At 38.8% G+C, this 72,089-nt stretch overlaps 3 protein-coding genes across 3 annotated transcripts; 2 read left to right on the plus strand and 1 right to left on the minus strand.

Moving 5' to 3' along the window:
* Positions 1 to 6,500: 6,500 nt before the first annotated feature.
* On the plus strand, positions 6,501 to 7,663 carry LOC111918947 (auxin-responsive protein IAA15). The gene is made up of 4 exons (XM_023914562.3): positions 6,501 to 6,829; positions 6,918 to 7,105; positions 7,184 to 7,295; positions 7,392 to 7,663. The coding sequence occupies exons 1-4, from the start codon at positions 6,603 to 6,605 to the stop codon at positions 7,450 to 7,452; spliced, it is 588 nt and encodes a 195-aa protein (XP_023770330.1). The 5' UTR covers positions 6,501 to 6,602; the 3' UTR covers positions 7,453 to 7,663.
* Positions 7,664 to 32,967: 25,304 nt separating this feature from the next.
* LOC111918946 (protein CDI) lies at positions 32,968 to 34,252 on the plus strand. The gene is made up of 2 exons (XM_023914561.2): positions 32,968 to 33,127; positions 33,284 to 34,252. The coding sequence occupies exon 2, from the start codon at positions 33,303 to 33,305 to the stop codon at positions 34,083 to 34,085; it is 783 nt and encodes a 260-aa protein (XP_023770329.1). The 5' UTR covers positions 32,968 to 33,127; positions 33,284 to 33,302; the 3' UTR covers positions 34,086 to 34,252.
* Positions 34,253 to 34,344: 92 nt separating this feature from the next.
* LOC111918945 (cyclin-A2-1) lies at positions 34,345 to 38,047 on the minus strand. Its single transcript, XM_023914560.3, has 12 exons — positions 37,888 to 38,047; positions 36,784 to 37,119; positions 36,494 to 36,692; positions 36,120 to 36,253; positions 35,931 to 36,023; positions 35,720 to 35,853; positions 35,558 to 35,633; positions 35,389 to 35,465; positions 35,281 to 35,314; positions 35,006 to 35,155; positions 34,780 to 34,914; positions 34,345 to 34,675 (listed from the first exon to the last, which is right to left on the minus strand). Exons 2-12 carry the CDS (start codon positions 37,057 to 37,059, stop codon positions 34,622 to 34,624), a joined length of 1,362 nt encoding a protein of 453 aa, XP_023770328.1. The 5' UTR covers positions 37,060 to 37,119; positions 37,888 to 38,047; the 3' UTR covers positions 34,345 to 34,621.
* Between the last annotated feature and the right edge of the window lie 34,042 nt (positions 38,048 to 72,089).

Raw genomic sequence — 72,089 nt, forward strand, 5'->3', positions numbered from 1 at the left:
CAATATATCTCTTTACAAGTCACACGATTATTTGAGAGGGTAGAGGGGCTTGGTCTATATTTCGTCGATGTGTGGTCCCGAGATTCTTCGGTTGGACGTTCTTTGGAAGCTCTCATGCAGCACATGGAAGTAACACCGCCACCACATTTTGAAGCACACATGTCGTACGTTCATATATGGAAAGAACAATTTCATCGTGACGATGGAGAGGGCTCGAGTGGAGTTCGTCAATCAGACGAGGATGATGAGTGAATCTATCCTTTATTTTAGTATTTTATTTGTTTGGTTTGATTTTATTTGGTTGGTTTGATTTTATTTTTATTTTTCGTGGTGTGTTGTAAATTCTATTTTATTCTTATTTGTAACCGAATGATTTATTTTAATAAGGGACCAATCTTCTTTGTAGAGACTTTGATTTGACTATTACTATTGAATTGACATTAGTGAATACTGAATGAACCCTTCGGAACTTAGGACTAAAAAAAGAAATAGAGAAATGTTTGCATCACTTTTGTATCCTACAAAATCATATTCCAAATCGATTAGAAAATCATTTAAAAAAGTCGATTTCAAATAATAAATAGATTTCACAGATGAGAAGAAAAACAATAAAATCGATTTCAATAAATCAAGTTTTGAGAAGAAAGAAATCAATTTCATAGTTGGTGAAAATCAATTTCTGAAAGTAAAATCACTTTTAGAGAAGAAAGAAAATCGATTTCACCGACACTGGCGGAGAAAATCATGATATTGATGGAGGCGGAAGCGATATTGGAGACGGAAGTGTTGGTGGAAGGTGATCAGCTGGGTACGGAGGGTAGCAGATCAGTTAAGGGGATAGATGCTATCAACTTTGATGAGGGTACGGATGCCATCATCTTAATTCTGGCTGAAAAAATGACATGGATCTCTGCCTCAGTCTATTGGCGGCGTATCGAAGAAAGGAGGAACAAGGAGAGTTTTGTGGTAGACGTTGGTATGATTTTTTTGGTAACAACTCCTTGTTTCAAGGGATTTCAATGTATATCTCGCATTTATTTTTAGATTAATAAATTATGATAATAGAAAGTCACCAAAATACCCTTAAACAATTTATTAATTTTTTATTTATTATTAGTATTTTTTTTTTAATTTTGATTGTCCACAATAAACCCTACATCCACACAATAAATAGTTAGAATATATATATATATATATATATATATATATATATATATATATATATATATATATATATATATATATATATAGAGAGAGAGAGAGAGAGAGAGAGTTAGGTTCAAATGTTTTTACTATTTGTAGGATTAATTCTGAACCAATCATTTTAGTTATTTTAAGAAAGTAATTAATGCATATTAAATGTTGAAGTTCTAATTAATGCTCATTATATCTTTAACATCTAATATGCATTAATTACTTTCTTAAAATAACTAAAATGATTTGTCCAGAATCAATCATACATGCACACAATAGATAGTTAGAACAATATAATCTAACTCTATATATATATATATATATATATATATATATATATATATATATATATATATATATATATATATATATATATATATATATATATATATATATATATCACAATTCTAAAAGTATGTATGGTTTTAATGTAAGTGCATGCATTGTTTAACCCAAAATGGAATATGTTTAAAGAACATCAAACCACGTGCACTACAAGCTACATATCAATAAACATCATGTGTTAAAACTCCACAAAATTGGTCTTGACATGAACATGTCCAAATCCTTTGAATCTTTCCCCACAAAACAAAGCGATTGTTTTTCAACGTTTCTTTTGTTTATATTGTGTTTTTTTTTGTCTAATCATAAATGGTTTAAATTTAGATTTAAAAGAAGATGCAAAGAATATAAGTGTTTTTGTTTAAAAAAAATTAAGATGTAAGTATGGCACTTATATAAATATCAAATATATAGTTTGCTTACACGGTAAGTGAAGACGACGAAACAAGGTTTGTGTTCAATGGTTTGATGTTTTTAGATTAAAAATCTCCAAATAAAATATATTGTAAATGTGGTAGGGTTACTATATATGTTAATTTAGAAAAAGAAAAAAAAAAAAAACAAAACAAAAGTATGATCTATTTTGTATCTTATTAATTTGTTTGATTATAAAATTCTATAACAAATTTTTAAGGGTTTTTTTTTTTTTTTCGACAATGTAGCATATCAAATTTGAAGATTTGTACATGTAATCACTTAAGGTTTTTTTTTTTTTTTTTTTTTTTTTTTTTTTTTTTTTTTTTTTTTTTTGTTTTTTGTACAATAAATCATTAAACTTGTAATTTACTTATGAAATAGAGAATTGATTCTAAATCTTAGAAGTTTGTAGTTCACCCATACTTATGTGGTACTGATGACATGGAAACTAACAAGTTTACAAATTATTACGCCTATGTGGCATATGTGATTTGTCATTTATTAAAAAAAAGTCTTCCATTATACATTTGTCATTTATTAAAAAGGAAAAAAACTCATTCCCAAAAACTTTGAGTTTGAAAGTTCTACAATTGATGAGGGCTCCCAAAAACTTTGAGTTTGAAAGTTCTACAATTGATGAGGGCTTGGTTGCCGATAGAGGCAATGGGATATCCTAGAAGAGTGAGAACAAGAACTAGAAAAAGGAAGATGGCAGCGAAGAAGATGAAAGATACGAAGTCAAGGAACCTCCATCTTCTTCGTCTCTTCATCGCCGACAACCCTTTAAGATCTAATAAACATAAATCCTTCTTCATCCACGATTAAACTACGTATCTTATAGATGTAACATTCCATAGTTAGAAACTTGACGAGACCTCATCTATCTCTCCCCCTCCTTTTAAGACGCCACAACCTGGATATTTTCGCAAAACAGGATCTTAAAGAACAAAGTTCTAAAGGAGGTGAAAAGTTTGATTTTGGGTCTTAGTTTCTCAAATTCATCTGCGATCTTAATGTGAAACTGATTTTCAGGGTATAGAGAACTTTCTGGTGGTGGTGTTGCTTTGTTCTCCGATTCCAAATAATAAATCTCTTTAGAGCATTTTGTCAAACACATGTGGTATAACTCAAAATTGTTTTCAGTAATCACCTACATAATGGCATTCCTGGTTTTTCTGTGGCTCATCAAGATATGCATAAAACCGAAGTACTTAGTTTTTTCTTTCACCAAATCTGTTTTTCGGTTAAAGAATAGCAGAGGTGAGAATCATTTACGACAGTAATTAAAGGAGAAGTGGAGACTTGCATTTTCTTTAGCACTAGAAGTGTAATTTACTCGAATCTAATTTAAAATGTCATATCACTAAAGTCACCTACTCTTCTGGTATTTGGTCATATAATGGTGTATTTAACAGGTAAATTATAAGCTTATTGATTTATTATGTAAGAAAAAACCTTGAGTGATTAAATATGCAAAATTTTCACACATTATTGTGTTACAGTGTCAAAAACCTAATTTTCAAATATTAATTTCTTCATTTTACCCAATCATTATCAAAAATACAATATACTTTTAAAATATTAGAATTTCTTTATAAAAAAATATTTTTGAAGCATCCGTCTAATAAATTTACATTTTCTTCTGTTATGCAACTTTACAAATAATGGCAAGCTCTTATGAAAAAAAAAACTATTGGTATTTTATAATAGTTAAAATGATAAAATCTTTATATCTAACATTTAATAATATATTATACACATTCTTCCTAATAAATGAAAATAAATTTGTTACTTGTCATCTTCTAATACATTATAACACATAACTTTTTATTATTATTTTCATTTTATTTTTTCCCATGTGTCATTTTATGGTTTTTTATTTTATTAAATTTCACATAATATTTAAATGTAATAATAAATTCATACTAATTTTATTAATGAGTCTTCCTTCTAATTTCAAAATTACTATATTAAAACTTCATTAGTTTTCTTTATTTATTTAACTAAATTATTTGTTTAAATTTAAAAAAAAAAACATTTTAATTTTAATAATTCAATATTTTTTTCACTTTTTTATAAATTCAAATTTCTCAAATGTTTAAAATTCGTATTTAATTTTTCATTTTAATAAACTCATATAATACATGGCTTTCACACCTAATTTATAAATTAATAGTCTATCCTTCCCAAAATTATTGTCTACAGACAAAAAAACACACATATTAAAAAAAATATTAACTACTACTAACTTTATTAAATGAAATAACAGTCTTACCTTTTTATTGCTTTTAATTTCTATAGTCACATTTAATTATATGGTAGTTTAACTAATAATAAACAGCATTTTGATAAAATAAATATTTATTTTTAGAAATATGTTATTATTTTAAAACCAATATTAAACATACCCTATTGTTTTTGCTTTTTGCTATTAATATGGTCATACACTATTCTTTTTGCTTTTTGCTATTAATATTGGAACGAGTGAGTACATCTTTTAGGTCAGAAAGAAATGCCAAACCGTCTAGACCACCGAACTCCACCTCATTTATTTCCATCTTCTACTTTTTGCTTTTTGCTTGTCGGGGTAAAAAGACGGTGTATACCAAGACCGCCGAGCTCCAGTTGACGTCCTTTTTTGCTCAACAGCCTCACCGGCCACTCCCTCCAGCCTTGAGTTGACATGCGAAAAAGATTACGAACACTCTCATTATTCATAGATTAAGTCATGAGGAAAGCGAAACGTGTCTGTCTGAAATGGCCCAAAATTCAAAACATGACCCCCTTCTTAACTCCGACAAACAGACACCCTCACGTGCATGTTTCTAGGCCCATCACATCTTACCATTTATTAATCAGCTTCACCTCTTATAAACTTATACCCTTATTCTTTAGAGAAATTAAACAAATGTGAAATACTGGTATAGTATACAGTCTTATTATATATATATTTTTAAGGTATATTACATTATTACTCTTATGAAACTGTCTGAAGTCTGATATCATCGGCAATTCGACATGACATATTATACTTTATCATTTTATTTTAAAATAGCTTCTCAAGTTGAATACTTAATTATTTTCATTTACTACGTCACTAAAATAAGGTCTTAAACGATAATTATATAAACAAGAAAATGTGGACCCTTTTGTTTTCTTTCGTCATGGTTTTGCTTTTGTGGTGTATTCCATGTCCTTATATATGTTATACTCTCTTATATATTTATGTAAATGAATATAATCGAAAATTTGCAATATGAATTCGGTTCCATTTCTGAACAGTCAGATTCATTAGAAGGCATAATGTTAACGGCATCTATAGTAGTAGTGATTGGTTGCTTATGGATATTACTACTTATAGAGATGACATAACTTTACTTACGTGTAAACTAAGATGTCTTTTCTTGTTCATTAAGTAATCAATGTGTTTTCAATTTCTGGCTTTGCATTGATCATCATCCAATGGATCATTGACTAAACGGCCACTGCTTGAAAGGACTAGTTCAGTATGGATACAATGGTTAAATAAGGTTTTTAAACATTGAAGTTTGTATGATCATGATTTAAATATAAGATCATTCTATTTTTTAGTGTTTAAACTTAAGTGATGACTATAAGAGTATTAGACTAGCTTCATGGTTAGAGTTCTTAAATTAGTAATGATGTATGTTTGGAGAATTGTTCTATACATAAGGTCTCATTTTTTTGTGGACTATGTAAATTTTCAAAATGAGACTAAATTATTCTAACACTCTGATAAAAAAAATAAATTTACAATATTTATCATTTTTTTAACATGAGAGAGGTTAGGATGAAAAAAAAAAAGAAGGGAAAATAAGTATAGAATTAGTGTCTTAAATAAATCAAACTTTTTGGCTAATTGGCTTAACCAATTAAGTCATTATGTTCATATTTAGTTACAAGAAAAAACAATCATATATAGTTGTATAGATAAAATTCCTAACCTATTAAGTTTATTAAGTCAAAAATATAAAATCAAAAGGCTTTTAAGGTTTTTTAACGTGATGGTATGAGGTGTTTGTGGAAAGATTTCTTTCAGCCACTTGTTATAAAGGATTTAAGGCTTCTTGAAAATAAAGGTAATAATTTAGGAGTAGAATTTATGGGGAGTATGTGTGTTTGATATTCTAACAAAAATTGAAACCATCCCTATCTCCTTTAGCAGAAAAGTCATAACACTAGAAAATTTCGCACTTTAATACTAGATAACATAATAAGTATAATAAGATGAAATTAATATGTTAAAATGTTGTCTACTTTTATAAAAAATTTGATAATATTTTATTCCTTAAATAATATTCATGCACAAAGATATTTTGGTGGGATCCTATTCAAAGATCAAAATGTTGTACTCACATGTCGACAGGGGAGATGCACCCAAATACCAGGGAGGCACAAACTTTATGATGCATCCGCATCTAGCATGGAGAATCTTAACCACACCTCAAGATAACACGTGTCAAGATCTTAATGGTTATATAATCGTTGCCTCTCTCTCTATATATATAACCTCACAAGTCACAACAGCTCACAAACAATTTAATCAAATTTCAATTCCTTTCCTTCTCAAACAACCAACTTTTTTCAAAAACAGTTGTATCACAGAAGATTCAATTTCACCAAACACCATGTCATCGGAAACATCCATGTCCAACATCACGACGGAGCCACCTACTACCGCCGCCGTCTTCGGTAGCCTTACGTTCAATGATACAGAGCTGACGTTAGGTTTACCAGGTGAATCTCGGAATTCGGGAGTCAAACGAAGGTTTTCCGATATTATTGATCTGAAATTGGGCGGAGCTGATCAATCCGACTCTGAATGCTCCGTCGTTACGAAATCTCCTCCGGCGAAGTAAGTTCGAGTACACAATTTACTACACGCGCTAAGAAATTAACTTCATGAATTTATCACTGAGAAAATGAATATAAAATTTTTATAGGGAACAAATAGTAGGATGGCCACCAGTTAGATCTTACAGGAAGAACATGACGATGAAGAGTGATTACAGATATGTAAAGGTGGCGGTTGATGGAGCACCATATTTGAGAAAGCTAGATCTCAAATTGTACACAAGCTATCAACAACTTCTGTTCGCTTTTCAAGATCTCTTCTCCTGCTTCACAATCAGTATGTACATAAACTGTTGATCTGTAATTATGTTTGATTATTTCACAATGAAACTTACATATCGTATGATTGTTATAGGAAATGTATTAAACGAGATGAAGCTGATGGACCCTGATAATGGTATCGAATACGTTCCAACATATGAAGATAAAGATGGAGATTGGATGTTGGTTGGTGATGTTCCATGGAAGTAAGTCTGCATCATGTGTATTCACAGATTATCATAATAATTTTTCTAATAATTTGATGTGATAATTAACGAACAATTTTCTATATGATTTTGCAGTATGTTTGTTGAATCATGCAAGCGAATAAGATTAATGAAGAACTCGGAGTTGTTGAGTTGAACAAGCGTTGATGGAAGAAATAGTTCATAGAAAGATTGTTTTTTTTTTTTTGAGAATAGGAAAATAGTTGATTAAATAGGAATATTGTAGAAGTAAATAAGATCCACATGATGTGTGTGTACAAAATGTTTGCTGAGTTTGTGCAGAAACTGACATTTATAAAGCCAGGTTTTTAGGGTTTTGTAATTTGAAAAAGCTGATTTATTGTGTACTTAGAGTATAGCAACAAAATATATGTACTTTTCAAAATTTTATACAAGCGATCCTATATTTTGCAATGGACTAAAATGTAAATCATTTATACAAAACTTCTTTTTATAGTGTTTTGACCATAAAAAGATAAATTTTTTAAACAAATTACAACAAACATATAATGTGAAAATGTTCTTAATTTAATGTTAAACGGTTCATATTAATGCAAAATACATATTTTCTTTTTTATCGATTTTCGGAGTATCTTTGAAGTTTTTTTTGTTGTGGGTATCTTATAAGGAAAATTTCCGTAGCAAATTAAAGCAAATTTCATAATGTGAATTGGAGTGTTAGGTTGAGAGAGAAATTGAATTTTTCTTTATAACTTTTTTTTTTGGAAAAATTACTTAAATAGTAGCAGGATAAATTTTGTTGCTAAAAGTTCATGAGTGATGGGTTGATGGTATATTAATGACTGGATTTTAAGCAAATTTAGCTACACACTAACTACGGATTAAGAGAGGAAAGTAATCCATCGTACATCAAATTACCACACAACTGTGATATATAGTTATTCGTCAGCCCATCGCTCATTGTTCATTGGTAGTCCATCATTAAATTCAACCAAAAATTGGTTGCTAACCTGTCTTGTAATAAATATTTGTTTATATTAAAAAAATAAATAATTAATTAAATAAAATAAACACGGTTGTCACCACCAGCGATTGTTGAAAATGTTTCTCCTTCAAATTTTTAAGGCGATTATGGGATAGTTTCAGTCCCCACATCTTCTTTGTGAGTATTATTGATTATTTGTTAATTGCGGTGGGAATAAACATGTTTATAAAATGTGTTTGGATTAGTTTATTGTGGTGAGAATGAGCAATAAGAAATAAATATTTTAAATGTTTGGCAAACAAAACAACTTATATAAGTAAAATGACCAATAAACATTCCTCATTCGTTTATTAAAATCAGCTTATTTAGCTTATTCCTACCGCAATAAACTGATTTTTAAAGATTCATATCCAAACACTTAAATTAAGTTACTAGAGTAAGCAATAAACAACAATAAGCCTATTTTTTTCCTTCAAAACACCCACCAAGATGAGTATAATTTATTGATCGTTTATTGGCACTCTCGTGAAGTCTTGATGTGAGAAAGTAGGCGCATCATTGAGATCTGGTAACTTGGTTAGTAGGCTCAGAACTATCAAACTCATTTAGACCCAAAATAGGCGCATCTGGAATTGGGCCAGTTGCTGGGGCCATGCCATCCATCCTCATTTGATTTGGATTCAGTCGGAGTTGAACCATCTTTTTATATTGTCACCTTGTTAATCTTTTCTGTAGCATCCTGACACATTAAATTATTTTTCGATTTTTTTTCAAACTTAAATAAACTATATTTTTATAAAACACAAATATTTAATATTAGAGTAAATTACACGGATAGTCCTTGTGGTTTAGGATAATTTTCATGTCTGTTCCGTAACTTTTTTTGCTAACTCGGACAGTCCTTATAGTATGTTTTTGTTGCACCTATAGTCCATACTAGACATAAAATGTTTATTTTGCCCTTAATGGATATTTTTATGTTTAATTATTTTTTATTATTATAGTTCTTATTAAATAAATTAAATTATTAATATATTGTTGGAAAAATGATCCACCCCACCTTCATCCTCTTACGGTTCGTCTCACCACCTCCGGTCACCATCTCCGGTAACAGATCCAGCTTCCGACACTATCTTCGGTCATAGTTCCAATACCACATAAATCACCCAAAACTCAACACAAAGCTACTTAACATTCCACAATAAAACTGAACCTGTAACTCAAATCCAAAACCAAAATAAAACCTGGAAATCAAATCTAAGGTCATGTTTGATTTGTTGCTGACCCGGTCAGGTCAGACCTATTTTGCTGACTCGGTCAACTCATTGCGTTTGATACCCTGATATGTTGCATCTTACTCGGTCCTGAAGGTCTTACCCAATCATCCAAAAAAAGTCGATGACTTAAACAGAAAGACCTGTTTCCTTGTTTGCTCTTCTCCTTCTTAGTTCTCATGCGTTCCTTCATTTTGCCTACCTCCGACATCTGCAAAGGCAAACAAATATCAACACCACTTTTGCCTTCTCTCATCGACACCTTCGTCGTCCCTCTCCAACGTCGTCGTACCCACCGACACCGCCTCCTCCTCATTCCCTACATCTGTCGATATGTCTATTTCTCTCTCAATCGATCTGTGATTGATCTTTAATTTTGGATTACTACTCTGATTCATCCTATTGGTGTTCATTAACTTTGGATTATTGCTCTGCACCACAATCGATTTATATAAAGTTGGGCTCAAGTCGATTCAAGGTTAACAACTCTTTGAATTGAATTCAATCTCTGTTTATGTTGTGTAATTGTTCATTAGTTTGTTATAAATTGAATTTTTATGATGGAAAGTTATAGGTTCAACAAGAGCTAAACCACCATCTGTTCTTAGATGCTCCTAGCAATTGGATTGACTTAATTGAAAACCTTTAGAATTCTTTAAAAGGAAATAGTATTGGTATTTTTGTGAAGAAGATTGATCTTGTTGCCTCTGTTTATCACATTTGGAAGGAGAGAAATAACAGATAGTTTAAGAAAGGAAGAATGGTCTAAATAAGGTGATTCTGAATATTTTTGAAGACATCATGCTTCAATTGATCAAGATTAAGAATGGATACTTGGGATTTAGTAATGAGGTGAGAAGGAAGTGGGGAATTCCATTGAAAAAGATAATGCGATTTAATGCTTTGGATTTTTAAAGGATTTTTGATTATTTTACACCACTGTATATGTATATAGTAGCAGGGTAAAATTGTTATTTTTCATTAGTTAGCACATTCAGTCAGATTTACAATCAACAACATTGTTTTTACTTAGTCATGATTTCTTACTCATACAGACATTTCTCAGTCAGCAACTATCAAACGGGACCTAAATCAAAAATAAAACCTACGATGCAAATCCAAATCCAAAATCGATGTTTCAATTCAAACTAAAATCAAGAACCAAAATCCATGATGCAAAAATCACATATGCAATCACAGATGCAAAAATCCTACATGCAGTTCCATATGCAAATCAATTAGTAAAAAAATAAACCCATGTTCATGTGAATCGACTCCAGATTACATATCTTACAACCTCTTGTATCCCTAAAGCGTCCCTCCCTTTCATTAGTTTCTAAAGAACAAACCTCGACTACCTTTACCATTCATCCGATCATCAACCACACCCAGCCTCCTTTACTTTTCATATACCCAACACCACCACCCCATCTCTTAAGAACCAAACCAAATGAAATCAAATTAATCTATAAATCTCACTCCCAAACAACAAATAGAAAGAGATGACAAGATGAAAGAGTGAATCGAAGGTTAGGATTAGATTTTGATGTGAGGGGTTGAATGGTCTCCGGTATAATGCTTTCCGACGATGGTATAGGAGAACGAAGGATCCCGAAAATTATGTGCATTGATCGGAGGCGAAGATGCAGAAGATCCGACCAGAAGTGGGCACCTCCGACTCTAGCAGCGAGAAGAGGATGGTGTGTGTGTGTGTGTGTGCGCGCTCACTAGAGTTTATAGAGGCTTCTTAGTTTATGATTTTCGTTCACCGGAAATACCCACTACAACGGCGGTTGTATATAGGGTTCTTGGATGAGTTGAGAGATCTTGGAGGGTTGAGTTTAGAGAAGAAAGAGTGAAAGATAATGTATCAGATAAGAAATGGGAGGTTAGAAATTGGAGGTTGGGTTACACGGATTGGGGAGGGTGTTTTTTTCTTTTACTTTTTTTTTCTTTAAGTTATAAATAAAACTTAAATGATAAGTAAATAAAAAAGGAATTAGTAAGGGTAATATAGTCGTTTTAGGTCAAACAGGGGCCAAAGACGCAATGAGATCAAACAATAGGGACGGTTTGAACTAAAAATTAAGTTAGAGACCAAACATATAAATTAACTCAAACCATAGGGTCGATTTGTGTAATTTACTCTTAATATTAAATAAAAAGTTAGAATACATTAAAACTTAAAATACGACTCCATAAATTAAATTAAAGCATGACTTAATACATAAAAACATGACTTAATACCTAAAAAAACAAGACTTAATACCTAAAATTTAAAACATGACATAATACTCGACTTAAAACATAATTTAAAACTAGATTACAGACATAAATCCTACTACTTATCTCATTTATATTGTTTTTCCATATCCGCTTTTGCATTTGCCACAATCTGACGATCCTTTTCGGATAACTTTGCTTCATTTAAAAAAAATTACTTTAGCGCACAGTTGCTTTCTCTTTCCTTTTCCAATTCCAAATATTTTAGAGCTTACTATCCAACCCTTGGATCTCGTTCCTCGTCTCCTTCATTTCACTCGATGAACTTTGAACACCTTTTAACTTCCATTTTGCTTTATATCGTTCCATAAGACTAGTTAGCACTTAATATCTATCGTCGTTGTTGAGGCCAATTCTGATACGCGCATTAGAAGATTGACTATGGATTGACTCAAAAGTTCGGCTTCTTTTGGACATACCCATAAATCATCAGCACTTTTTAGAACAAACCATTTTGGCTTGTTCTTCAAAATTTCCCAAAACGCCTCATTCGCAAAAGCTCTATTGACTTTTTCCTTATAAATTTGACGAGCTTTTGCTATGACATCCACCTCATTTGCACTGCTTTGCATATTGTAGGTCGCGTTCATGTAGATGTCATTGAACTCCATTGATGTTTTGTTTATGGTCCTCCATTTCGAGTATACTTAACTAGTAGAGATGTGCTCCTTATTCATTCGGGCACAAAAACCTTTCCAAACTCTAAATTTAAACATTGGGCCACTTCAGTCGTCCTCGTCTTTGGATCCTTTGATACATCTAGCCATGCTTGCGTCAATGCCTTCTCTTCTTTATCCATCCATATTTGGCATTTTTTCCTTGTTTTTTCTTTACTTTTTCCTTTGGGGTCAACTTCGGTTTCCAGAACATGTTGAAAAGGTCCTTCATCGAAAGAATCGATAGACTCATCAACTAGGTGATGGGGTTTGGATTGGAAATTAGTTTGGGGTTGAGGTTGGAATAATGGTATGGACTGAGATTAGAATTGAGAATGGTATGGATGGAGTGGATACAATTATGGAGCCATATTCACATAATAGTAACTAACGGGTGAGTGAATAGGTAGATCGAGTGAAGGTCAATAGCAAGTCGGTGATGAAAGGCTTGATGAAGATGTCTTGGGGTTTGAAGATTATTTTTTTTGTTTCTCCTAAGGGTTTTAGTTTGGCTAGGTGAAGACATTGTCTTTGGTGAATTGAGATGTTTTTAGAGAAAGAATAGTATTGTGTGTGGTGAAATGTTGAGGTTTAAGTGTTTATTTATAGTGGCTAGGAGAGATTTTTAAAATTTGAATTTTTTGAACAAAAAACAGCTCTTTTTTTATATAAAAAAATAGGTGTTTTTTTTACAAAAAAGTTAGCGTAAGGGAATAAATGAAAAGGTCAAGTGCTCAACCACCTCCTAACCACCAAGGTGCTATTTGTTTTTTCGAAACAAAAATTCATGAAGTCTGCAGATCAAATCTGCAACCCTATGCAGCATAAGAGGTGGAACAAACGATCGCAACCTGTAATAAGAAGCATGTTTGTTTTTTAATGTCTGCAAGCTGCTGCATAAACTGAAATTTAAATAGATTGATTTTACAAACAAAATATAGTTTTTCAACACCGATATTTTAATAATTCTAGTCTTAAAACATTGAAATAAAATTCGTACTCCTAGGTCCTTACACTTTGGGGGCAGCCTTTTATGTAAAACAACTGAAGCATTCTCACTTACTTTAATTGTTTCGTTTCCTTTTAATTTTCTTTTTGAAGTTCATAATTCTTTCAAAAAATTTGTGTATCGGGGTAGCTGTATAATAGCATCAAGAAAGGGAATATTTACCTCAACCTTTTCTGAAAAAGTCCATGATATCTTTGTCTTCCTTTTCTTTTTTCATGTTTTTTAGTCTTGAGGGAAAAGGAGGAGGAGTGATTTTTACCTCAGATTCAACAGGTCTATCATTTTTCTGCACCTCTTCAGTTGCCTCAGATTCTTGTTCAACCACGATCTCTTCTTCCTCATTTTCTTGCTGATCTGGCCATTTGTAGTTTTTACCACTTCCGAGGGTGACAACACAAGCATTGTGCTTCAGGTTTTTCTCAGTCTGAGATGGGAATTTTCCTTATGTTTTTGCTTCCAGTTTGCTCATAGAGTTCGCGAGTTGTGATACATGTTGCTCCAAATTTTTTATGGTAGACTTGTTTTTATTCTGAAAAGCTTGGGTACTAGTAGCAAGACTTTTAACAATGTATTCCAAAGACATGCTGGAACTACTAGCTTGTGACTGAACAGGTGGTTGTTGGAAGTTTCCTTGATGCTAATTCTAGTGGAAAGGTTGTTGAAATCCAGGTGGATCCTGGTATTGATTTCTTTTATGAAAGTTATTGAGACCTTGGTTGGAAATTGTTATTTTGAGGTCCTCCCCAAGCTTGGTTGTTGCAATGCTGATCAAATGGCCTTTGTTGAAATCCTCCCATGGCTTGAAAAGATTCAGTGTCTTCTTAAAGTAGTAGGCACATGTCTGTTGGGTGCCCAGTGTGGAGAGCCTCTCTTTTGCCTTGCTTTATACCAAGAATCTTTCTTCGCAGGTTTGACACTTTCACCTCAGGAAAATATTTCTCTAGAAAAAGTTTGGCGAGTTCATTTCAGCTTGTTATTGAACCAAACAGAAGATCACATGACCACTCCTTTGCTGCATCTTGAACTGAGAAGGGGAATGCCCTTAGATCTGGTCTTCAGTAACTGCATTGGGTTTCATTCCAGAACAGACGGCATGGAATTCCATGAGAAATTTATGAGGGTCTTCATTCTCAAGGTCTCAGAACGGGGGCAGCGGATGGATTAAACTAAATTTGAGCTCAAAGTTCTGAGCTTCTGAAAAGGTGATACACAGAGGTTGTTGGGTAACCTCTTGTGTTGCCCACTTGCGAAGAGTCTTTTCAGCATCGTCTCCGTTTTCGCTCATGATGATTTCTGTTTTGGTTTTAGAAGATTATGTGGGTTCAGATTCTTCTAAAGATGATGAGGAGTATGTTTCAAAGGGGTTGTTAACGGGTGAGGTAGGTGGTGCTTTTGGAAAAGGTTGAAATGAGGCTTCAGGTTCGTTCCACAAGGAAGTGCCTTGTGGTGTGGGTGTTTTATAGTGTGATGGGGGAGGAGGAGGATGAGCTTCCTGCTTGTTGCTTCCAAAGTTTTGCTTCCTTCTTTGTCTTCCTAACAGTCTTCTCAATCTCTTGATCAAAAATTAGATCACCTGTACGTGAAGACCTTGGCATAAAACTATAAGTGTTTACCGTGTCCTCGACAACGGCGCCAATTTGTTAAAAGCGTTGTCATGCACAATTTAAACAAATAAAAATATAAATAAGACTGCTCTTTTGCACTAACAGGTAGTACTAGTAAGCAGGGTCGGATCCTCAGGGACACGTCCTAAAGTCTTCGCCTCTTTGCGTAAGGCATGAACTAATTCTTGACAAATGTATAAAACATAAAAGGGGGGGTTATTTCTGAGAATTTAAACTAATAAAAATCAAAAATGATAAAAGAATAATTGAATTTAAAGGCTGTAAAAATTCAACTAAGAGAAAACAATTTCAGTTCCGCTATGACTCCCCTGATCATATAATTAACCTTCAACACAATATTTGACTGTGCGCTTATTTAAACAGGTACTAAAGTTCATCAACAATCTCTAATGACCTCTATTACAAAAATTATTTAATCAAAATAAGATCTTTGAATTAAACCTAACTTTTTACCAAAGTAACCAAACAAGCTCTTGATTAACAAAGAAAAGTTGCATTAAACACAGTGTAATTTCCCAATAAAGTCCAGTACCTCTCATAAGCTCGGAGGCGTAAAAACTTGTTTGATCAATTCATATTAGAGTTAACCCTAAACACAGAATTAATCCAATATTTGTTACTTTTTACCAAATAGTTTAGACAATTACGGATCTAAACAATTAGATAACTAGAGTGATTCACAAACAATTTAAGTGGCCAACAGAAATTGAAATCAAAATCAAACATTCAGTTAAACACATAATTGATCAAACTAAACAGCAATCACAGTCAAACATAGTGCATAATGATTAATCATACGAAAAGGTCATGTCTTTGTGAAACTGAAATATGAGTTTTTAGCCTGACATGGCTAAAAACGAATTACAAAGAGTAAAAATAGAGTCTAAACAATAAAATCTTACTAAACAATGAAAAGAAATTGAATCGGCTCCTTCGGATCTTCGTTCTTCACATGAAAGTCTCTGAAAATCGCCTTAAAATCACTAGGAATTGCCAATTAGAGTTACTAAACAAGTCTATTGCTCTATTTATACGTCCAGCTGTAAAAACGTCGTCCATGCGATCGCATAGGGACAACTGCGATCGCATGTATTACCGAAAACGCGTCACGGGCCTTTTCAATGAAGTATGATACCATTTCGATACATTTTGGCCAAGCTGCAATCGCAGGTAGTGTTGCTACGATCGCATATATGGTTCTATTTTATGTTAGGATAAACGGCTAATATTATATAATGATATTAAAACTAGAATTGTTGAGAAGATAAATGATTAATAGTCCTAATACTCTCATGAAATACATATACACTAAAAGTGGTTAGTGTCACCTAAGAATAGATTTGGTATTAAAAGTTGGTTACAGGCGTTGTAATCTAGTTTAGGGATAAACTTGGACTCAAGGAAAATACCTAGCTCAATTAAGTTTGATATTATGTAGTCTCATTATGAGAATGTGCATAACCTAGGAACGGAGATTAAAGTTTTATTCCATGACACTATCAGGTGTCGATGTATGGTAGCTCCATACGGGATGACCAAAAATGGTGGGTCCTGATCAGGTAACTATTAGCGGTATGTCTGGTCACCCACAGAGTAGATGAAAACACTTGATCATTCTATACGGTCTTGTGAATTACATTGCTAGTGTAAGCTCATTACTCACAGATGTAGATGAAATGTTAAACCATATTCATCAAATACTCTGACGACCCATAGGCCTTTATGACTTACACCGGCAAAGGAAGCCCTTGGCTATGTAGTCAAACCCTTACCTTAAATGGTTTTTCAGGGAGATAATTTTCCCTGATAACCTTGTACAAGGATCTATGAGGATCGGTAGGAATAGATGTGTAGGAACGTAAACCCAAATGGATATAGAATGGTAAATGGTTGGTTTTACGGGTCTGGTAATTGAAGGATTTAATCATATCAATATCGTGGGATTGAAATCCCTATGTATCTCACCAGGTTTCCCCAACATAACCCACTCAGTTTATATGCATCACAGGTTTCAAGACTTAAGCTACTGAAACTTGATTAGGACATTGGGTGATTAAGAGACAACTTGTAATAGTGTTCATGCCCATCAGGTATTTATGTTGTAACTTATGTATTTGTATTGATTTTGACATCCTTAGGGTTTTAACATTCTGGAAAAAAAACATTTGTAATCAAAATGATCTTTTGTATTGGGATTTTTCCGCAAATATAAATAAATGATTTTAAAAGCATAAAGAAAAGTTTTAATTGGATCTAAAAATTAGAGGATGTCATATTTTGAAATCACTTACTTGAACTCGGCTGATTGAACAGATCATACCCCTTCTTCTTTAAAAATCTTTTTAAAAAATCATTTTCTTTCAAAAATTTACCAATTCCTCAGTTTGAGTTCAGACACACCTGAGAGTGTGCCCGAATCCCTTAAACCAAGGCTTTGATACCAACTTGTAATGTCCCAATAATTCAGAGTAAAATTTTCATTTTTAAAACCATAAACAATACAAACGATTTGTTCCAAAACCAATCAAAGTAATTATATCATTTAAACATCAGAGTAATAGTCATAAAAATCTAATGCAAAAAAAGTCAGGGGATGTTGTGTAGTCACGTGGAGCCCTTCCCTTTCGCACAGGAAGTACCTGAAACCATGAACATAAAACTATAAGCATACCCAAAATACCACATATCATACATACAATACAGATTGCTATGTGTCAACCATAGTCGTGCCATTATGTCATGATTAGTATCATGGTCTTTCTATTGCCAAGTTGGGGGCCAAACCCCAAGGTCTTATAGACCAGTGCCAAGAGCTACCTCCTGATCTTACATGCAAGTATCACAAAGACAACTAGCATACTACATATAACTGTCAGGGTCCAGTCCCTGGTCTTTCATACAATTTGTCAGGAGCCACCTCTAGGTCTTTCATACAAATGCCATGGGTCACCTTCTAGTCTTCCTATATAACATAAACCAGTGGGCCAACATTGGTGCCTTCGATCCCCGAGTACATTGAAGAGACTCACCTGAATCAAAATGGTGACTAAAATCTCGCACAACGTTGCATTAATCACAACCAACAACTCTCACCACCAAAAGATGGGTGATGAACACCTCCTAACACTCCGCACAAGGCAAACCCGAACCCTACTTTCTAAAGATAGAGATTGACTAAAAGTCAACCCATGGCAAGAGCCAATGGCCAGAGTTGACTTTAGCCAACCGCCACATCATGGCCTTCCTTGGCCATGTTCTGTTCTTCACCCAGCCAAACATACAGGAAATTCCCCGTCTTCACGCCATGATGACCTATGGTCACGACATGGGCACTGGGTTTTCAATAGCTTAATGGATTAAGCTACTTTCTTCCATTGTAAGAGCTCCAAAGCTTAGATCTGGTCCATACTATGGTCTAAATGGATAAAATTTTCAACTTTATCCATTAAGACGCCCAAAAATATCAAAATCTCAAACCTTAGGTTCAAATAAAGCCAAAATCCATAATGTCTTAACCATTAAGCCCTTAATCCGAAAAAGTCCTTAACCCAACTACTCCAGAAGGGTTTCTAAAGCCAGATCTATCATAGAAAGGTGGGATATTTATAGACATTTATGTCCAATACATGTCTAAGATCCATTTTAGGTCAAGTTTGAACTCTAATTACCAAAACTTAAGCAAATGACAATAACTTCTACCAAAGGATAGATCCACAACATATGATGCTCTTGGGACTCACGAGAGTCATAAAGTATCCAACTTTATGAGTTCCTTCTCTCCAAACTTGCTCAAACATGAGGAACATGGAATAATATTCAAGATCTAACCACCAAAAGTCATAAATCAAGGAACTTGGCCACTTACAAAGGTCCAGAGACAATATGAGGTGATGATAATGTTGATTCCTTGCAAGCTCCACCAAAAGATCACTTTCTTCTTCTTATTCTCTTATTCTTCAAGCCAAGATAGCTCCAAAAAGCTCAAGAATCACACAATGAATGAACGCTAGGGTTTTCTAAGGTGAAAGGGGGGTTTATGGGCTGATAATGAACCCTAAAATGGGTTTAGAGGGGTTTAAATACGAAGGGAACCCTAAAAGAGTCATGGGCTTGGGCCTGATCAGCTGTAACACCGTGGCCTTCCTTAGCCACATCGTGGTCCAAAAATCACGCGATCAAAATACTTTTTTCCATGTCGTGGCACAAAGTTTCCTCTAAAAACTCCATCTTCGGTCCTTGATACAAGTAAGCTTAACCAAATTGGAACACGGGTGTTACAGTGTATGATGTGCCGCGCAACAAAAAGTGGTCAGAATATGTTTTTTACAAAAAAAAAAAAAGACAGCTCCTAAATCTCTTTCCCCCTCTTCTCGTTATGGTGTTGGTAAACCATGGTTAGCGATCCCATTGGTACAAGCCAGGGGTGGTGTTCACTGTTCAGCGACTACTAGCGATCTGTGTAGCGGGGCACACTGCCTGGAGCCTAAGTTTGAAATTTGGTTTGTGAAAACTTAAATATATAATTTTATACATTATTAACTAATATAATAAGAAATTATGGTAATTATAATGAAATTATAAAATCTTAGTCTTTTACATCCTTTAAATAGGTTAGTACATGATTATTATGAAAGTATTAATAGGAAGTACCCAAATGGAAATAAAAGTAAAGTTGAGAAAATTACATAAAATGATAAAAATGTCAACTTGGTGACTTTAAAAAGTTGAACAAATACAAAACATAAAGACATGAATTTAAAGGATGTGCATGATGAACAAGAATAGTTGCCCAAGAAACAAATGGTTGAAGAAAACAACTAGAATTGAAGGTGTTCAAGGGACGGATTTGGATTCCTAAATTCGAAGGAATCCAAAAGTTAGTAATGTAATATTCTCACAAATCTAAGTACTACATCATCCCATGAGTACAAAGACATATCATGATTTGAAAAGACATTATTGTTGGACTATAATGAAACCAAAAATGACAAACTACATTTCCAAATGTGCCACGTTTTCACAAGTGAAATCCGAGAACCAAGTACCTTATAGAAATACTCAATCGTTTCAAGTACCTACCGGAAAATGGGATGATATCGCTATAGATTTCGTGGCTGGATTTGTTATGGATGTAAATTCACCTTTGGAATCTTATGTAGGATTCATACAGCATGTCGAACAAGATCTTTAGAAACATCTTGTTCAAGATATTGAATGCTACTAACTGATTCATTTTTATCTTTATTTATCTATCTCTTTGTTTTAGGTGTTGAATATGTCAACAAAGACTCGGTCAACTCAAAATCTCATAAGGGAAAATGAGGAAAAAGACTTGGTGTGACAACACAAATTTCCTATTCCATCATCGAGGTTAGTTTCCATTATGTTCCTAAGTTAAGTTAATATTTTAACTTGGTTAAAGTTAAATTATGAGGGCCGAAGTGCAAGAAAATAATTATTGATCATGTATAAGGGTCATTGGGTCATTTTCCCATACTTTAAGGGCCTATAATGAAATTTATCATGTATTTAACTCACCCTAACCCTAAAATATAGGATTTGCATCACATTTGCAGCCAAAAAACCTTAAGTAAGTGAGTTCTTGAGTATCTTCCATTCTTGGAGTTACAATCAATTGAGGAGAAGTGTTGGTCTTTCTTTGGTGAATTATTGGTGTGTAGCTTGGTTTCTCCTCTCCTACCTTGTTCATAACATCATCTCAGATTTCCAAGGTTAAGAATCCTTCTTCTATCTCCTATTTTTTTTTATCCAGTGCACTATAAATCTCATGGATGATTGTTGGACATGAGTTTGGGGTTTTGGTGATGTTTAGAAAAATTATTAATTTGGACAGATTCTTAACATGTATTGCGAGGGTTGTATAGGCCATTATGCTCCAAATTAGAGAAAATCACCACAATAACAAAGTTGTGGGAAATCGAGTCAAGTTTCCAGATATAACATCCCATTTAGAGTTGGAGATTCTAGTTTACGCTCAAAACACAGAAAATGTATCGGGCTTTGAAACTTCAAAATATAAAACTTAGACTTTGTTTTCTTCTTTTGATTGCTTGTTTCTAATCAGGATTTTGTGCAACCTTTTAGGGTGCTTAGTAGTCTCTTGGAGAGTGTCTTCCTCAACTGTTTCCCTTAACTTGGATTTAATTTGGATCATTCTTGTGGTTTTCTAGTACAAATATGTAAGCTTGCACGTGTTAGTACAATTATGTTGGTGTAAGACTTTGTATACGATGATGTAATCTGATTTATGTGTGAAGTATGAGCTGTAATCTGATTTATAGTAATCGCAATGAGGAAATTTAGTTTATACAAAATTGTGGGTTTTTTGTTGGTGTTGTTTATATCCAAAGGTTTAATGTCTCCTAATCTGCTTATGCAAAAAAGAAGTTGCAGAGATATACTAAAAATGGTTTCATACTGGTTTGCAACACATCAGCGCCCAATATTTTTAATATTTTAAATAGTAATATGCCATTGTATCACAAACTTTATATCTTATATATCGCTAATTTTGTAGGTTATTTTCACATGTGAATCATATATCGATCGTTGGATGAAAAAGTGACAGGTGGTTGTGTGTAACATCCCAAAATATAGCCCAAAAATTTCGTTTTAAAATCATTAAGGAAAACCCATAATTCGTGAAACATCATAATAAAATTACATGCCATGTATCTCTAACATCCTATCAAGAATACTGTATCAAAATCATGTATCAGAATATCATAGTCTAAAATATCCCAGGCTGAAGACTGTGGTGTGTGCCATGCGATCATCCCGAGCCCTTCCCTTTACTAGCAAAAGTACCTGAAATCAAAACTGAAAACTATAAGCACAAATCTTAGTGAGCCCCCCCCCCCCCCCCCAAACAACCACATACCATACAATAAACACCTAATAACAAATACTGGGCCTCACCCATTGCATCGGGCCCCGCCCGACATTGGACGAATCTGGCATCGGGCCCTGCCCGGTATCGGACGGAGATCCGGCATCGGGCCCCGCCCAGCATCGGACCGAAGTCTGGAATACATATATCAAAGCAACAAGCACATAACACATAAACATATAACTTATACTCATATAAACTTCCTCGGGCTTGCCCCGTCATCGGACCAAAGCCTAAAACACATAACGATTACATGCAAGAATAACGAAGACAACAAGCATACAACATTCTTCGGGCTTGCCCCGACATCGTGCCGAAGTCTGGAACACATAAGCTACATCGGGCTATCCCCAGCATTGGACCTAAGTCTGGCATATACTAACATACATGAACGGGTCGGTATGGGTGCCTTCGACCTGCTCCTACTGGAGGAAAACTCACATCTCAAACTGGATGTTGATCTCGTGCGTGAAGAATCTCTACTGGCTGCTCCTATGACTCCCCGACTAACTCTATACAACAATACTTAGTCAAAAAACTGAAAATCCATCTAAGGGTAAAATGACCATTTTACCCCTGGTCGAGTTCTATAACTCAGAAATCTTGGAATCACCGAGTCAACCTTTCAACTCGCCGAGTTTTATAACTCAGAAATCCTGGAATCGCGACTCAACTCGTTGAGTCATCCTACCACAAACTGAAACGGGACAACACGACCCGACTCGTCGAGTTCCCTCATGGACTCGACGAGTCCTTCTGTCTGATTGGCCATTTTAACAGATTAAGCCCTTAGTCTCTAGATCTATAGTCCATTCATCGCTTGTTCACTGGAAATGACCTTTTTAAGGGTAAAGTTTCCAACTTTACCTGTTGATAACCCTTTTTGAATGGTTTAGCTAAAACCCTAATTCCTTTAGGACATAGATCTTGTCCAAACAACCTAATTATTCCAAACCAAAGCACGAAAACCTAGATCCAGGACCTAGAAACCACTTCACCACGTAAAGTCTCGAGCTTGCTTCCATACATGGCCCCTTTGGGGCTTAAAAGGCCATAACAACACCCTTAAGGTTTGCATGAGACTCAAATGGCATAAAGTTTGCACCTTTATGCCTTTACAACCCTTAATAACTCCAGATCATAAATTATAATCAGTTTGGGACATCCATGACTCATAAATCATGCTACTTGGACAACCCCCCCCCCCCATAAAAGAGACCACAAAGAGATCTAATGAACCATAAGGCAAGTTAAGAGCTTGGTTACCAGAAAGTGATGAGAATGGAACGAAATCCTTGGATCTATAACCTTCTTCTTGAACCTTCAAGCTCCTTCTTCTTCTTCTTCTAAGCTTCAAGAACACACAAACCACTCAAAAATGCCAAGAAATAGATCAAGATCACTCAAGGTTGATTAGGGTTTTGAGATTAGGGTTTGGAGGTGATAGAGGCTAGGGTGGAGACCAGATATGCACCTTAAATAGGGTGCAAGCCCTAAAGATTAGGGTTTTCGTCCAGGTTGTCCTACTCGTCGAGTCAAGACTCCGGCTCGTCGAGTAGTTCACTTAAAACCTGCACATATTCTGCCTTATACTCGACGATTTAGGGAGACCAACTCGTCGAGTAGCCCTTCCAAAATGAATAAATAAATAAGTTAAATACATAACAGGAACCAGGCGTTACAATTCTCCCCCACTTGTCTTAGACTTCGTCCTCGAAGTCTGCTGTGTTTGAAAACATCTCTAGGTAGTGGTCCCTCATCTCCTCCTCGGGCTCCCAAGTCCACTCCGAGCCCTTACGGTGTTGCCATTGCACCTTTACCAGCTCCACCCTCTTGCTCCTCAAATCCTTCGAATTCTTGTCAAGGATAACTATTGGTCGCTCAATGTAGTTCAGGCTATCATCAATCTAAATATCCTCAAGGGGTACCACTACTGAATCATCCACTGAGCACTTCCGCAACTGAGAAACATGGAAAGTGTTGTGAATATGGTTGAGCTCTGCAGGAAGATCCAATTGATACGCTACCCTGCCCACCCGGGCAATGACTCTGAAAGGGCCAATATACCTGGGGCCCAGCTTGCCCCGCTTCCGGAACCTGATAACACCCTTCCAGGGTGACACCTTCAAGAGGACCATATCGCCCACCTGAAACTCCAAGTCTGAACGCCGCTTTTCGGCGTAACTCTTCTGCTGACTCTGAGCAGTTTGGAGCCTGCTCCGGACCTGCTAGATTCGTTCTATAGTCTTGAGTACTACTTCAGTACTCACCATAACTCTCTGACCGAACTCACCCCAACAGATTGGGGTCCTACACCTCCTCTCGTAAAGCATCTCGAAGGGAGGTCGGTCTATGCTGGCATGGTAACTGTTGTTATACGAAAATTCCACTAACGGAAGATACGTATCACAACTGACACCGAAATCCAAAACACATGCACGAAGCATGTCCTCAAGATTCTGAATTGTCCTCTCGCTCTGTCCGTCTGTCTGGGGGTGGAAAGCGGTGCTGAAATGGAGACGAGTACCTATCTCGTCATGAAATCGCTTCCAAAATCTGGAAGCAGTGTTGCAGAAATCGGCCGATTAATCGGCAATTAATCGTTAATCGAACCTCCACCGATGAGATTTATTGCTAATCGGTCACTATAATCGGGTTTGGTCAATACAGGTCAAAGTCGGAATTAATCGGACCTAATCGGGTTTGGTCAACACAGATCAAAGTCGGACCTAATCGGACCTGATCGCCAATTAATCACTATGTTTGTAGGATTAAAATTAGATTTATAAAGTTTTGAATAATTTTCTTAATAATTAATGGTCCCCGATTAATCTTCCGATTAATCCCCGCCTAGCCGATTAATCCTTAATCGTTAGTCCACTTATTAGTGGCTGATTAGTGATTTCTGCAACCATGTATGGAAGTAAAACGGACATCTCGGTCTGACACCAGCGAGACAGACACTCCATGACGTGTCACCACCTCTCGCACATAAATCTCAGCTAGCTTCTAAACCGATATGCTCTCCTGGATCGGGATAAAGTGAGCGCTCTTGGTCAACTGATCCACGATGACCCACATCGAATCAACCCACGGGCGGTCCTGGAAAGCTTAGTGATAAAATCCATCATAATGTACTACAAGTTCCACATGGGGATGTCTAATGGTTGCATCTTGTCGTGTGGTCTCTGGTGCTCAACTTTGACCTTCCTACAGGTCAAGCGCCTATCCACATACCACGCTACGTCCCGCATCATGCAGGGCCACCAATAATCAGAGCGAAGATCCCGGTACGTCTTCGTCGCCCTAGGATGGATGGAGAACCTCAACTTATGGGCCACATCCATCAAAACATGTCGTACTCCGCCCCAGTACGGAACCCAAACCCTCCCATGCATAGTCAACAACCCTCGGATATCATAATCAAACGAGGCCACCCAACCTACAATCCTCTCACACTTCTGGAGCTCTTCCTTCAGGCCCTCAACTTGCGCCTCTCTAATCTACTCCAACAGTGGAGTGATCACTGTCATCCTCAAACATAAATCTCTGATCGAAGCCGCCACCACCTTGCTGCTCAGAGCGTCAGCCACCACATTGGCCTTACCCGGGGTGTAAAGGATCTCACAATCATAATCCTTTACCACATCTAACCACCGACGCTACCTCATGTTTAGATTTGGTTGATCCATGAGGTACCTCAAACTCTTGTGGTCCGTGTAAATGGTACAACGGACCCCGTAGAGCTAATGTCGCGAAATCTTGAGGGCGAACACCATAGCCCCCAGCTCTAAATCATGTGTCAGATAGTTAGCCTCATGAGGCTTCAGCTGCCTCGACACATAAGCTATCACATGACCCTCTACATCAGAATTGCACTCATGCCCGAAATCGACGCGTCACAATAAACCACGAAGTCATCAACTCCCTCGGGCGGAGTCAAAATCGGTGCCTCGCATAACCGATGTCTAAGAGTCTCGAAGGTTGCCTGCTGCTCAGGCCCCCAGCAGAATGTCACCGACTTCTTTATCAGACGGGTCAAGGGAACGACGATCTTGGAGAAATCCTTGATGAATCTCCTATAATAACCCGCTAGACCCAGAAAACTCCGAATCTCAGATGGAGACCTCAGAACCTCCCACTGCATCACGGCTTCTATCTTGGCCGGATCGACCAGAATACCCTTCTGGTTGACGAGGTGTCCAAGGAACTGCACCTTGCACAACTAGAACTCACACTTGGAGAACTTCTCGAAAAGTCTCTCCCTCCTCAGTGTCTCCAGCACCTCCCTCAGGTGCTCCTTATGCTGCTCCTGGGTCTTGGAATAAACCACTACCATCAATGAAGACTATTACAGACCGGCCCAGCATCAGTCTGCACACGCAGTTCATGAGGTCTATGAACGTGGTTAGAGCATTGATGAGCCCAAATGGCATCACCATAAACTCATAATGACCATAGCGAGTCCTAAAAGCTGTCTTCTGCACATCATCATCCCTGACTCGCATCTGGTGATACCCTGACCGCAGATCAATCTTGGAGAACCAAGATGCTCCCTGAAGTTGATCAAACAAATCATTTATCCTCGGAAGTGGGTAACGGTTCTTCACCGTTACCTTGTTCAGCTCCCGGTAGTATATGCACATGCGATGTAACCCATCCTTCTTTTTCACAAACAGGATTGGGGCTCCCCATGGTGAACTGCTCGGCCTGATAAAACCCTTGTCTAGCAGCTCTTGCAGCTACGTAGACAACTCCTGCATCTCGGGAGGAGCGAACCAATATGGTGCATTGGCTATCGGAGCCGCACCAGGAACTATGTCAATCCTAAACTCAACCTGTCTCTCCAGAGGTACTGCAGGTAAATCTTCCGGGAATATGTCCGGGTACTCTCGCACTACCGGTACATCATCTATTGTCGCCTTACCCTTATCTCGGGTATCCATGACATATGCGACGTATCCTGCACAACCCTGCTGAAGGTGGCGCCTCGCCCTCGCTGCTGAACAGAGAAACGGTCTATGTTGTGGCCTCTCGCCCTGGATCACTAACCCTCCCCCACTAGGAGTGCGAACCCTCACTAGCTGCTGCTCACAATCAATCACTGCTCCATTGGGGCTCAACCAATCCATGCCCACTATAACCTTATTCCCACGCAGGGGAATAGGAACCAGGTCTACTAAAAACTGTTGATCGAATAACTATAGAGTACATCCTCGGTGAACCCTAGCAACCCTGACTGTCCTTTCGTTGACTATCTCTACATCAAGTGGGCAATCCAATTCCCCCGGAGCTCCTACAAATCGCTTGTTGAGCGTGAGCGACACAAAAGATCGGGTAGTACCTGAATCAAACAGTACCAAAGCTGATATATCGTTCACTGAGAACGATCCTACAAAAAAAACATATAAACATAAGTAACAATCAATATCAAATAAGAGATAAGAGAAAGATACATACCTGTTACCACGTCGGGAGCTGCTCGTGCCTCATCGGCTGTTAACTAAAAGGCCCTGCTCTTCGCCACATGCGTCTCACCCTGGCCCTAACGGCCATCCGTAATCCTCAATGTAGCAAGGGTGGGTGTTTCCACCTGCCATGCAGCTACTAAACTCGAGCACTGGGACCGCTTGTGTCCCTTCTGATTGCACTGAAAGAAAATTAGATCTGATGATGTCGTGGTGGTGGTAGTAGCTGTACAATTCCTGCTCATATGCCCAGTTCGGCCACACTTGAAGCAGCCTGAACTCCCTGCCTTGCACGTCCCCTCGTACAACTTGCCGCATTTGCCACAACGGTTGCGACTCTTCTGGCTCCTAGGTCCGTGGTCTGATACCTTAGGCTTCTTTCCCAAACTCCCTGACAGAACCCCCTCGGGTTTCCTCTTCCTCTCCATCTCTAAATCCAACTCCCTCTCTCGAGCCCTCGCAATCATGTCCTCAAGTGTCTTATAGCAGGAGTAGCTCACAAACTGGCGGATATCACTCCACAACAACTCATGGTATCGGGCCTTTTTCATCTCCTCATCGGCCACATACTGCGGAACGAGAAGGGCCCTCTCCCTGAACATCGCGGTGATCTTAATCACCATCTCAGTCGTTTGCTGGAGATCCTGGAACTCCCTAGCCAGCTGCTGCACCTCTATTACGGGTGTAAACTCGGGACTGAACCTGGTAGTAAAGTCACTCCAAGTCATCGCATCAAGATCTGCATCATCACCAATAGCATGTCCGACCTCCTCCCACCAGTCATGTGCCCTGTCCTTCATAAGACATGATGTAAGTCTAACCTTGTCCCCCTCGGGACATCTGCTAGTGCGGAATGCGTTAGCGACATCCGCCAACCACCTGGTACTCGCAGTAGGGTCCCGAGACCCATGGTAGTCAGGAGCTCCACAAGCTCTGAACTCCCTGAAAGTCAGTGTGTGTGACCCCATCATGGTCGCCACCTCAGTGTGGAAAGCACTCAACCTCTCATCCAAAAGCTAAACAATGCCCTCCTTGATCGTGCCAAAGATCACAAGAGTCTAATCCAGGATACTACGCGTGATCTTAGAGGAGATAAACTCCCTAGTTTGTTCATCTAGCTGCACAGCTCCTGAGCCTGAGCCTGATCCCTCACTAGCGCCTGAACTATCGACTGGTCTGCCACGTAAAATCTTCATTCTGAAAAACACATCATAACAAACATCAGAATACTAATCATAACTCGAGGGATCACATACACTACAAGTTCCATGGATTCATCTCAGCCTTCCTTGACTCGAGTACGGATCCTATGCTTTCAGTAGTACGAGCCCATACTACCTTCCACATCTATCCGTACTTTCCTCAAGATCTACCTTGACTCCACCAAGTCCCTTCTATTGCTACTGCTCTCTGCTACTCTCATCCTAGGCTAGCCTTAGGGTAACCACCATCCCATCCTACGCCATCATCTGCATAAGAAGTCCCCGCTTTCTTTCCCTAACTAGCTCGCGAATACTATTACATATCACTCAGACTAGATAATTCTTCAAATGAGAGATCCTACCCTACAACGGTGGGACTCAACCAAGAGTTGCGAAATAGAGCTAGACCTAACCTTCTGAAATTATTTAGTCCTTGCAATATGTAACTTAACATATTCGTTTACTAGTTAGTAAAAGATAGCTATAACTCCTAAAAGCACAAAGAAAGCAGCATTCGAGCATTGAGTACACATAATCGAGCACATACTAATCAGGCTATCATACTAACTAATCTGTACTAGCATGCAGTTCATAAAGCTGATACACATATAACAGGAACATAAGGCATCCTTCCTAGATCCTTAGTCCTAATCTAGCATGTTGTTCTCATAAAGCTGATAATCATATCATAACATAAACTTGTATGGGTAATTTGGGAGTACTTACTTGATCTCAATTGATTGCATGCAACACACCCTCTTCTCTCTCTCTCTTCAAAATCCTTTTCTTTTTGCTTTTTCTAAAATTCTTTTCTAAATATTCTTTTATAAAAATGGTTTTTCTTTTGAAAATTTCTATACCAATTCCTTAGTTTGAGTTCATACACACCCGAAAGTGTGCCCGAATCCCTCAAACCAAGGCTCTGATACCAACTTGTAACATCCCAAAATATAGCCCAAAAATTTCGTTTTTAAATCATTAAGGAAAACCCATAACTCATGAAACATCATAATAAAATCACATGCTGTATATCTCAAACATCATATCAAAAATACTGTATCAAAATATCATAGTCTAAAATATCCCAGGCTGAAGACTGGGGTGTGTGTCATGCGATCATCCTAAGCCCTTCCCTTTACTAGCAGAAGTATTGAAATCAAAGCTGAAAATTATAAGCATGAAGCTTAATGAGCTCCCCCCACCCCCCCCCCCCCCAAACTACCACATACCATACAATAAACACATAATAACAAATACTAGGCCTCGCCCATTGCATCGGGCCCTGCCCGGCATTGGACCGAGATCCGGCATTGGGACCCACCCAGCATCGGACCGAAGTCCGGAATACATATATCATAGCAACAAGAACATAACACATAAACATATAACTTATACTCATATAAACTTCCTCATGCTTGCCCTGACATCGGCCCGAAGCCCAGAACACATAAGAATTACATGCAAGAATCATGAAGACAACAAGCATACAACATTCTTCGGGCTTTCCCTGGCATCGGGCCGAAGTCCGGAACATATAAGCTGCATCGGACTATCCCCGAAATTGAACCTAAGCCTGGTATATACTAATATACATGAACGGGCTGACATTGGTGCCTTCGACCCGCTCCTACTGGAGGAAAACTCACCTCTCAAACTGGATGCTAATCTCATGCGTAAGGAATCTCTGTTGGCTGCTCCTACGACTCCCCGGCTAACTTTATACAATAATACTTCGTCAGAAAACTGAAAATCCATCTAAGGGTAAAATGACCATTTTACCCATGGTCAAAGTCAATGCTCTGGTCAAAGTCAACATTCTGGGTTGACCAACTCGCCGAGTTCTATAACTCAGAAATCCTAGAATCGCGACTCAACTCGCCGAGTCGTCCTCCGACTCGTTGAGTCCCTCTATAGGTTGGTCGAGTTCTACCACAAACTGAAACGGGACAACACGACCCAACTCGTCGAGTTCCCTCATGGACTCGACGATTCCTTCTGTCTGGCCATCTTAACAGATTAAGCTCTTGGTCTCTAGATCTATAGTCCATTCTTCGCTTGTTCACTGGAAATGACCTTTCTAAGGGTAAAGTTTCCAACTTTACCTGTTGATAACCCTTTTTGAAGGGATTAGCTAAAACCCTAATTCCTTTAGGACATAGATCTTGTCCAAACAGCCTTATTATTCCAAACCAAAGCATGAAAACCTAGATCTAGGACCTAGAAACCAGTTAACCACGTAAAGTCTCGAGCTTGCATCCATGCATGGCCCCTTTGGGGCTTAAAAGGCCATAACAACACCCTTAAGGTTTGCATGAGACTCAAATGGCATAAAGTTTGCACCTTTATGCCTTTACAACCCTTAATAACTCCAGATCTGAAAGTATAATCAGTTTGGGACATCCATGACTCATAAATCATGCTACTTGGACAAAAACCCCCATAAAAGAGACCACAAAGAGATCTAATGAACTATAAGGCAAGCTAATAGCTTGATTACCAGAAAGTGATGAGAATGGAATGAAATCCCTGGATCTATAACCTTCTTCTTGAACCTTCAAGATCCTTCTTCTTCTTCTAAGCTTCAAGAACACACAAACCACTCAAAAATGGCAAGAAATAGCTCAAGATCACTCAAGCTTGATTAGGGTTTCGAGATTAGGTTTTGGAGGTGATAGAGGCTGGGGTGGAGGCCAGATATGATGCTTAAATAGGGTGCAAGCCCTAAAGATTAGGGTTTTCGTCCAGGCTATCCTACTCGTCGAGTCAAGACTCCGACTCGTCGAGTAGTTCACTTAAAACCCACACATATTCTGCCTTATGCTCGGCGAGTTAGGGCCATCAACTCGTCAATTAGCCCTTCCAAAATAAATAAATAAATAAGTTAAATACATACCAGAAACCAGACGTTACATTGTGGGTTCTAAACTCGGAGACTCTTAATAGTTTTTTCAAGCTCATAAATGTCCCAATTCAGGTGGTTGTAAATATGTTTAACTATAAACCGTACTAGGGTAAAATACAAAAAAGGACTATGTACTTTCATCAACTTATTGATTAGGCACTAAACTATTATTAGTATAATAATACAGGTTTATGTTGCATTTGGCACAAGTAGAGGTCTAGAACATGACCCCTTTCGCAAAAATGCAAATTGGAATGTGGCAAAGCATGGAACATCAATTTACTCCCATCGATATAGAACTTATTTTTCAAAAAGTATAACCGAAAGATCATTGTTATGTTTCGTATATGTCATTTTATGCAACTTACTTTACTTTCATTCAAAGCAACCCTGGTATGAATACATGTAGCATTTACTTATCTTTTTTGCTCATCACTTACTATCCAATTACTGCTTTGTCATAAATCTGGTTCATATCTAGCAATAAAGGTCTGGTCAATTTAATAGGTTCAAATGTGTTATTAATACATATCAAATGGTGGAGTTCGTTTTTGTTAACCTGCTAACATATTTTTGTCTAATTTTCTGAAGTGTGTTAATTGTTAACATATTATATATGATTGTAAAGTTATACAACATAGCATAAAAGCTTATAAAAGCTTACTTTGTTCATGAAGTTCAAAGAAAATCCAAAAACAATTGATTTAACATTAACTTTTAAATAAAGTCTTTAATGTCATTAAATGGTGATTCTCCATTAATGTTATTAATGCTTGTTAGAGTTTATTTACATATAATAGAAACTTACTTTTAGTTGCTTACTCATAATAACAACCTACTTAGATTTTTTTTATTGATAATAGACATGTATTTTTTTGTCATATGATAGCAGTGTACTTATATTTACGATAACCCAATTATAACATTGTACCTCAAATTCTTAGAATGTCCAAATTACCCTACCAAGTATATATATATATATATATATATATATATATATATATATATATATATATATATATATATATATATATATATATATATATACATATTAAAAACATATATAAAATTCTCTTTAATAAGAAAACAATCAACTTCAAATATTGAAGAGATTAACTTGTATTTTGACTAATGATGAAAGAATATATCATAATAATTACCTTTTTATCTTTTTAATGTCTTAACTCTTAAATTTGAACAAAAATATAACTTGTTTATAATAACTTTCTTTTTATTTCGGCCCCCTTGTTTCAACTGTCGTGTTCCGCCCCTGGTATCATCTCTCGTAGCCGCAAAACCTCCAACAAAGTATCCTCTCGTATAACCACTGGCGACGCTTTTTTCTTCATCTCTTCTCTTTCATCCAATGATGAACACCCATCTTCACATTCACACATAAGGGCCTGATTGTAATATAGTCATAATTGGAGGTTTGTAGGTGATTTATGTCAAAAATGAAAATAATAAATACACTTGTATCTTTGACGCGTTTCTTGGTCCTTCAACTTCCTTCCGTCAATCTAGATCTACAATCAGGTATACACTCTCAAAATATTATTTTCCCTCGATTTTTTTCCCGTATTTATATTACCCATTTCGATTTTTTTTTTTTAATTTGAACAATTGAAATTTGCTGTTCTTGTAAGCATACTTTAGATTTCATGTTGATTCAATTTGCTTCCATGTTTTCAGGACTGATATTTCGATTGCAATGTCGGTGGAATCTGTAAAAACCATCGACGTTAATGGTGATTCTGTTTCAAGCAATGGCTATTCCAAGAAACCGTGCAGGATCTACGTCGGTTACGATCCAAAAGAAGATGTGGCGTACGAGGTTTGTCGGTACTCGATCCTCAAGCGATCTTCGATCCCCGTTGAGATCATCCCCATCAAGCAATCTGAATTGCGAGAGAAAAAATACTTTTGGCGTGAACGTGGGAAGCTCGAAAGCACCGAGTTCTCGTTTACGCGATTCCTGACTCCATTTTTGGCTGGATATGAAGGTTGGGCCATGTTCGTGGACTGTGATTTCCTCTACCTTGGCGACATCAAGGAATTGTTTGATCTGGTGGATGAAAAGTACGCTGTGATGTGCGTCCAACACGATTACACCCCAAAAGAAACCACGAAAATGGATGGTGCAGTGCAGACTCTTTACCCCCGAAAGAATTGGTCTTCAATGGTGTTGTATAATTGCGGCCACCCAAAAAACAAGGTTTTGACGCCGGAGATCGTCAACAAAGAATCAGGTGCGTTTCTGCATAGGTTTCAGTGGTTGGAGGATGACGAAATCGGTTCTGTTCCTTTTGTTTGGAATTTTCTTGTGGGTCATAATCGGGTAGAGAAGGATGACCCGAATACATTCCCAAAAGCAATACATTACACTCTAGGAGGGCCATGGTTTGAGGCCTGGAAAGATTGCGAGTTTGGGGATTTGTGGTTGAGTGAACTGGAGGAGTGTGAGAAGGTCAAAAAATCTGAGAATGTGGAGTAAGGTTTGATGTTTATTATTTATTTATTTATGTGTTTATGTTGCTCATCAAGTGTTCGATGAAATGCTAGTATCTTTTATTTGAAATTCTCCTATTCATTATGTATGTTTTCGTTGTAATAGTAAGCTCATTGATTGATTATTCAATAATATACTACTAACTTGGTTTATCTTTGGGAATGATTTACTTCTTTCATTACAAGATATACAATTATAGAACAAAATAAAAGAAAGAAAAGATATGAAATTGGCATCAAGAACAGATAAAATTGTAATGGATATATGAACATGGGATAAGCCATTAGAGCCTCCTTGAGTTATACTTATATCAGCTTTTTACAACTTTTTCCCTTTCTTGCCAACTTACAACCTCACATCCCACAAGTATAACCATTACAAAAAGGTTTTTAAAGAACCAAAAACCTCATTTCCCAACTCTAATTTCAAAAATATTATTAACAATTCTCAAACAACAAAACACAAGCCGAAACATATATGGTAAATAGGCATAATCTAGAGTGAGAATACCTTCTTGTATGTTAAAATAGTGTTTCAGGTACTTGGGGAGAAGGCAAACTTGCAACACATTTGAACTGAAAACACAAAAGCCAAATATAAAATTCACAACTTTAGAAACTAATGGTTAAATAAGTTTTCTGTAAAAAAAAAAAACAAAAAGGGTATGTGATTAGCTTACCTTATCTTGCATATACTTTGATCTTATAGCATTCAAAGGGGAACTAATGTCACTTGATCTTAAACCATGGAGTGCAAGAACTGTGTTCTTTAGATCTGATGGCTTGTAACTTGTGTAGTGTTCTAATGTATCATTCTGCCATAAAGTTCAAATTTTTTTTGTTAAATTCCATTTATGCCCCTTATAAAGTTTAACAAAAAAAAAACACATGGACACAGAATCAAACCCAAGGGTGGCGCGATTGATCTAGCATCCATCTGGCAAGAAACACAACCGAAGCAGCAACATTTGAAGGAACAAATACCAAGAAATTATAGTCAATCAAAGTCAACTCTGCTAGATAATTTGCCAAAAACTCCAATTCAAGACTCGGGCTCTAACATAAATAAGATTCGATAAAAAATAAAAAATAAAGTATTAGTGGTCAAATTGCTAAAAAGAATAATGGTTTTTAACTTTTTATGTAATATCTCCCTAAAGTAACAAGAAAACAATTAGTACCTGGTTAGAAGCTTGAGCTGCTCTTAAAAATCTCCTGTAAACAATAAAGATTCATAAAGTTACAATCTTTATACAAAAACATACTAAATAAAATATGATTTCATATACCTTACAAAAGTTTTTGTTGTGGGTGCTGAAAATTGAAAATTTAATTTGTTCAAAACTTGACCCTCCATGTTCACAACCTGCATAACTTATAAAATCATCTTGTACTCGATTTTTTAAACATGTTAAATACAAAATGCATGATATAATAATAATTATAACGAAATCAAACCTCTGATTTTGTGTAAGTATTGTCTGTGATGAAACAAAATTCCTCAATACTAGGTGCACACATTTCTTCATATTTCCTTAAAACAACAAACAAAATAACTATATCAACATAAAGAATAATAGTGAAAAAAAAATCTAAATAAAAAAAAGTGTGAGAACTTACGAGGCAATTAGCATACAAGTGATGCCTAGCAATTGAAGTTTTTGTCTTTCAATATATTGTTGAGAAAGAAATGAGTCAATGAGATAAACAGTGAGATACAATGTGTCAGGCACCAACTTATATTCCTCACTTACCTAAAAAGAAATTCACAAGGGCATATTCGTAATTTGAAAAAATATAGGCTATGATAAATAAAAAGATTGAAACTAACCTCTACAAGCCAATCAACCAAGACTCCCCTCATACTTTGAGTTACATCTCGTTGCATTGTTTCCATGAAATTAGAATGTGGTCGATGTATAAGCTGCAAAAAATAAATAAATAGATAAGAACTTATGAGTTTTTTTTAGTTTTGGGTTTAGAATAAGAAAGGTGTTATGATAAATGCCACATGTCAAACCTCTGATGCACGTAAATTGTTATATATCTCATGTGCATACATGCTACACATTAAAGGGTCTTTTTCATCAGAATCTATATCAGTAAAGTCAACCTTGGTAGCTATGATGGTCTTCTCATTGATGTTATTTCTCCCTGTATGTCAAAAAATTGCAATTTTTCAATTTTAACCCATTATAGCAACATGCTTACAAATTCCTTAACAATAACAAATAAATAAATAAAATAATATATATTGCCCATATCAGTAGATAGAATAAAGTACATTGCTATTCCCATTTCCCCACAATTTGCCCAAAAAAGTTTAGTTCTTGATAGAATCTTGAAAATGTGTAAGTTTATTAGTTACATAGAGACTTTGTAATTACAACAAACCTTTCTTTGAAAAGCTTTGCAACTGTGAACCTACTCTTTTGCCAATTCGGTTTGTGTTTTCCCTTTCAGCAATATGAGTACCCTTCTGATGAATTACGCTTTTGTCCAAGTCAATGTGGTCAACAGCAGTAGATTGAGTTTGAGCAGAAACTTGTTGAGGTTTGATGGGATTTTTCTTGGTGATCTTAGTAGTCTTTTTCTGATCACAATTGGGAAAAAAGGAAAATAAAAAGGACATGAGTTCTGGATATAATTTAAAGCAATATGAGAGTAGATAAATGTTTACAAACCGTAATCTTGGCTGGAATTATGCAGTTTTTGTAAGAATTATTATCACAACAAATGTTTGTGACATCTTTAAGAACAGCTCTCCTCTTGTTTTGGGCACTAGAAACTCTAGTGTTGTTGTTTTTCTCATCTAGAACTGATCTTTTAGGATTTTTACGCAAAAGACGATCTTGCCCCTGCCCTTTTGGTGCTTCTGAACCCACAGATGGCTTGCAAGCAGCAGCACGAGCTCTTGTTACACGAAAAGTGGGCTCTTCAATATTAGCTCCTTTTCTCATTTGTATGTTTTTTGGAGAAAACCAATTTCAAGGTTTTAATTTGAAAAGGTTTCCCTCTATCTGTAGCAATATGGAAAACTATCAAGATGTTTGAAAACACAAGACTGAAATAAGTTTAAAGAACATGTTTATTTTCGCCAATTTAGTTTAAATTTTGAAACTGGTTATGTTTCTATTTAAAATTTTCAAATTTGAACGCACTTGAGTGTTGTTTACTTCCGACTTGGATATTGACAACATAAATTCAAGGAAAAAGATGAGTCCATGAAAGGGATTTTCCAATTTTTGTAGATGAAAACCCAAATCAAGACCTTTCAAGAATCAAGATTTAGACAGCAAATTTGGAAAACCCTAATAGCTATGAACAGAAAGAAAGAATCAATATCTAAGACGAAATCATGCGTCCAGTGATTCAAATCTTAAAGCTACATTATATTTGAAAACAGAAGTAATGTTTCATTCAGTTCTATCGGATTTTGGAAATCTTGAACCAAGATGTCCTCTAAGATATCTTTTACATCAATTTGCCTTTCATCGGTGGTTAAATCTACGAAATATGGAAGTAAAGAAGAAAACCGGCAATCTCTTTTATCTTTTATTCAATTTGCACTCAAGATTTGGCAATGTACACTTGATTAGATGTTCACAACACCAAATCAAGAATATATGGGTAGAAGTTGTCTCATTCCCAATAAACCCACGTTCTTATTTCAAAATTTAAGCAAATCTGAAAACCCTAATTGATCCGAAAACAAAAAGCATAAAATTGGACATGAAAACACAATGCGAATGAACGAAATTATGTTGTAGAGGGAGAGGATGACTAACAGAGATGATTAGATCGTGTTACAGAGCTTGTAAATCAGCTCGATAGGATTGATAGCTTAAAAACATGAAAATTTTAGGAAAGGGGGACAGCTGGAGATTGAATAATCAGAGAGCGGGATGAACGTAGAGTTCAAACTCGAACATTTTGGGAGAGAAAAAGGTGATGAATTTTTAAAGTATTTAAAGATTAAACTAATGCCGGTAATGTAAATTAAAATATTAAATACTAAAGATTTTGTATTTTACCAAGATGCCCTTTGACTGATTTGACTATACTTTTTTTCTCAATTGCCTTCGATATTTTGAGGGAGAGCTTGATAATGAGTCTAATTTATAGGGATAAATGCCGTAAAAAAACCTTAATTTGGTTGAAAATATTGGTTTCATTGTTCAACGGGTTTTTGATTCGTTTATACAGCAAATTTGTCATATTTTTCTTTTTGTTTTTTTTATCTGTAATAATAGGTTTTCAAATTACTATGAAATATTATTCGCGAAAAAACCTTTGAGTTTACAAATATTTTACAAAAAGTCGTTAAGATTATAAATCTTAGTAATTGTATGGAATATGTTGTTAAGGATTCTCGAATTCATATTGATAAACACGGAGTGACATTGCTTCCTATAAAGACCGAATAGAATAAAATCCTTCTTAACAAGGTTAATATATTTCGACAGAGAAGTTGAAACGACCCAAAAATTTTTGTTTTTAATATAATCAAAACTGTAATCAGAGCATCATATAATAAAACCATGCGTGATGTATTCCAAAACATAATAAAATATTGTGCGGAAAACTGTATCATACTACATCAGATCAAAACAACTAAATCAATCCCAGGCTAAAGCTGAGGCGGTGGTGTGTGCGATGCCATCATCCCGAGCTCTTCCCTTTGCTTGCGGAAGTACCTGAAACCAAAACTGAAACTGTAAGCACGAAGCTTAGTGAGCTCCCCCAAAATACCACATACCATACAATAGCATATAACACATATTGGGCCTTGCCCACTGCATCGGGCCGAAGCCCGAAAACTGCATCGGACCAAAATCCGGAACTGACTGGGACCTTGTCCCCTGCATCGGACCAAAGTCCGGAACTAACTGCATCGGACCGAAGTCCGGAACTAACTGCATCGGACCGAAGTCCGGAACTAACTGGGACCTTGTCCCCTGCATCGGACCGGAGTCCGGAACTAACTGACTGAACATATCATAGCATATCAACTAGCATGAACACATATTCTGCATACTACATCGAGCCGTAGCCCGGAACACATAACACGTAACACATAAAACATAGCACATAAATCCTGTCTGAGCCACGAAGGCATCAAACATACTAGCTGCTACATCGGACCGAGGTCCGGAAACTACTGCTAACTGGACGGGCCGGCATTGCGGCCTTAGACCCGTCCCTACTTGAAGGAAACTCACCTCGTAAACTGGCGGCTGAGTGTGTGTCTTTGAAAGCTACCGGCTGCTGCTCCTGAATCTCCTCGGCTACAAGCCCATGAACACACTCAATCAAATACTAAACACTGCACTTGGGGTAAAATGACTCTTTTACCCTTGGTCAAAGTCAACTTACTTTTGGGGCTGACTCGCCGAGTTGGGTCACCCAACTCGCCGAGTCCTACTCTCACTTCTCAGTTCTACTCGCTGCTACTCGTCGAGTGTGGCATCGACTCGACGAGTACCCTCTTGATCCAAGAACTCAGACAATCTTCATTCGACTCGCCGAGCCGTATGAACAAACTCGACGAGTTGTTCATGATCCTAAGAAGATTGCCTTGGACTCGCCGAGTTGCATGAACAACTCGCCGAGTCCCTCCATTACTGAGTCTACCCTCAACTCGCTGAGTCCACTCTCTAACTCACTGGATTCACTCGACACTGATCAAAATGAAGGACTCGGGAACTCGCGACCCAACTCGCCGAGTCGTTCTTCCCGACTCGCCGAGTTGCCGCCATGCAACTGATTTTTACTCGATTTTGTTTGAATCCAACGCATACAATTGATAAATCTGAGTCCAATAAGCTGATTTACCACGTAAAGTTTCCAACTTTACGTGCACAACCTCATGAATAAGGGAAATAAGGCTAAAAGATGCATAAAATGGGTAGATCTATGATTAATATGCAAAGTAACTCCAAAAAGACAGAAGATATGGGCTCTACAACACCCCAACATTCAGATCCAAAGGTATTTCGACTTATTAAGACATTCATGCAAACATAAGGCTTGGAACAAACATCAAATAGCTCTTAGAAGAGCTCTAATGGAAGTTTAAAGCATATAACAAGAAGGGAACTCCGAAAATACCTCAATAAACTCATATTTGCCCTTGGATCTTTGCACTACAACTCGTTTCCTTGCTTCTTTCTTCTTCTCCTTCTTCACACCTTCACAAAATGGCACCAAATCACTTATAAGCTCTCAAGGGAGGATTAGGGTTTTCTCACTGTGTTCTCAGGGTGAGGGAGGCGAGAATGGGGCTATAAGGTGGTTTAAATAGTGGGCAACCCGGGGATTTAGGGTTTCACCCAGACGGATGGACTCGCCGAGTCCAGAATATGGACTCGCCGAGTCCCCGGCTCACGCGTGCTCGCAGCCGCGACCCTACTCGGCGAGTCAGGCTATGAACTCGCCGAGTTCCTCTTGCAAAACTCACAACAATTACCAATAAATTAACATACCGGGAACGGGTCGTTACAGAAGTTTTTTAGACCATTTTTCTACCAAAACAAACTTGTCTAGTTATAGCATTGACATTCTTTGTTCTTTATGTCTGATCTGTAACAACCATACATAAGATATCCGACATGTGCTTATCAGGTGTGAAGTGACATCCCAAATTCTTCTCAAAACAAGTTATTGGTATGATATAGACTTATCTAATTTTATTCTTATCCGTGATTTACGTTGTTTCTTTGATTCGTTGTATATATCAATGACTCGTTAAACACTTTTGGAGGTGATCATAGTAACTATGTGGTGGTATTATTTCCATGAAATTATTTTTTTAAAGGAAATAAAAATATTTTATATGTTTAAAAGGTTTGTGTTTCAGGAATAATAATATATCATATTTTTTTTTATAAAAATAAATATAGTTGTATAAGTTATTATTTCTGAAATACAAACATAAACCTTTTAAACATATAAAATATAAATATATTTGTCTAAGCTATTATACAAATATATTTATTTTATAAAAAAAAATATGATACATTATTATTTCTGAAATTCAAATATTTTAAACATATAAAATATTTTTATTTTTCTTTTTAAAGAAAATGAATTGAATGTAATAAATGTCATATTATTCATATGTTTAACTATTTTAGCATATGTAGCAACGTAGTTAATTATTAGTGTTGGGATGAAAAATCTTTCAAAGATCGTTTAAACTCAAACAGATTAAAATAAGAACACTACGATGATTCAAAATATGTTGAATGATTCAAATGTCACGCCTCAGAAGAACTCGATTAAGAATTGCTACTGTAGAGGCGTGATTAGGGTTACAAGAAATATTATCAGAGTTACCAAAATACGATGCATGCATGCATCTTAAATACTCTAACCCTAGTAAATAAATACGAGAGGACAGGACCAACCTGTTTACAAAACATACTACACATAAGGCCCAATGACGCAACATAATTATCCTAACAATCTCCCCATTTGCGTCAATGAGGCAAGAGAACATCAGTTCAGAATTCGCTTTTGCACTTCAAATACCTTTGGAATTATGCCCAACAATGCCTTACGAACCTAGATATACCAACGAATCATGTCTGAGAAGCACTTTTTATCACCTGCATCGTTGCTCTTGTATTTGTTGACAAGATCCAAGATGAATTCGAGACAGGAAGTAGTGTATAAATGTTTTTCTGGGAGGAAGAAACATGCTTTGCGAAAGTCAACATCGTTTCTTTCCCTTGCTTGAAAGACTACATACCAACTTTCATTGTAAATTTTTCCAAGCTTTAACTTCTCAAATCCCTCAGGAGCTTCTTTAGGAACTACAGAAGGCTTCTTTCGCAGCACTGCAACTATCTCTACATCCATAGTTCCCACCTCTTGAATATATGAAATGATCATGAGCTTGAGGTGATAGATAACAGGCTCGTACTTATGCCCGTCCCTTAGCAACAAGTTTTAAAGCAAGATCCAGTCGTATGGGTTGATACACGACATGTCTACAGAGCGAATTCATGAACTTGACTCGTAGAACCTTTGACAACTTTGAATTTTGCATTTGGAAAACTGTCAGTCTCAGTTGGTCCAGTGACCTTCATTGTCGTTATCTTGCTGGCACTCCATGTCTCGTATTGCGGCCTCATGTGCTTGAGATAAAATAAGAAGAGCAGTTGATCAGCGCCGTTATCAGTAGAGGGGACATTTGCAACCTTGATAAAAGAGCAAAACTTGAAAGCCTTAGGAGTTATTGGAAGATCTAGTTGTGAGTCTTGAGTATTCTGAAGTTCGAACGACACAACCGGTTCTAACCAATATCGATTCGGAGAGTCAAGAGCTTCGCTCTGAATGCGCTTTAGCGTCCATATAGGAAACAAGAGTTTCCTACTTTCAAGTGCGAACCTAGCTTTTCTTTCAGCCTTCTCCTTGGCTTCAGCCTCTTGAATGATTCTCTGATGTTAATCTAACTCAGATTCACGAGCCTTTCGCCTTTTGAGTTCTTCTTCACCTACCTCCCCTTCTTCATTATCATCAATGATTGGCTTTTCAGAGAAAAGTGTTTCTTTGCCTTTAGGCTTAGATTCTCTTTTAACATTTGGCTTAACTAGAGTAGTTTGCTTGGCTGAAGTCTTCTTCGGTGGATCTCCCCCTTATTTCGGAATGCTAGAAGATTCTGGAACACCCTCCAAACAGTGAAGCATTGCGAACACAAGTCGTAGCTTTTTGCCTAGATGTTTTCTAACAAAAATAGTGATCATTGAGTCCCTAGTCTCAATGATATATGAGAGTAGGACAATAATATCAGTGATACATGTTTTCATTACTGCCCTCTCAGTTACCAAATCCTGGACTTGTTTCTCAGCCTGTTCGAGTTTGATGGTTAGAACTTTAATTTTTTCAGTTTTGATGGCGAGGGAGTCCATTATCTTAATTTCCATGGCTAGATCATCTTGAAGTTTGGAGATTTGTGAGGAAATGGAGGATTTGAATTCTTCATGATCGGTAGTGATCCATGTTCTGACTTCTTGAAGTTTTGCTCGTTCAGCTTTAATAAATGAGCCAAGACTAGCAATTGCTTCATTAGCTTTTGATGTATTTGACTCAAAAGAAGTCTGGAAGTTGTTCATAAAAGATGTGCATCAAAAATTAGTTTATCAACTTTTTCGGTCATTTCGTTGCAGATTGTAGCAGAGGCATTTCTAGCTTTGTTCATCTTCTCAAGATTTGATGAGTGCTCTTTGGTGAGGTTTTTAAGAATGGACTTGACTGAAGCTTGAGAGTAGTCATCAGAGGAGGAAGGTTGTGAAGCGTGAAGCAAAGAATCAAGCTTTTCATGGATGGATTTTAGTTTCCCCTTCGTTACTAGAGCTTTATCATCACTCTCAGTCCTAATGGTGAATGGACTAAAAGTGAAACCTGATAAGTCATCTTCACCATCCCTATAGATCATATTCTGATCGTCTTGGCGAAGTGGGGAAATGGGTGGTGAGATATGAGATGTTGTAAAACCTGAAGTGTTAGCCCCCGCATCAGATGCGTTGACCGAAACAGGAGGTTCTACAGACGTTGTTGGTGGGACGGTGGAATCATGGAATAATGGAGTAGATAAAGGAATGATGCTTTGAGATTGAGAAGAAAATGGCGGGGGACATGGTACAATGGTTATTGGTGTGGAAGAGGTGGTAGTTTTGGGTGAGGGAGGAGAAGATGAAAAGAAATCGTTGTAAGTAGGAGTTACCTCAGGGTTAGATGTGACATATTCATTGCGAACATGTTCTTCCTCCTCGTTGTGAACAGGTGGTTCCTCCTCATTACAAATAGGTGGTTTCTTCTCATTAAGAACGAATTGTTCCTCCTCATTACGAACATCTAACTGAGTATCAGAATGCGAACGTTCGCTTTCAGATAGACTAGGGGACTTGGTCTTGCGAGCAACTCTCTTCAACTTTCGCTTTTTAGGAGCAACTGCAGATAGAGCAGCTTTCGCCTTTCGCTTTTAGGAGTGTTTGCAGGCTCGGATGGACCTTCCTTATCACCCTTTTTCTTTTATCCCTTCTTGATCCCTTTGTTACCCCCTTTATTTGGTTTATCTGCTTTAGCAATAATCAACTGTATCTCAGGAGTTAAAGGACGAAAACCTGAGGCAAGAATTGTATGATAGCCTTCAAGAACTTTGCTGGCAGGAGGCACATCACGAAGCATAGCTTCAATGATTGAGCCACCAAAATCGAACTTAGAATTGTCTGCAACAATGATTCCTGTGGTACGAAGGGTTGAAACATTGGACATCAGTGCATCTTGAATAATTGGAATCCGCAACTTGGTGATGGCTCTTTGAACAATGATGGACTAGAAGCGTGCATGGGTCTTTTTCTTCGAAGTCAAGAGAGACTAAGAAGTGTCTGTTTGGTTTCCCATTGAAATACAATCAAGTGTTTGATAAGAAAAATTGAAATGTATCTTTTCTTTAGGCTAAATGGGTGGCTTTATCTTCAAACAAACTCTGAAACTTGATATAAGCATGAACGTTCAGATGAAGTACTCATGTGACCAGTGTAGTCAGTTAGTGAGTAGGTTTGGAAATATTTAAGTGATAATGAAAGTTTTAGAAATCTCAGAAAAATAATAAATTGGATCTTATGGGAAGAAGTGTCTTGGGACGAGAACATTGCATAAAGATCTCGCAAAAGAAAAAGAGATTTCCTGGAACAGACCATGAAAGTAGCTTTCATTAATTCCTTGGTGAAAATCTTGAACGTTCAATTGTTCACCGTCAATTCATTCAAGAGTGTTGGATTTTGGGTTTCACTCAGTTCGTGGTGGAACGAAGCTAAGATCATTAACACAGATGTTGTGAAACCATAAACCCCAGTGGTAATTTCTGAGAGTCTCAAGGGTTACAATGATGAATGCGAAAGTGATGGAGAAATGTAGAGGTGGTTTCAGAGAAACAAATGTACCTCTGCTATGCGAAAGTAACCAAGCAGAAAACTCTTTACTTGGTTTGAGAAGAGTAAGGTAGCTCATGACTTATATGAATTTAACAGTCTGATGGGGAAGAAACGATTGGTAGAATCGATTCATTAAGGCTTCAACATAGAGTCATCGAGGCTTCAGACAACATACAACAGCATGCTTCTAGGGACAGTTAGCTAGTACATAGGTAAAGAGACTTATACCTGCCCCATCACACGAATTAAGAGATGTTATGAACCTTTTCCTCCATGATCTTCTTATGTGTCTAAGATATTTTTGGTGTTTTATGATTTGCGAAAAATAAAAGAAATAAATAAAATAAATAAATAAAATATTTTTGAATTTTGATTTTCTGAAAATAATAATAAAAAATATAAACTATTTTTGAAATTTTGGAATTTTCTATAAAGAATTAAAAACATAAGTGATTCAAAAACCAAACAATGATAAACAACATTATACAAATTGTACAAAAGGATACTTGAGGAACTGAACCACTAATGAACAGTAGACTGCGAACTACTACAAGCATTCGCACCGATTTGCAGTGTTGAAGTAGACTGCGAACTACTGCAAGCGTTCGCACCGATTCGAAGTGTTTGAAGAAGACTGCGAATGAAAAGCAGACTGCGAACTACTGCTAGCGTTCGCATTGATTTGCAGTGTTAACTTTATTATTGTGAAGGTGGTTTCAGAACAGATTCAGCTTCCATCATTCCTAAGCCTTGAAGAATTCTATTGAAGGTGGATTCAGGTAAGGCTTTAGTGAATACGTCAGCCAACTTATCATTGGATCTTATGAAGTAAATTTCAACATTACCATCTTCCACATGATCTTTGATGAAGTGATACCTCAGTGCTTTGTGTTTCATCTTAGAGTGTTGCACTAGATTATGACAAATGCGAATGGCACTTTCGAAGTCACAATATAATGGGATTCATTTCATACTTAGGCCATAGTCACGAAGTTGGCTTTGAATCCAAAATGACTTGGGATGTGTGACATCCCCAATTTCTCGGCCAGAAAAGACCGATTTGTTTATGCTTTGTTTTATAAATCAGAGTAATCGTTTAAAGAAAACGGTTGCGGAATTTGTTCCCAAACAAAATATGATAAAATTTATCAAAACGTTCCTCAAAGAGAATGTGTTTTCATTAAATAATAAAACCTCGGGATGTCATGTTCCGATATAGACCAAAAGCATAAACAATATAAAATAGACCTTACAACAGTTATTTGTAACTACTGATCTATAATCCAAAATCTCTCATCAAGTCCACCAATTTATACTCTTGTGCCATTACCTATAATGCAAAGAAAACTGAGTGGGTCAGGCTTGGGAGCCTGGTGAGCATGTAGGGTTTTCAACCCACAATAATACATTTATTATATTGAATTATCAAACAATCAACCCAAATACTCATTCCCATTATCTCCTTTATTTCTTAAGGATTTATCCTAAGAATCAACTATCCTTTAACCATTTATTCCTAAGGATTGAGCTAAGGAATTGACACAAAGTCCACCACTGCCAAGGTCCACAAATTACGATTGGTAAACACTTAGTTCAACATACTTAACAAACACCTAGTTCTAACACTCCTAGTGAACCATTAATTCAAACATCTGGTGAATACTTAGTTCTAAAACACTTAGTGAACACACTCAGTTCAACAACACCAAGTGAACACATCTAGTTCAAAAATACTTAATGAACACATTGAGTCCAAAAATACCAAGTGAACACATAGAGTTCGAAAATAACTAATGAACACATTGAGTTCAAACACCAAGTGAACACGTAGAGTTCAAAAATACCTAATGAACACACTGAGTTCTAAAATACTTAATGAACACATATAGTTCAAAATACCTAATGAACACATTGAGTTCAAGGACACCAAGTGAACACATATAGTTCAAAATACCTAATGAACACATTGAGTTCAAAACACCTATTATTTCGTCTCACATCAACTATTTCATCTACCCATGTTCTACCCAACATATTTGTAGATGCAAACACATATAAAGTTTAAATCTTTTAAAACATGTATAACACATTATTTCAACATTTATCTCAAGTAAACAAACAATGTATAAACACCTAGCACATACTTCATAGCAAATACTTCATATCAATGCGGTAGAAGAAAGTGAATATACATTCACACATATAACAACAAAATATACACATAACACGTATTTCGTATAAAATACTTCGTATTTATGCGCTAGAAGAAAGTAACCACACACTCACTTGATCAGAAGATGATCGGACAGCACTACAACTTGCAGAAGTAGTAATCCACAGCAGATCTGGAAGATCTCCACAAAAATCGAACTTCTCGCGGGCAAAGCATCGGTTCGGGAACCGCACTTCTCGGGATCTTCGGGATCTCGGGACTTGCCTCGGGGCTAGAGAATAATACCGGGGCTTCGGGGTATTTCTGGCACGCAAAACGATGCAAAACGGGAGAGAGAAGAGAAGAAATTGGCAACCCTAAACGGCTGGCCCTTCAAATCTATTTATAGGGCAAATTTGGCCCTTGCCACGTCGTGGCAACCTTGTTCCACGTCGTGGGCTTGGTCGTCACTGCATGCGTCATCCCAAGTTGCATCTGGGGGCCTCCCGGAGGTGTCAGGACACTTGCCACGACGTGGCAACCTTGTTCCACGTCGTGGGCTCTAACAGTTTTGGGGTTTCGCGCCCCGAACTTCAGAAATTCATAACTTTCGCATACGAACTCCGTTTTCGACGTTCTTTATATCGACGCGAAGGTGAGATTATGATCTACAACTCTCGTTTAGACTCCATTGGCTAGTTTTGAATTTATTTTTAATATATTATAAGTATATTAGTTATATATTATCTTTAGTAGGTCAGGACAGGAAAACTCCGCTCGAAATTCATAACTCCTTCATCTGAACTCCGTTTTCGTCTGTCTTTTTATCGATGGACTAATATCGAATAAATATTCAACTCTTGTTTAGATCACTAAGGATAAATATCTATCTACCTTAAGTTCACTATTTACATCGCGCTGGGCCGCGCTGGGTCGTGTCGGTTCTGTCGCAAAACTTCGACTGGGCATAACTTCTTCGTTATAACTCGGATTTTGGCGTTCTTTATATGCACGGAAACCTTGTGACATATACTACAACTTGGTTAAGATTAATCCTTCTAAATAATCTTCCATCAAAAAGTCATTTTTGATGCTTATTGTCTCTAAATTGACTAGCCCTGATCTACGGGCGTTACAGGATGTACATGAGGCAGTTGCAATGTATTCAGCCTCAGCTATTGACAAGGAAATGCATGTTTGTTTCTTGGATTCCAACTTACAAGTTTGCCATCAAGTAATATGCATCCCCTAGTTGTACTCTTTTTTATCTAACCCACATCCTCCAAGATCAGCATCCAAAAAATCTTGTACAAAGAACCCAGAATGTGAAGGGTACCATGTTCCAAGTGAGGAAGTTTGTTTTAGATATCTGAAAATGTTCTTAACTGCCGTCATGTGAGGTTCTTGAGGATTAGCTTGGAACCTAGCACAATAGCAAACTGAAACCATAATATTTGTACGAATCGCAGTTAGATACATTAAGGAACCTATCATTTTATGATATAGTGTCATATTTGCAGCCGGTTTATCCAAAGAAGGAGTTAGCTTCATTCTGAATGCCATTTGAACCTTCGCTTTTGAGTCTCACACCATCCCAAACTTTGCAAGTAGATTCTTCGTGTAAGCCTCCTGGTTAATAAAAATACCTTCCTGACTTTGTCTAATTTTCAATCCAAGGAAAAAGTTAATTGGACCCATGGAGCTCATCTCAAATTTAGTTTCCATCAACTTTTAGAATTCAACCGTTAGGATGGGATTAGTAGATCCGAAGACGATGTAATCAACATAAATTTGGAGAATCATCAAGTGGTCACCCTCTTTCTTACAAAAGAAGGTTGGGTCAACTAAAACTTGTTTAAATTTAGGAAATTTTAAGAATCTAGTAAGAGTTTCGTACCAGGCTCTTGGAGCTTGCTTCAGACCGGAAACAGTCTTGTCTAGGATGTAACAGTGATTGGGGTATTTCTCGTTTACGAACCCTGGTGGTTGTTCCACATATACTGTCTCTTCAAGTTCTCCGTTCAAGAATTCACATTTGACATCCATCTGAAATACTTCTAAGTTCTTGTGCGCTGCATATGCTAAGAAGATGCGAACTGATTCCAACCTTGCAACTGGTGTGAAGGTTTCTTCGTAGTCAATACCTTCTTCCTGGCAATATCCCTTGACAACGAGTCTTGCCTTGTTTCTGATCAAATTTCCATCTTTATCCAGCTTATTGTGAAATACCCATTCAAACCTACAACTAATGCATCATGTGGAGTGGGAATCAACCTCCAAACCTTGTTTCGTTCGAACTCATTGAGTTCATCTTACATTGCTTGCACCCAATCAGAATGATCAAGAGCAACGTTAACAGTTTTGGGTTCAACCTTGGAAACAAATGAATTAAACATACAAAATTCCATTTTAGAGAATAATGCAGTTTGTTTCACTTTTTGCTGGGATCTCGTGAGTACTCCTGCAGAAGACTATCCATAGGCTTGGGGTTTTGGATGATCTTTGGTCCATTTGGTTAGTGGAGGGTAATTCGGATCATAAGAAGGATCCAATTCAGCGTTTACCTCCTCAAACTCTGGTTGTACATCTGAATCATCATTCACATCTTTATTCTCCCCCTCAAATGATGATAGTTTCTCTGCTTCAGGAATGGAATTGTCTCCTCCAAATGGAGATTTGTGAATCATTGTTGGTGGGTCATTTGTTGGAGTAAACCCCCCCTGCAATGGAGTGTTCGTATCTTGTGGTATAGATTACTCCCCCTGAAATCTTGCATTGTTAGTTGAATCAGAATCATCCCCCTAGAATGTAATATTCACGTCTTGAGGGCCGTTCGTACTTGGCGGCTGTTTGTACATATCCTTCTCAGAGTCATCAATTATTTTCTTCAATTCATCCTCGTTGTTGTCAGTTACTTTTGATTCGGGTGAAATAGCCTTCTCTGGCTCGTCAAAAAGTAACATGAATTCCTCATAAATATTGGAGAGAGGAATCGTGGCTGGACATGGTTACATAAAGATCTCCTTTGATTGACTATCATTCGACTAAATCCTCTTCAAGTAGTTGTCGTCGAACGTGACATAGTAGGTTTCTTCCATCTTCTTGGATTGTTTGTTGAGAACCCTATATGCCTTGGAGTTCAACGAATATCCCAGAAATATACCCTCGTCAGCTTTCACATCAAATTTGCTTCGTTGTTCCTTGGAGTTGAAGATGAAACACCTGGAACCAAATACATGGAAAAACTTAACGTTAGGTTCGCGATTATTTATTATTTCATAAGGAGTAATAGAAAATCGATTATTTAGGATAGATCTGTTTTGGGTGAAGCACGCAGTTGAAATCACATCCGCCTAGAAATAGAGAGGCGGACATGCAAAAGATAACATGGTTCTCGTAGCTTCGCACAAGGAGTGGTTTCTCCTTTCAACTACATCGTTTTGTTTTGGAGTATAGGGAGCAGTAAAATTGTGTGAAACTCCCTTCTCAGCAAGGAATTCTTCAAACGCTTGGTTTGAATTCCAGACCATTGTCACTACGAACATTGTGAACCAGCTTTCGTAGTTGAACCTCAATTTGCTTGATAAAGTCCTTGAGTTTTGGTGTTGCTTCATATTTCTGTTTAAGAAAATTCACCCAAGTGTAAAGTGAAAAATCATCGACTATCACAAGAATATACTTACTACCACCAACGCTTTCAATTGCATATGGTCCACAAAGGTCAACATGTAGAAGTTCTAGAGGTTCGATGACTTTTGTCTTAACTCTGGTAGGATGACTTTTTCTACTTTGCTTCCCCATTTCACAGGCTGCACATAAGTGATCTTTATCGAATTTCAGGAGAGGGAATCCTCGCACGTGATCACCAAGAACAAGCTTGTTGATGTCTTTGAAGTTGAGGTGCGAAAGTCTTCTATGCCATAGCGAACTTTCATCAGAGTGAGCTTTCGTTAGTAGGCAAATGGCAGGCTTCCCTCATATCATATTCAAATTTAACAGATACATTTCTCCTTTATGCTTCGACTTAAAAAGGACTGCTTTGGTTTTATTTTCTATGATTTCAGATGCTTCATCGTCAAAGGATACCTTTAAACCTGTCCCTACAACCAACTGCGAAACACTGATGAGGTTGTGTTGCAGGCCTTCTACGTATGCCACTTTACGAATAGGAAACGCTCCATTCATTATCATCCCATAGCCTTTAATTTTTCCAAAAGAGTTATTTCCATACTTCACATTTCCACCATCTTTGAGAGCTCGAGCAGCCACTGTCGATATACTATTCAGAGTCAAATTGCTCGTCATGTATTATCTGCGAAAATCAAGCAGATTTAGGAATCCAAAGTTGTTTGGGTTCAATGAGCCTTTTACAGAAAGGGGAAAAAGTAAATGCAAGATCAACCATATAAGTGCGCTTAACTAAGGTGGTACTATCTTTCTTTTTTATGGAGAAAACTTTTATCCTATTATATTTCAAGTTTCTTTTGAAATATAATGGTCTGAGATATTATTTTCGTTTCTTTTGAAAAGGATTGTTTTTGTTTACTTTTGATTTGATTCTTTACAAAATCTTTTTCAACTTTCCTTGAGTTAGTTTTCGATTGTTTGGTTGGGATATTATGGTCTGAGACTAACTTTCCTCTTCCTTTAGCCTCTTTGGATGAAGCTTTCATGTGTTCACAACAACGTGGTTTTGGTTTTTCCACATGCTTCTTTGAAAAGACAGGTTTTAGAACAACTTTTTGTTTAGAATCCTGTGGACTGCGAAAGTGATGGTGCAAAGATTTTCTGGTGTTCGCATACGAAGGAGCTTTCACATTTTGAATTCGAACAAAGTTGGGATTTTGGGATTGCCAAAACTGCTTCCTTTCGCCGAGATTTCTTTGATATCTCGCATTCCTTTTCCGTTTTCGAGTTGCAAGTTGCTCTGAGGATTTTATGGATGTTTGCCTTGGGTTTTGACTTTCTTACATGAGACTCATTCTTCACTGATGTAGGTTCGCTTTGAATCTCCTTGGTTCCACTTGGACTTCCTTTCTCATAGCTTGAGCGAATGTTAAGTGGTTTTGCCACATATCTTACTTTCACTCTCCAAGAGGTCTTTTCTGAAAAACCTATGGTTTTGTCTGCGTTGTCTATTGGAGCAGACCAGAAGTACTCATCACATCCATCTTTATTGTCGTTATCTACGAGGGATGTTAATTCAACTGTATGGTTTTTATCCAGTCCTTTAGTGGCAAATACTTGGTTAGGGACAATTTGGACTTTAGGAAAAACCGTTGCTTTAACTTTCAAAATTTCAGGTTTATGTTGAGAAATACGTGCAAACTCAACTGAGTTTTCGGAAATTAAAGCTTTCGTAGGTTCAGTTTCATTTTTCACAATTTCTGAGCAATCAACCTCATCCTCTACAGAAATTTCGCTCATATCACTGTCCTCTTCGAATTTTGATGTATTTTCAACATTAATTCTATTATCTGAACTAAATTTGGCACTCAATGAGTCAAACTTTTGTACAGTATCAGATTTTATTTGCTTCTTGTCATTTTCATCCAAAAGTTGTTTTAACATATTTTTATGGTCTTTGGACTTAATGTATGATTCAATTCTTTCCAGCCCTACCCTGTAATCATCAGAAGTTTCGTTAGACGAAACGATGGATTCACACTTATAACAATCGACGTCAACTTCTTCTCCCTGTAATTAAATAAATGGTAAGATCATCTTGTGAATTTTCTTACCAATCTCACAATCAAGGTGCAACTGAGTAATATTGAAATAAATCCTATTAGCAATCAAACAGAAAATGTTACGTTGTTTCAAAAGCATTAAATTGTCTCATTGCAAATAAATCAATTGATCCCTAGACTTAGACAAATCTGACTCAATCTTCTCTATCCATATGCGCCTCTCATCACTTTTCGACAAAATCCTGTTGATTTGATCGGTTAGGTTAGTGTTTGTCAAATGCGTTCTTTTTAAACTATCGCTAATGCTTGAAAAGGTGAATTTTAAGTCATTTAATTCAGTTTCATATTTAGACACAAGTATATTTAGAGATTCAAGAATAAGATTTACCTTTCTTATCATCTATTCGCATTCATTGATCTGTTCAGGAACTCGCCTTGTTGCGAAACAACTATCACCTCCTCTTACACCATTAGTGGCATACCCCTGAATCTGTGACACCTCATTGGTTACCATCAAGCATCTTCCTCTGAACTGCGAACTCTCTTCTTTCGCAACGAAAGTCTTACCATGCGTAGGCCTACAAACCTCGTCATCTTCAGAATCAGTGGACCAAACTTCCACTCTTCCAAACTTATCATCATCATCTCTTCGAGCTTTCGCATGTGGTACGCTTCATCATCCTCTCCTTCTTTCTTCTCATTCAACCTTCGCAACATGCATTCCTTGGCCAGGTGGTTTTTACCATGACAGTAGTTGTAGTCGTAGCTAGAGTCACCCATGAGCTTCTTCTCCTTCTTGTCTTCCTCCTTTTGAGAGTCGTTCGAACTTTCTTCTTTTACCTTCTCCGAACTATAGGTACCCTGCCAGTTTCAGTTCTTATTGGATGGAAACTTTCTCTTTGCGAACCGCTTTGGATTCGACACCATTAATGCATATTCTTCATTTGTAAGCTCGCATTCTGAAAGATTGGACTCAGAACCTTCTTTTGCAACTTTCTTGCCCTTCGCAACTAAGGCCATAGATCCCATTCCTGATACAATTTTCGCTTTTTTTGTTACATCAATTTCATGTGCCTTCAGGATTCCAACCAACTTTGATAAAGTATAATATTTGAACAACTCATGTGCCTTGACTGTTGAAACTACTGCCTTCCACTCAGATTGAAGCCTGTTCATAAGTGTGACTTTTTGTTCAATTACTTCACGTCAAATACCATGTTTCATCATCTTACTGAGAAGATGATTGTATCGATTGAATGTTTGACTTAGACTTTCTTCAAGCTTTTGTGCGAAGGCACCAAACTCCGAAAGCATGAGTGTCTGAGTATAGTGTTCAAGATCTGCATCAGTGGAGTAAAGTTCCTTGAGCCTATCCCAGATAGCTTTTGCAGTATCGCACGAACTAACTAGACGGAAGGTATCAGCGAGCACAGCAAATCGAATGAACCTCATTTCCTTAACATTGCTGGTTAGTTTTTCCTTTTCATCTTGTGGAACATCCTTCACATCGAGAAGTAGTTTGTTATAGTCAGATTGATTCTTAATGACTCTTCTGTTTCCAGTGTGAACAAAAGCACCCAGAGTGATAGCATCGCATATAAGATAGCCATTGTCCTCCAAACCAAGAACATAATCTTTAAATGAAGCTCCCATACTTCATATTCACTAGGAAATAGAATGGGGATCCTAGTTGTCGATCCAATGTTGCTAGAAAGATTTATGGAGTTGATGTGAGAATCGTCGTGCTGCATGATGATATTTTCTTTGAAACCTGGTAAGAATCATATGTGTAAACTCAATTAGATTTAGGGTAATATCAAGATCACTGAACACCGTCATGATAACTTATAATAATGACTGAACAAGATCCTATATTAACAGAAACCCTAATAACTTTGTAAACAGAAGAGATGCGTATAGATTAGACAGTCTCATGCTCTGATACCAATTGTTGGGATGAAGATCCTTCAAAGATCGTTTAGATTCAAACAGATTAAAATAAGAACACAATGATGATTCAAAATATGTTGAATGATTCAAATGACACGCCTCAGAAGAACTCGATTAAGAATTGCTACTGTAAAGGCGTGATTAGGGTTACAAGAAATATTATTAGAGTTACCAAAATATAATGCATGCATGCATCTTAAATACTCTAACCCTAGTAAATAAATATGGGAGGACAGGCCCAACCCGTTTACAAAACAGACTACACATAAGGCCCAATGACGCAACATAATTATCCTAACAATTTGCTAAAAGACGTTTTTTTTTTTTTTTTTTTTTTTTTTTTTTTTTTTTTAATTTTGCTTTGAAAAGTTTAAGTATTAATTAAGTAATATATTCAAAATTTGATAAAACTAATTAATTTTTAAAATTTAAATATCAAAAGTTTATATTGAGCCAATATAAACTTTTGATTTGATATCAGTTTTGGTTTTATAATATAAGTATGTCACAATTTATATTGGTTTGATAAACTTTTGACATTTAAATTATTAAAAACTATTTAGTTTTATCAAATTTTGAATATATATTTATATTTTATATGTTTTTAATATTAAGGTTTTTTTTTTTGCAAAATAGTTGTAAAGTTAAGGGCTTTTCGTAAATAATATTTTATGGTAACATGAAAATATGTTATTACAAGTAAAAACGACAAAACCGAAAAATAAATGGCAAGTTTCAGTATAAATGATGTAACATTTGGATCCTTGAGGTATGTAATTTGAAGTAAAATAAGAGTTATGGGAGGGTCACGATGTGAGGAAAGCACCGTCATGTCATCGCGATAAAGGGGAAGGACCATTTAAGTGTCACGACGCGACATTATGTTGGTCACGTCGTGACACCTGATCAGGGGTAAACGCTAATTTTTGGACTTGGACCTATTTAAATGAACTGATGGGCTAGGGTTTCCTTCACCCTTAGCCTCCATCACCTCCAAAACCCTCTTGAGAAACCCTAATCCCTCTCCTCCATTTTTGAGCTCATTTTGGTGCTTTGAATTGATTTTGAAGGAAGAAGGCCTTGGAAGTGTTGTGATCGTCTTGGCAAGTTTGGTTTCATTTTAGGCATCTCTGGACCTTTGTAAGTGTCCAAGATCCAAACTTTATGCTTCTAGATTGTTAGATGATAACGTGCACCCTAGCACAGACCAAGAGCCACACATGGTCGCGCCAGAAGTGCTACCAAGCGGGAAACAAGACTAAGTCCCTCTCAACATGATTTTCAAGAAAGTATCGTGCCCGTGGGTTCCCTCTAGCACAGGGCACCCACATAAAGAGCCAAGCCTCGTAATGGGCATCTTCCACTCCAAAACAAAGCCAACGACTCCAAGCGACAAGGAGTATGCTCAGAGCATTACCACCTGAACCAATTGCTAGTTCTGACACAATGAGGAGCACGATTGGCCAATTAGCTCCCCCAATCATGTCGGGTCTAGCGCCCTTGTCTCATGTACGGACTGGAAGGAGACTCCAGTATAAAAGGTCCCCTCTGCGACATCGATGGGTAAGTCGTTTTCTCTCAATCAAAACGTAACACTCTCAGATCAACCACTAACTTAACCGTCAGAGCGTTTATCAGAAACGGCTGACGACTCTTTCTCTATTGTGACCTTGCAGATCATAGCGGAGTAGAAGAACATCCTCATAGAGATACCATAATACCAGGTTGCATCATTTTGGCATCGTCCGGTGTGTGACAAATGACACAAAAACCAAACATCATCTAGACTACGAATATGACAAACGAAGTCACCGATGAAACCACCGAGATGTCGAACAACCTGATACGATCAATGACGTCGCTGGAGTCAAGCATTGCCACTGGCGATGCACCATCGTCCGGTGACCCAACCTCACTCAACACACCAATAAGCAAGATGGGGGTGGCCAACACCCTTTTTCTCGATAACGCCGCCATAAAACCTTTTTCCAATCAACCAGTAGCTGACATTCCAAGCCACTGGCAGTCCACATGTTTTCCCACAACTGTGAACACCGCCATCAATACAAACCATCATCGGTCCACATGTCTTCCTACCACCACTGATGTCGTCGATAATTTAAACAACTGGCGCCCCACAAATTCCTCCATAAATGTCGGCACTGCCAATAACCGAAACTGCCAGTGGCTTGAATACCTCATTCCAAACACCCAATTACCCAACATCCGCGTCAGCCAACTTACTCTTGCCACCATTACAACAATACTAACCACCTCCGATGACCCAAACACTCACCTTCCCTTTACAACACAAAACTTTTATGGTCCAACACCAACAAACCTGTCAGCTTACAATAACATGCTAGTACAACCATACTTAACCATGCAACAACCCAACTATCTATACACCTTCCATACACTAAATGAGGACTGCCTCTCCCAAAGTGTGACATCCCCATTTGTAAAGGAAATCTTAGACTATGAAATACCAAACACGACAAAATTACTCCACCTAAAAACTTAAAACGACACTAGAGACCCAGACAACCATATCGACACATATGAGTGGACTATGACGTCATTGAAAATGGACGAGTGGTTTTGGTGTACATATTTCCTAACAAACCTGGATGGCAACACAGGAACATGGTTCAAGACACTCCATCCATAAAGGATAAACAAATATGGCCAACTAAAATACATCTTATTAACCAACTTCATGCAGTTGTGAAAATACAAGGGATAATCGCACGCTATCATTAGGTGTAAACAGAAGGAGGGAGAAATAGTTAGAGACTACTTTTCCGGATTTATCAATGCCACACTGGATGTCCCAGGGCACGATGAAGGGCTTGTTGCAGGAGCGTTTGCATGGGGATTCCTTGTTGGACCCTTGTCGCAAAAGCTCAAGGGAAAGAAACCCCAAACACTTGTCGAGCTAAAGGAGAATGTAGAGTGATACATATGCCATGAAGAAGATGAAGCGTCCAATCAAGCATACCTAAATGCCACTACAACTTCAACCACAAAGCAACACACCCAACCTAATTCTCACCAGGAACGCCATGGAGAAAACAAATACCACGGGAGGGGACAACACTCGCAAGGAAGATTTAGGTCATTCATGCGAGACAATAGAAGAGGAAGACGACCTATTATCCAAAAAAGAAAACTAAAATGGTGGAATTTTCTGAAATAAGAAAGTGGAACTAGTAAAAGTCAAAGGATGTGCATTCCAGATTACTGGTGAAGAGGTGAATGAAATGCATGATGTGGTGTTAGGTACTCTACTTGTGAATTCTCTTTCTATAAGTGTTTTGTTTAATTTTAGTGCAAATTCATTTATATCTCACGATTTTAGGAGGAATTAAATTCTCCACTAATAACCCTAGACAACACTTTCATAATAGAAGTGGCAATCGAAGAACATGTGGTAGTACAAGAAGTTTATCGAAATTGAAAAAGAAAAGTTTGATGCCAATTTATTACCGATAGGAATAAAATGGGTTTGATGTGGTATTGGGGATGGATTGTTTGGAAAAATATAACGCTAAAATTTCATGTGACAGTAAAGTGATATCAGGTAAAGACGCCAAACAACAAAAAATGTTCTTCTGTGGAGAAAAGAACCGTCGAATGCAAAGTTTGATTTACTGCAATTAAAGCTTGTAGAGGTGTAAAGAAAGGGTATGAATCATTTATAGTCTATGTCATTGATTCGAGAAAAGAAAAGAAGAAATTAGAAGATATAAAAGTGGTACGATATTTTACCAAAATTTTCCCGATGGACTTGACTGGTTTGCTACCTGAAAGGCAAGTCGATTTTTGAATTGATGTGGTACCAGGAGCTACTCTGATATATCATTCTGTATCGTTTTGCTCCTACAAAAATGCAAGTGATTATGTTTCAACTTCAAGAATTACTCGATAAATGCTTTATTCATCCTAGTTCTTCGTCGTGGGCGCACCAATGTTGTTTGTGAAAAAGAAAGATGGACCGATGCGAATGTGCATTGATTATTGTGAACTTAATAAGATGACGGTTAAAAATTAGTATCATTTACCAAGGATTGGTGATTTGTTCGATTGGCTTTGAGGAGTTGACTACTTTTCAAAGATTTATATATGTTCTGGCTATTATAAAGTGCATGTTAAAGATAGTGACATTGAAAAAGACGGCATTTCGAACCTGTTACGTTCACTATGAATTTTTGGTGATGCCTTTCGGCCTTACAAATGCCCCTGCAGTATTTATGCATCTGATAAATCGAAGATGTAAATCATTTCTTGATAAATTGGTTATAGTGTTTCTCGATGATATTCTTGCTTATTCGAAAATAGAGGAAGAGCATACAAGAAATATTTGGGATGTATTGCAATCTTAAAAACCGAAAAGTTATATGTTAATTTCTCTAAATGTGAATTCTCGTGTCAGAGTTCAAGTGTATTTTGCTAAAATGGAAGCAATTATGAAATGGGAGTGTCCAAGAACTCCAACTGAAGTCTGAAGCTTCCTTGGATTAGCAGGATAATACCATCGTTTTATTCAAGATTTTTCTCGTATTGTAATGCCACTTAGTAAATTAATGAGAAAGGAGATGAAGTTTATTTGGGGTGAAGAATAATATGATGAATTTTAAAACTTAAATAAGAAATTATGTGAAAAACCAGTTCTTTCGTGACCGGATAGCACAGAAGATTTTGTAGTTTTTAGTGACACTTCAGCTAAAGGCTTCAAATTTGTTTTAATGCAACGCGGAAAAGTGAGTGTCTATGCTTCGAGACAATTAATAGAAGTTGAAACAAGATACACGACACATGATTTAGAGTTAGCGACTATTGTTTTTGCATTGAAGACTTGGAGACACTACTTCTATGGTACTCGAGGTAAGTTGTACACTGGTCATAGAAGCCTCCAATATGTAACGTCCAAAAATTCAAATAAATTTTTTGCTTTTAAATTCATTTCAACCACATGATGATTATATGAAAACAGTCAAGAGTATATCATAATATCATTATATCATAGTACAAATCCCAAAATCATATAGATGCGGAAAACATGGGTAGATGCAGTTTGATCAAGTCAGGCCCTTCCCTTTCTAATTGGAAGTACCTGAAACTTAGACTAAAAACTGTAAACACAAAGCTTAGTGAGTTCCCTCAAAATACCCCATACCAAACATATATCCAGTCAAACATATCTGAGTATATTTCAACCCCTTCGGTCTCTTTCAACCGGTACCGAGTCTATTTCAACCCATTTAGTCTCTTTCAACCGGTATTGGGTATGTTTCAACCCCTTCGGCCTCTTTCAACCGATATCAAGTCTATTTCACCCCTACAGCTAGCATGCATTCATATTAGTGCAATTCATAGGGACGTCAATCATATACATACATAACATGTAATTCTCACGAAGACAATTACCATCCTATAACATAATCTAGTGGGTCGGCCTTGGTACCTTCAACCCACGAGTACAGTGAAGGAAACTCACCTCTTGATTGATAATCAACTGCCACTGCTCACACAGTAAGCTACACCACTGCTACTCCACACCTACATAACCATGCAAGGTAAACCTTAAGTTTACCCTTCAAAACCAAGAGTTGACCAAAAGTCAACTCTAATCAATAGTCAATGTCTAGGGTCAAAGGTAAACTTTCTCCTCAGTCCACCCTCATGTCGTGACCACTAAGGCTTACGTCATGAGGATGAACTCATCCCGGTCCCACTCAGTGAGTCGACTCAGTTTCACTCATCCAACATAATCCTCAAATCGGGACAACCACCTTGCTCATGTCGTGAGATTCCATTTCTCACATCATGAGATTGGTTTTGACCAAGTTTGAGCATTAAGCTCTTAATCAGTTAAGGCATACATTGGGACTTTCGAGAACACCTTTCTGAAACAGCCCAAAATACGACCCAAAAATTTCGTTTTTAATACCATCAAAACTATAATCAGAGTATCATATAAATAAATCATGCGTGCTATGTCTCAAAAGATAATTAAGTACTGTGCGGAAAATGTAACATGCTATATCCAAACAACAACTAAATCAATCCAAACTAAAGCTGAACGGTGGTGTGTGCGATGCCGTCATCCAGAGCTCTTCCCTTTGCTTGCGGAAGTACCTGAAACCAAAACTGAAACTGTAAGCACGTAGCTTAGTGAGCTCCCCCAAACTACCACATACCATACAATAACACATAAACACATATTGGGCCTTGCCCACTGCATCGGGCCGAAACCCGGAAACTGCATCGGACCAAAGTCCGGAACTGACTGGGACCTTGTCCCCTGCATCGGACCGAAGTCCGGAACTAACTGCATCGGACCGAAGTCCGGAACTGACTGCATCGGACCGAAGTCCGGAACTGACTGCATCGGACCGAAGTTCGGAACTGACTGGGACCGTGTCCCCTGCATCGGACCGAGGTCCGGAACTAACTGCATCGCATATCATAACCATTTATACTGCATGCTGTATCGGGCCGTGGCCCGGAACATAAACACATACACATAGCACATAAAACATGTCTGAACCACGAAGGCATCAAACATACGAACTACTACATCGGACCGAAGTCCGGAAACTACTATTAACTGGACGGGCCGGCAATGTGGCCTTTGACCCGCCCCTACGGAAAGGAAACTCACCTCGTAAGCTAGCGGATGAGTGTGTGGCTCGGAAAGCTAACGGCTGCTGCTCCTGAATCTCCTCGGCTACAAATCCATAAACATACTCAATCAATCACTAGCACTATACTCAGGGTAAAATGACTCTTTTACCCTTGGTCAGAGTTGACTTACACAGGGCTGACTCGCCGAGTCGGGATACCCGACTCGCCGAGTCCTAGACTCTCCGCTCAACTCTTACATGCTGTTACTCGTCGAGTGTGGCATCGACTCGACGAGTACCCTCTGGATCCAAGAACTCAGATGATCTTCATCCGACTCGCCGAGTCAGATGAACAGACTCGACGAGTTGTTCTTAATCCTCAAGGAGATTGCCTTGGACTCGCCGAGTTGTATGAACAACTCGCCGAGTCCCTCCATTACTGAGTCTACTCTTAACTCGCTGAGTCCACTCCCTAACTCACCTCGTCCACTCGACACTGAAGAAACTGGAGAACTCGGGACTCACGACCTGACTCGTCGAGTCGTTCTTCCGACTCGCCGAGTCGCCGCCATGCAACATATTTTTACTCGATTTCTCTTGAATCCAACACATGCAAATGATAGATCTAGGTCCATTAAGCTGTTTTACCACGTAAAGTTTCCAACTTTACGTGCACAACCACACGAATGAGGGAAATAAGACTAAAATATGCACAATAAGGGTAGATCCATGGCTTATAAGCAATGTAACTCCAAAAAGACAGTGGATCTGGACTCTTCAACACCCCAACACTCAGATCCAAAGGTATTTCGGCCTAATAACACAATCAAGCAAGCATAAAGCTTGGAACAAGCATCAAATAGCCCTTAAAAGAGCTCTAATGGAAGTTTAAGCATGAAACCAAAAGAGAACTCCGAAAATACCTAAATAAGTTCACACTTGATCTTGGATCTTGGCTCTAGAACTCGTTTCCTTGCTTCCTTCTTCTTCTCCTTCTTCACCCCTTCACCAAAATGGAACAAGATCACTTATAAGCTCACAAGAGGAAGGTTTAGGGTTTCTCACAGTGCTCTCAGGGGGAAAGTGACGAGATGGAGGCTATAATGGGGTTTAAATAGTGAGCAAAACCCGGGGAGTTAGGGTTTCACCCAGACGGATGGACTCGCCGAGTCCAGGATATGGACTCGCCGAGTCGCCGGCTCCCGCGTGCACAAGATGCGCGACCCGACTCGGCGAGTCAGGCTATAACTCGCCGAGTCCCTCTTGAAAACTTAGCCCAAAACAAATTAATTAACATACCGGAAACAGGTCGTTACAATTCTCCCCCACTTGTTTCAGACTTCGTCCTCGAAGTCTGCTACGGCTGGATCTACGAATACCTCCGGGTAGTGCGTTCTCATTTCTTCTTCAGCCTCCCATGTCCATTCAGACCCCTTCCGATGCTGCCACTGCACCTTTACCAGCTGAATTACCTTGTTCCTCAAGGTCTTGGTCTTCCGTTCCAAAATTGCTATCGGTTTCTCGATATAATTCAAGCCGCTATCGACCTGGATATCCTCCAAGGGAACGACCGCTGTCTCGTCCACTAAACACTTCCTCAACTGCGACACGTGGAAGGTGTTGTGTATCAAACTGAGCTCCTCAGGAAGATCTAACCGATAAGCAACCCGACCCACCCGAGCCAAAACCCTGAAAGGACCAATAAATCTGGGGCCCAATTTGCCCCTCTTCCGGAACCTGATGACACCTTTCCAAGGTGAGACTTTCAGAAGAACCATGTCTCCCACCTGGAACTCCAAGTCTGAACGCCTCCTGTCGGCGTAGCTCTTCTGTCGACTCTGCGCAGTCTGCAGTCTACTACGGACCTGCTGGATCAGTTCCGTCGTCTTGAGCACCACTTCGGTGCTCCCCATGACCCGCTGACCGACCTCGCCCCAACAAATCGGGGTCCTGCACTTCCTGCCATATAACATCTCAAAAGGAGGTCGATCAATGCTCGCATGGTAGCTGTTGTTATACGAGAATTCCGCTAAGGGAAGATACGTATCCCAACAGCCCCCAAAATCCAGAACACATGCCCTAAGCATGTCCTCGAGAGTCTGAATCGTCCTCTCACTCTGCCCGTCAGTCTGAGGATGGAAAGCGGTGCTGAAATGGAGACGAGTACCCATCTCGTCGTGAAACCGCTTCCAGAATCTGGACGTGAAGCGAACAACTCGGTCCGACACTACCGATACCGGCACTCCATGACGTGCCACAATCTCTCGCACATAGATATCGGCTAACCTTTCCGCCGATATACTCTCCTGGATTGGAATAAAATGGGCACTCTTCGTCAACCGATCCACCACTACCCATATCGAATCTACTCCACGTGCGGTCCTGGGAAGTTTGGTGATAAAATCCATGGTGATGTCCTCCCATTTCCACACGGGAATATCCAACGGCTGCATCTTGCCGTGAGGTCTCTGGTGCTCCGCCTTGACCTTCCGGCAGGTCAAGCACCTCTCAACGTACCAAGCGACGTCCCGCTTCATGCAGGGCCACCAATAATCAGGTCGAAGATCTCGATACATCTTCGTCGCCCCTGGATGGATAGAAAATCGAGACTTATGAGCCTCGTCCATCAATACCTGCCGTACCCCACCCCAGTACGGTACCCACACCCTACCATGAAGCGTCATCAAACCCCGACTGTCGTAGTCGAACGAAGCTACTCGACCCACTATCCTCTCGCACCTCTGCCTCTCCTCCTTGAGACCCTCCATCTGAGCCTCCTTGATCCGCTCCAACAAAGGAGTGATTACCGTCATCCTCATACACAAATCCCTGATGGGGGCCGCCGACACCTTGCGGCTCAGGGCATCGGCCACCACGTTGGCCTTCCCTGGATGATACAGGATCTCACAGTCATAGTCCTTCAGCACGTCCAACCATCTCCTCTGTCTCATATTCAAACTTGGCTGATCCATAAGGTATCGTAAACTCTTGTGGTCCGTGTAGATAGTACAGCGGACCCCATACAGGTAATGCCTCCAAATCTTGAGGGCAAATACAACTGCCCCCAGCTCCAAGTCGTGGGTAGGATAATTAGCCTCGTGAGGCTTCAACTGTCTCGAAGCATAAGCCACCACATGGCCTCGCTGCATCAACACTGCTCCCATACCTGTGATCGAAGCATCACAATAGACCACGAAATCCTCAACACCCTCTGGCAAGGTAAGGATCGGAGCCTCGCACAATCTCTGCCTGAGAGTCTCGAACGCCGCCTGCTGCTCAGGCCCCCAACGAAAAACTACCGACTTCTTGGTTAGTCGGGTGAGCGGCACTGCTATCTTGGAGAAATCCTGAATAAACCTCCGATAATACCCTGCCAATCCTAGGAAGCTCCGAATCTCAGATGGAGACCTCGGGACCTCCCACTGCATCACGGCCTCAATCTTGGCCGGGTCAACCAAAATACCCTTCTGATTAACGAGATGCCCAAGAAACTGCACCTCGCGTAACCAGAACTCGCACTTGGAGAACTTAGCGAACAGTCTCTCCCTCCTCAAAGTCTCCAACACCTCCCGCAGGTGCTCCTCGTGCTGTCCCTGCGTCTTGGAATACACCAAGATGTCATCGATGAACACTATCACTGACCGATCCAGCATCGGTCTACACACGCGGTTCATGAGATCCATGAACGCGGCTGGGGCATTGGTGAGCCCAAATGGCATCACCACAAACTCATAATGACCATACCGGGTCCTGAAAGCAGTCTTCTGTACATCCTCATCCCTGACCCTCATCTGGTGGTAACCGGAGCGTAGGTCGATCTTGGAGAACCAAGACGCTCCCTGGAGCTGATCAAACAAGTCATCTATCCTCGGAAGTGGGTAACGGTTCTTCACCGTTACCTTGTTCAACTCCCGGTAATCAATACACATCCGATGCGACCCGTCTTTCTTCCTCACAAATAAGACCGGCGCTCCCCAAGGCGAACTGCTCGGTCGAATGAAACCCTTGTCTAACAGCTCCTGAAGCTGTGTAGACAACTCCTGCATCTCAGGGGGAGCAAGTCGATATGGTGCTTTGGCTATCGGAGCCGCACCAGGAACCAGGTCGATCCTGAACTCAACCTGCCTCTCAGGAGGTATCCCCGGCAAATCCTCGGGAAACACATCCGGGTAATCTCGAACAATAGGAACATCATCGATCGTCGTCTTGCCCTTATCCCGGGCATCCAAGACGTAGGCTACATAACCGGCGCAACCCTGCTGAACGTAGCGCCTCGCCCTAGCGGCAGAGCAGAAGGTCAATCCTCGTTGGGGCCTCTCGCCCTGAACCACTATCTCTCCCCCACGGGGAGTGCGAACCCTCACTAGCTGAAGCTCACAATCAATCACCGCCCCGTTGGGGCTTAGCCAATCCATTCCCACAATAACTTTATTCCCGCGTAGGGGAATCGGAACCAAATCCACTGAAAACTGCTCCTCAAATATCTGAAGGGAACACCCTCTATATACTTTGTCGACCCTCACGGTCCTATCATCTGCTATCTCCACCTCTAACGGACAATCCAGTTTCCCCGGAGCTCTGCTAAATCTCTTGCTAAGCGCAAGCGATACAAATGATCGGGTGGCTCCCGAGTCGAACAATACCAAAGCAGGGATGCCGTTCACCGAGAACGACCCTAAATAAAGCGTACCATCAAATAATATTCAAACGATATATTAAAAATTAAAAAGATGAAAGAAATATACATACCCGTCACCACATCAGGAGTCGCTCGCGCCTCCTCTGCTGTCATCTGAAATGCCCTGCTCTTCGCCACCGGCGCATCAGCTCGGCCCTGACGGCCATCCGTGATCCTCAAAGTAGCAGGGGCGGGTGCATGCACCTTCCCTGCTGCAGCTAAACTGGGACACTGGGACCTTTTGTGTCCCCTCTGATTGCACTGAAAGCAAATCAGATCCGATGCTGTAACCGTAGTGGCAGGGGCCGTACAATCCCTACTCATATGCCCGATCCGTCCGCACTTGTAGCAGCCGGAACTCCCTGCCTTGCACGCCCCCTCGTGCAACCTCCCACACTTGCCACATCGACCGTGGCTCTGCTGACCCCTGGACCTGTGATCTGAAACCTTGGGCTTTTTGCCCACACTGCCTGCACCCGAAACCGCCTCCGGTTTCCTCTTCCTCTCCATCTCGAGATCAATCTCCCTCTCTCTGGCTCTAGCAATCATGTCGTCCAGTGTTTTGCAACTGGACCGGCTCACAAACATACGAATGTCGCTCCGCAACATCTCGTGATAACGGGCCTTCTTCATCTCCTCGTCTGCTGCATACTGAGGAACAAGAAGGGCCCGCTCCCTGAACTTGGCGGTGATCTCCGCCACTGTCTCGGTAGTCTGGGTAAGATCCTGGAACTCCCTGGCTAACTGTTGCACCTCAATGACCGGTGCGAACTCCGCTCTGAACCTGGTAGAAAAATCAGCCCAGGTCATGGCATCCAATGCCGCATCATCCCCGATGGTATGTCCTACCTCCTCCCACCAGTCACGTGCCCTGTCCTTCAGGAGACAGGACGCCAATCTGACCTTGTCCCCCTCGGGACATCTGCTAGTGCGGAATGCGTTGGCCACATCCGCCAACCACCTGGTACTCGCTATGGGGTCCCGTGCCCCGTGGTAGTCAGGAGCCCCGCACGCCCTGAACTCCCTGAAAGTGAGTGTGCGCGACCCCATCACGGCCGCCATCTCAGTACGGAAGGTACTCAGTCTCTCATCCATCATCTCCAAAATGCCCTCCTTAATCGAACCGAAGATCACAGGAGTCTGCTCAAGTATGATGCGAGTAATCTCAGAAGAAAGGAACTCTCTGGTCTGCTCATCCATCTGTCCGACCTCCGGGTCGGATCCCGATCCTGATCCTCCTCCGGCATCTGAACTGCCGGCTGCTGGCCTCGGACGCAAAACTACCATTCTGAAACATATCATAACAACATCAGAATATTTCAAGGGATCATAATACGACTACTAGCTTCCTGGTCTAATCTTGGCCTTCCTTGATTCGAGTACGGATCCTCTGTTTCCAGTAGTATGGGCCCCTACTACCTTCCACATCTATCCGTACTTTCCTCAAGAACTGCCTCGACTTCCCCAAGTCACTTCTACCGCTGCTATTTTCTGCTACTCTCTCCCTAGGCTTGCCCTAGAGAAAACTCGAGCTCAATACGACTGGTCCTCAGCTGCTGTAGGTCTCCTTGCACTGCCAGTTAGCCATCACCTGAACACCATCACATGTGATGAGGATCGGATAATCCTTCAAGTAAAAGATCCGTCCCTACAACGGTTGGACTCAAACAAGAGCTGCGCAGTAGGGCCAGTTCCAGCACTCTGGGATTATTCAAACCTGATTACATGTGGTGTGACGTGTCCACCTAATGGCTAACTCCCATTACTCGGAATCCCACTAAGCACAAAGCAAGCAGCATTCGGACAAGGGAAACAGACTCACGCAAGCTATTCTTATAACAAGAAATTGCACTAGCATAGGATGCTAAGCTCACACTATCAGGCATAACCTAAACAGGCTATCCTACTGCTGTCTACTCAATTCTAGCATGCAATATTCATAGAGCTGTAACACATAAGCAGGCACATAAGGCATTCTCCTACACCCTTAGTCCTATTCTAACATGCTGTTCTACTAAACTGAAATTGAACAAATAACTTGTATGGGTAATTTGGGAGTACTTACTTGAGCTCGGTTGACCGCATGCACACACCTCTATCTTAAAACAATTCTTTTCCTTCTAAGTGTTTTCAAAATTCTTTTGTAAAAACATTTTATTAAAAATCTTTTATTTCCCCTTAGTTTGAGTTCAGATACACCCGAGAGTGTATCCGAATCCCTCAAACCAGGGCTCTGATACCAACTTGAAACAGCCCAAAATACGACCCAAAAATTTCGTTTTTAATACCATCAAAACTATAATCAGAGTATCATATAAATAAATCATGCGTGCTATGTCTCAAAAGATAATTAAGTACTGTGCGGAAAATGTAACATGCTATATCCAAACAACAACTAAATCAATCCAAACTAAAGCTGAACGGTGGTGTGTGCGATGCCGTCATCCAGAGCTCTTCCCTTTGCTTGCGGAAGTACCTGAAACCAAAACTGAAACTGTAAGCACGTAGCTTAGTGAGCTCCCCCAAACTACCACATACCATACAATAACACATAAACACATATTGGGCCTTGCCCACTGCATCGGGCCGAAACCCGGAAACTGCATCGGACCAAAGTCCGGAACTGACTGGGACCTTGTCCCCTGCATCGGACCGAAGTCCGGAACTAACTGCATCGGACCGAAGTCCGGAACTGACTGCATCGGACCGAAGTCCGGAACTGACTGCATCGGACCGAAGTTCGGAACTGACTGGGACCGTGTCCCCTGCATCGGACCGAGGTCCGGAACTAACTGCATCGCATATCATAACCATTTATACTGCATGCTGTATCGGGCCGTGGCCCGGAACATAAACACATACACATAGCACATAAAACATGTCTGAACCACGAAGGCATCAAACATACGAACTACTACATCGGACCGAAGTCCGGAAACTACTATTAACTGGACGGGCCGGCAATGTGGCCTTTGACCCGCCCCTACGGAAAGGAAACTCACCTCGTAAGCTAGCGGATGAGTGTGTGGCTCGGAAAGCTAACGGCTGCTGCTCCTGAATCTCCTCGGCTACAAATCCATAAACATACTCAATCAATCACTAGCACTATACTCAGGGTAAAATGACTCTTTTACCCTTGGTCAGAGTTGACTTACACAGGGCTGACTCGCCGAGTCGGGATACCCGACTCGCCGAGTCCTAGACTCTCCGCTCAACTCTTACATGCTGTTACTCGTCGAGTGTGGCATCGACTCGACGAGTACCCTCTGGATCCAAGAACTCAGATGATCTTCATCCGACTCGCCGAGTCAGATGAACAGACTCGACGAGTTGTTCTTAATCCTCAAGGAGATTGCCTTGGACTCGCCGAGTTGTATGAACAACTCGCCGAGTCCCTCCATTACTGAGTCTACTCTTAACTCGCTGAGTCCACTCCCTAACTCACCTCGTCCACTCGACACTGAAGAAACTGGAGAACTCGGGACTCACGACCGGACTCGTCGAGTCGTTCTTCCGACTCGCCGAGTCGCCGCCATGCAACATATTTTTACTCGATTTCTCTTGAATCCAACACATGCAAATGATAGATTTAGGTCCATTAAGCTGTTTTACCACGTAAAGTTTCCAACTTTACGTGCACAACCACACGAATGAGGGAAATAAGACTAAAATATGCACAATAAGGGTAGATCCATGGCTTATAAGCAATGTAACTCCAAAAAGACAGTGGATCTGGACTCTTCAACACCCCAACACTCAGATCCAAAGGTATTTCGGCCTAATAACACAATCAAGCAAGCATAAAGCTTGGAACAAGCATCAAATAGCCCTTAAAAGAGCTCTAATGGAAGTTTAAGCATGAAACCAGAAGAGAACTCCGAAAATACCTAAATAAGTTCACACTTGATCTTGGATCTTGGCTCTAGAACTCGTTTCCTTGCTTCCTTCTTCTTCTCCTTCTTCACCCCTTCACCAAAATGGAACAAGATCACTTATAAGCTCACAAGAGGAAGGTTTAGGGTTTCTCACAGTGCTCTCAGGGGGAAAGTGACGAGATGGAGGCTATAATGGGGTTTAAATAGTGAGCAAAACCCGGGGAGTTAGGGTTTCACCCAGACGGATGGACTCGCCGAGTCCAGGATATGGACTCGCCGAGTCGCCGGCTCCCGCGTGCACAAGATGCGCGACCCGACTCGGCGAGTCAGGCTATAACTCGCCGAGTCCCTCTTGAAAACTTAGCCCAAAACAAATTAATTAACATACCGGAAACAGGTCGTTACACTTTCTCTACCCTACGAACCATAAAAATCATAACTTTTCAGTCATGCATGTCCAATGCATGACATAGACACAAACTAGGTCAAAAGAAAGGTAATAAGATCAAGACTCATGCTGGGAGTCCAAAACCAACATCAAAACTCATATCCAAGGACTCTCATATAGAAAACGTATCAATGATCCATAAATCTTTCAACATTATGGATTTTGTGCATGTTACACAACCCAACCATGCAAAGAAAGGCTCTAAATCTTAGATATAGCATGCATGAGGCAAAAAGGTAAGGGCTTTATGACTTACAAATGCCCAAAAGCTCAACAAGACCAAAAGGTAGAAGCTAGATTGCCAAAATAAAGCACCAAAAGAGCCTTCTTCCACTTCAAAGAACCAAAAACCTCCAAGCAAGCTCTTCAAGATCACCAACAACGGCTCAATGTCTCAAGGATGTTGAATTTAGGGTTTTCAGCGGGCTAGAGAGTGAGAGAGGTTGAGCATGGGCAACCCTAGCTCTCTCATTCCTTTAAATAATCGAAAATTAGGGTTTTGGGTCTTTAGTCCTGGCTCACATCGTGAGACCATATGCCTCACGTCATGTGACATCCCCATTTTCACGGCCAGAAAAGACCGATTTTGTTTATGCTTTATAAAAATCAGTGTACTTCTTTTAATAAAAATGTTGCGGAATTTGTTCCCAGAAAAACATGATAAATACGTTATTAAAATATTTTCGAAGAAACATATTTTATTCATTTTAAAACATTTGGGATGTCATCGTTAATACAGAAACATAAGCATAAACAGAACTTACATTTATTTACACTAGTGATCTACATCTCTTTAAATCTCTCAGTGTAATGTGACTTCATATCGACACCTGTGATATAAATAAACTGAGTGGGTCAGGTAGGGAAACCAGGTGAGTACATAAGGTTTTCAACCCACAATAATACAATTATTATGTTCAAACAATCAAACAATCAACCAAATTACCCAACCCCATATCTTCTTCACTCTTAAGGATCTACCCTAAGAATCAACCCTTCCTCGTTCATACATTCCTAAAGATCATCCTAAGGAATCGGCACGAAGTCCATCGCCACCGGGGTTTAGGCACTAAGTCTGCATAGTCGCCGGAATTTATACATCAGGCACTAAGTCTGCATAGTCGCCAGGGTGTTGGCATCAAGTCTGCATGATCACCAAGGTTTAGGCACTAAGTCTGCATGATAGTCAGGATTTAGGCATCAAGTCTGCATGATCACCAAGGTTTAGATTACACCGAGTGAACACATCGTTCACAACACTTACAGGTTGCGAGCCTGCTAGTGTTCCACTGGACTGTCTAGAATAGTCCGTGGTTGTCATTCATACTCTGCTGAATGACGGGGCCATCGTTTGGGAAAAGGCTTCTCACATCGTTCACCTCTCACCCTCACCTCGTGGTCTATAACACCTCTCAACTCATCGTCCAACTTATATTCCATCTATTATATCTACCCATGTTTTCTCCCAACATTTTCGTAGATATAAAATACATATACAGTTTAAATCGTTTAAAACGTGTATAAAATCGTTCAACTAGCATAGACAACAAGTACCCAGATAATATGCACACATAACACATAATTTATATAGAATACTTCATATCTATGTGTAAGATGAAAGTAAC

This window comes from Lactuca sativa, chromosome 4, assembly GCF_002870075.4.
Source record: "Lactuca sativa cultivar Salinas chromosome 4, Lsat_Salinas_v11, whole genome shotgun sequence".
Lineage (NCBI taxonomy): Eukaryota > Viridiplantae > Streptophyta > Magnoliopsida > Asterales > Asteraceae > Lactuca > Lactuca sativa.

Excerpts from the sequence above, each read along its gene's own strand:
- LOC111918945 (XM_023914560.3), bottom strand. The coding sequence starts at position 37,059 with ATGAGAAAAGGAGCTAATATTGAAGAGCCCACTTTTCGTGTAACAAGA. Across the intron at positions 36,254-36,493 it reads GCAAAGCTTTTCAAAGAAAG|GGAGAAATAACATCAATGAG; the intron begins GTTTGTTGTAAT and ends TTTGACATACAG. Across the intron at positions 34,915-35,005 it reads ATCAATCGCGCCACCCTTGG|AATGATACATTAGAACACTA; the intron begins GTTTGATTCTGT and ends ACTTTATGGCAG.
- LOC111918947 (XM_023914562.3), top strand. The coding sequence starts at position 6,603 with ATGTCATCGGAAACATCCATGTCCAACATCACGACGGAGCCACCTACT. Across the intron at positions 6,830-6,917 it reads ACGAAATCTCCTCCGGCGAA|GGAACAAATAGTAGGATGGC; the intron begins GTAAGTTCGAGT and ends AAATTTTTATAG. Across the intron at positions 7,296-7,391 it reads GTTGGTGATGTTCCATGGAA|TATGTTTGTTGAATCATGCA; the intron begins GTAAGTCTGCAT and ends ATGATTTTGCAG.
- LOC111918946 (XM_023914561.2), top strand. The coding sequence starts at position 33,303 with ATGTCGGTGGAATCTGTAAAAACCATCGACGTTAATGGTGATTCTGTT.